Source organism: Medicago sativa, chromosome 7 (genome assembly GCF_051527215.1).
Source record: "Medicago sativa cultivar Bolivia chromosome 7, Bolivia_mono, whole genome shotgun sequence".
NCBI classification, from domain to species: domain Eukaryota; kingdom Viridiplantae; phylum Streptophyta; class Magnoliopsida; order Fabales; family Fabaceae; genus Medicago; species Medicago sativa.
In genome coordinates this window covers 36663078-36722221 of record NC_140755.1, presented here as the reverse complement: position 1 = coordinate 36722221, position 59144 = coordinate 36663078, and the positions used below count along the sequence as shown (strand labels likewise).

Below are 59144 nucleotides of genomic sequence, written 5' to 3'. Positions count from 1 at the left end.
AAACTATACAATTTATTATGCGTGTAGAAAAAAAAAGCAAAGGAAAGAGAATAAAACAATCAATTCAATTTGTCAAAAAAAAAAAAAATCAATTCAAAGTCATTAAATGTTTTGCCATTTTGGAGTGATGAGAGTTAACTCCAATAGAAAAGAAAATTATAGTCTATTATACCACTTATTATTAATCAATCCAAGCCATTAATTGACAATACAATTAAAAGCCAAGATTTAGAGTAAGGAAACAAACTTACTCTTGGAGTCAAAATATCCCCCCTTATATATATATATATATATATATATATATATATATATATATATATATATATATATATATATATATATATATATATTTGTTTTTCATTCGTGATTTTGTTGTCACCTTAGTGAGGTGTTATTTTGTTTTTCTATGGTGTTCGTTTGATTCAAATTGACATATTAACTTTGATCTGATGCACATCAAATCAATGAAATTGACGTCTTCAACATTACAAATATTAAGACAACATATTTGAGACACTTTCATATCATTATATTAGGCTTTGTTACATTTGTAGGTATTTTGACGTTGTGTAATATTAATCTGGATGTTGTGAGTTGTTCGTAAATTCATCTCTTATGGTTTTAACAATTTTTAATTTGTCCTACGTTGATTGAGAAAAAATTTAAAATAATAGTAAAAAAAATGTAGAACATCTTTATTAATTAATATTTTATTAATGTTGGTCAAAAAATTTTTAATATTTTATTAAAGTTTACTAAAAATAATAAGTTGACCTTTGAACCACGTTGATTCCTTAAAAAAAACCACGTTGATATTAGATGCTATTTAAATATATTGTTTGGATAAATTAAACTAGGTGTGTTCGAGGTGCGGTTTGGTTCGGTTTTGAGGTTAAAAGTCATCCAATTAACCGTAAGATAAGAAAACATGTGGTTTGGTTAGTTTCGGTTGTCTTTTAAAATAAAGGGTTAATAGTGTTTTACCCCCTGTAATATAGGTCATTTCCAGTTTCCCCCCTGTAAAATATATTTTTTGGATTCCGTCCTTGTAATTTGAAGATTTTTTGGTTTTAGACCTTCATGAAAAATTTTGCCCCCTATAATTTGAGGAAATTTCGGTTTACCCCCTGCCATATCATCGATTTTGTACAGTCAAAATTCATGAAGGACCAAAACCAAAAAACTTCAAATTACAACGACGGAATCCTAAAAGAAAATTTTATAGAGGGGAAAATCGGAAATGTCCTATATTACAGGGGGTAAAGCACTATTAACCCTAAAATAAAATCCGAACGAAATCAAACCAAACTAATGTAGTTTGGTTTGGATCGGTTGGTGCGGTTTTTTGGAGACAATACAATTTTTTTTCCAACAATAAAATCAAATTAAAAATATATTTTCAGCAATGTTTTAAATTACACTCAACATTACAATTTCATTTTCAACTAAAAAATTTCCCAACTACATAAACCAAATTTAAAACGCGAACAAAATGTAATCATATTTTGTAAGAAATACAAAAGACTAAGTTTTTAACATTCACTAAAAGGTCAAGTAGCACATGAATACATTTTTGAAATAAAAAGTAAAGAAGAAACTTATTAAGAGAAAAAACATGTCATTTTATAAATGTCTCCATTGAGTTTCTATAAGTATTGTCTAGGTGACATATATATTTTTAATCAGTGTTTTTCTTATGTTGCAATTTGGTTTGGTTCGTTGATAAAATAAAAACCGCAAACCAAACCATACGGTTGAGTAAAAAAAAAAAGACTTGAACACGTCACAACTAAATGCGGTTTCGGTTTGGTTTACAGTTTTTCTATTAGATTAGTTTATTTTTGAACACCCGCAAATTAAACTAGTGAAGAAAAATAGTATTTTATATCAATCCTTTCAAAAAAAAAAATAGTATTATAAATAAATAATTAAAAGTATGAGTGTTAATTGTTGACGAAAAACTAGTCTATTTGGCTTAATTCGGTATCTAAGGGTTGAAATAGGATGGATCTAGCTCATAGTTTTAAAAATCGGATCAGTCATCAAATCGGCAAGGTTACGAGATCATTGGGTCATTGGTCGGATCTCCGGATCATTGGTCGAACCACATGCAGTATCGGATAACTTGATAGTATAACTCGACCTCTAAAAAATATTTTTCTTAGTATTGAACGGTATTTTTTTTAGCAAAGTATTGAACAGTATTAAACAGGTTAACTTGTTATGTAAAAACTTATAACACTCATTAAATGTTATTAAAATAACTTTATATAGAACTTAATTTGATTACTTTAATTTAATAAGTAGTTTTCATTTTTTTTAAAGAAAGAATATAGTATTCATAAAAAGCCTGTATATTTATAAACAAAACAAAACAAGTATTAACTACAATTTAATGTTCTTGTAAAAAAATTACACAACTTTAATGTTTTAAAATCAAATTGAAGTTTTTTTTTTTGAAAGAAAAATCAAATTGAAGCTGTGTATCACTATATACGTAAAACATGACAAATAAGTTATAAAAAAACGTCTAGCAGAGTAGCATATAGTTTGGCTTGATATGGTGTTTCTCTGGTGTATCAGGGGTGATGGGTGCCCTTCTGTTTTGGTCCTAAAGTCTGGTGGGCCGATCACTTTTAATTCGAGTTCCGGAGTCAGTTCTTTGGATTAAGTTTGGTTTTGGGCTTTTTTATGGTGTTTCTTTCGGTGGATCAGAGGTCGAGAGGCGGTGGAAGCTGAATGATATTTCAGATAGGAGCTTTTCGGATATGGCTCAACTTTGGTGTTGAGGACTGGGAGTTTAATTTTGAGGAGTGTTCTTTGGGGTTGAGTAGTGACGATGGGTGGTGTTGGATATTGTTTTCAGTGGTCGTTTTTGTAACATCCCAGACTGCTTTCAGGATTGCCGACTGACCCTACAAACCAACACGAGTCTTTTCAGCGTGTTTTGTCCTCACTCGCACACTTACCAGGAAACTTCCCGGTAGGTCACCCATCCAAAGACTACTCCAAGTCAAGCACGCTTATAACTGTGGAGTTCTTATGGATTGGGCTACCAAAAAGAAGATGCATCTTGTTGATATAGGTAGTACCAAACAATTCTTATAAGCCTTCCTTCAACCATGTAGTCCCATACCTACACGGCCTCAGGATCCCTCCCATTCCGATGTGATTCAGTTCCTCTAGAAACTATCGGGAGCCGCTCATTGTCGTGCCTTGTGCACCGGTGATCACTCCCCTGCTCTCGTCAGCCGTGGGTGTTACATGCCCACCAACTTCCGCCTGGTTCGTCCCCGAACCACACCGTACTGGGAGAGGTCTGCTCTGATACAATTTGTAACATCCCAGACTGCTTTCAGGATTGCCGACTGACCCTACAAACCAACAAGAGTCTTTTCAGCGTGTTTTGTCCTCACTTGCACGCTTACCGGGAAACTTCCTGGTAGGTCACCCATCCAAAGACTACTCCAAGTCAAGCACGCTTAACTGTGGAGTTCTTATGGATTGGGCTACCAAAAAGAAGATGCATCTTGTTGATATAGGTAGTACCAAACAATTCTTATAAGCCTTCCTTCAACCATGTAGTCTCATACCTACACGGTCTCAGGATCCCTCTCATTCCGATGTGATTCGGTTCCTCTAGAAACTGTCGGGAGCCGCTCATTGTTGTGCCTTGTGCACCGGCGATTACTCTCCTGCTCTCGTCAACCGTGGGTGTTACAGTTTTCGTGAAGGTGTCTATTTTAGGTGGTGATGTGTTTTTTGTGGGCGTTCTCCTCATGAGTTTTTTTTCAGGGTGTTTATTTTCGGGTGTTCCACCTATATACGACGCCTTTAGTTTGTATTTTCTGTTTCACCGGTCTTTGTTCGTCTTGAGTAGGGATCTGGTTGTTAAATAAAATTTGCTGTTAAAAAAAAAGAGTAGCATATTGCTTTCTCGTTTCACCGAATGTACAATACATGCGCTTGAATCCCTCGCTTGGCACTCTTCTCGTATCATTTTTTAAAGATGAAAGCGTTGGCTTATTATCATTGACCGGTCCGCACCGATTTTCATTAGGTTACACAAGTTTGACCGCTCATGGACCGTCTGACATATGAACCGGCAGCTCATGTGCTTGATTTATTGTCTAACCATCTCGACCGACCGGTCCAGTCCGATTTTTAAAACTATGGTCTAGCTAGTTTTGCGAGACCTAAGTTTGATCTGACCAAAAAAACTCTTGGCATAAGGTGTGTGCATGTCATAAGCTTATTTTTAGGTTTGAATGTTGCCTTATTGAAAGTCAGGTATAACTTGTTGGGAGCGGCTATGGTGCATAAGGAAATGGTTTCTGTGAGTTGGACTCCAAAACCATTTTGCAGTGGAAATGGTTTCTGTGAGTTGGACTCCAAGACCATTTTGTTGTGGAAATGGTTTCTGTGAGTTGTACTCCAAAACCATTAGATGTATTTAATGGTTTCCTTGATCCTAATTCAAACTCACAAACTCTTTCACTTTCTTCGCTCCCACTGACTCTTCACTCTTCGACACCATTTTCATCATCAGATTCCCCAAGAAAACTTCTTCTATTCCTCCTCTTATAGCCGAAGATGATTTCAGCGACAACGATGACGAAACCTGGTCGTTGTCATCCACGTCATCGGAATCCGGAGATGATGATGAAGAAGAAGATGGAAATAGATAGGGTCAATATTTCCGATTAAAAGGCTCTGGCAACGGTGACGGATTTCTACGCAGTTGTCGTCGTAGCATTACCGATATATTTTCGCTATCGGAAATCGCCAACAGCAAAAGCGTTGTGAAGCTTTGGGATACGATAGGGTTTTCCACCGAAGGGATATTCCGATGCGGAGGCTCCTGCGCCGGCGCCGGTGGATTTGGAAGCGGTGGTGCAGAAGAAGAAGAGTAGTAGAGTTTCGTTGATGGATAAATCTGAAGCTTTGGATGGAGTGAGAAAGTGTGAAACTGTAGCCGTTGGATTGAAAGAGCACATAAGTGAAATCTGATGGTTGTGAAGTCCTTATGCACCATGCATAAAGAAATGGCTTATGCACCATAACTTTTGCCTAACTTGTTATATAACTAAAAATTATACTTTATATTTTTTTAGGGAAAAATTATACGTTATATGAATGTATCTATACTCCAAAAAAAAAATGAATGTATCTATACTATATATAAATAAAATACATCAATTTGCACTACCTTCTTATCTTTCCAATTTCCCCTTTCATTTAAGGTATTTCTATTTACTACTTTATCCCTTTAAAATATTTAAATTAATAATTAAAAAACATTTAAATCCTATCAAAATAGGAACTACCCCACTACAATAGGTACAATATTATACACTATAACAAAAAATTTATTTTAATTTTTTTAGAGAACCTTAATTTGATCTTATTTTCTAAAAATATTTAATTGTTATATAGGGGTTTAGGGACACGTTAATCCCCGCTTGTAAGATATCTTATATATATAAAGAGAATATATGATTTTGGGAAAAAAGTAATAAATGCATCTAGTAATTTGAAAAGGGGGTTACATTTAGGGACAAAAATAAAATCAAATAGGTGGTTACATTAAGGGACGGAGGGAGTAGATGTTTTAGATGTACAAAAATAGATACAAGATAAACATATTAATGTAACAATTAATTGCAGATGAACGATAGAAACAATTATACAATAACTAGCTTGGAAACCCGTGCCAAGCACGGGCTAGAATTACAACTATTTTTTTTTACTATATAAAATCTAATTAAATAACAAATTCATTATTTTATACACAATATATAAATAGAACGCATTGTTATCGTATTTTCGATTACTTATATATACAATTATCAACGCGTATATAGTTATTTGGATTTTCGTATTGTTAAACATGAATGATTTAACAGATGCAACGTCGAAATATTAGTATTTAATGCCGGAATATTTTACATGGATGGCTAAAATTTATTACGGAAACATGAGTCTTTTTTTTTATGTTCTGCATATAACTGGGGTGTTGGAGTCTCGAGGCGTACCGCTGCATATACAATTAATTATCCCTACCCAACGAATCGTCTCTATCAAATGCCCTTATATATAGTTTCTTTAAAATTCCATGATTTCTATAGTGGATACCCTTATATATACAAAGTTAATATCGTGCATACACTTGATTTATCTTAACATCTAACACGAATTTGTAATTATTCAATCGTGTAACAAATAAGTATAACAAACAATGACAAAGACACCAACTATCTATTGCATTTTTTAACTAAGCATATTATAAAAACACAACAGAAAAGGCTTGAAAAAAGACTACAAAATTGTCATGTGCATGCACATAGACTAGGCACTCCAAAGAACAAAAAAAAAAGACGGATATATAGCAGATTGTATAAAAAATGAAGCAGAGTATATAGTTGATAATATGGTCACTGAAAGAGTACGACTTACATTAGAAAAAATGAGAATGATCAGAAGGATACTGACATTATAAATAAAATTAAACTGAGTATGAGAGTATTGAAGTTGCTCTACCAGATAATAGAAAACCCGAAGTCTCAGTAGATAAACACCTTAATGTATCAGGCAAATTTTGGAGTCGAAGAGAAGGCATTGCACCTATTGCAATTGGTCAATGATATTTCAATGTCATAGAAATTCCATTAACGTCAGCCTGTGTACATCTGAATGATATCACCTCACCTAAAGCAGACAGCACCTGAAGGTACATGAGACCAAAAATATTGTCAAAAAGGATCAAAAATATTACTCCATATAACATATAAGTCCCTATAACAAATTGATCACTCGGCCTGTTCTTTGCACAAAATAAATGTCATTGGATTTTATACAATGAAATAAGAAGTGTGATCTTAATTGTTAGTTCCAGAATTGTAGTTTATCTACATGTCCAATCCATTACTCTTTCTTTACGCAACTATTAGAATGGTTGCAAGTAGAAACAACCAATTCATATCCAAATAAAAAATATATATTACAACGAAGTTTAAAAGAGAAAAAAAAACTCATACCCACATGCGTCATCAAGAACGACAGGTTAAACATTCCGAAAAACATCACGGTACACAACATTAGTGGTCTCAGTACACACGCGATTTTCTTCATCCAGTATAAGCATTTTCAATCCCTTTTTGGAAGTGACTCTTGACACAGCGACATACAACTGTCCATGAGTAAAAACCGGTTTGGAAAGATAGATTTCAACATGAGACAACGACTATCCCTGACTTTTATTTATTGTCATTGCAAAACACACAACCAACAGGAACTGTCTCGTAATAAATTTGAAAGGCAGTTCAAGATCACCTGGAACTAAGTTCAATATTGGAATAATTACTTTTTCACCAGCATTTTTTTGGTAATAACAGTTACACCGATAAAGTTCTTCCCAAGATTGTCTACAATCAACCTAGTCACATTGCACAATTCAGTTGCTTGGTCAATGTTCATCATCAACATAACTCGACATCCAATTTTAAATATCAACTTGTGGTTTGGAATACCGGAAAACTTGATATTGTTTAAGAATTTGGTGGTAAATCATTCGTTTTGTACCTCACTATTCTCGTCTGATTTGCAAACCGAATCAGAACTGGTATATTCCTTTTTGTCTCCTGGAACCAATGATAGAAGGAATTTGTTTACGTGATCAACTGCGTCCAGCGTGGAAGCAAGTATCCCCCGTGCTTGGAAAAAAATCCGAGATCTTCATGTTTTGCGAAAAAATTCAGATATACAAAATCAACCAGAGAATGCAACAAATCAGAGGAATCTTTTATCAACAACTCATCAGGAATGGGTACGTTAATTTTTCCACTCTCGTTGGTGGATCCTATTCCATCTCCAATTGAAAGCATCCAGTCGACAAACTTTCTTATCTCATCTTGCTCGACACGAACGGTTAAAGCACGTAAACGCATATTTGTTGTAAGTGTGAGAACCTTACAGTGACTCCACAACATTGATGAGTTGATGGATGAAGCAAGTATGTCTTTTCTGCATCCTTTTCTTATCACTGGCAAAATTTGTCTGAAATCACCGTCCAAAACCACAGAAAGACCCCCAAATGGTTTGTCTATATTATCGACGCCATCATAAGACATTATATCGCGCATGGTTCGGTCAAACGCCTCAAAACAATAACGATGCATTATCAAGTGTCAAACGCCCCAAATGGACACCCATGTCAAGCACAGGCTAGAATTTGGTCATATTTGAGGGAGAATATGCTCTGATGTATCAAGTATCGGTTAAAGTTCAATATTGAATAAAAAAGTGGAGGTTGAACAACAAATAAATTAATAAAACTCATATTTTAGTCTTCAATTTTTCGATGAAGATGTGGTATTGTTCTCACTTGTGTGGTTTCTCTTTCTGTAATGTGTCGAATCACATCAATGTTGACTCCCCTATAAAGCCCAGATGTGGTATCATATCCCGATTCAACATTGTGGACGGCGGATGGAGTGCTTCTTGGTGGTCTATCACAGACACGGAGAGTCTCTTAATGGAGATATGTTAATCTGTCAATTATGAGTTAAAATTTGACATTGGATGCAAGAGTAGACGTTGAGAAACATAAGAGGGAGATTATCCATATACCTAATGCTTTAGGACTTTGGGTGAAGAAGTGATGTCGATCTCCTTGTGTTGTTGCTCTTTGACTAATATGATGATACAACCCAATGTAGGTTCCAATGGAAGTCATAACATTATAATGATTTGTTTTGTTAGTTTTTGGGTGTCATTTGTTTAATTTTTATCTTAAATTTTAGTTTTAGGATGTCATTCGCTTTCAAGCAATTTTTTATTCAACCTCTATTATTTTAAATTTCTTCACTTTTGGTCTTTGGTATGATTTGACAATGGAAAAATTTAGATGTGTTCTACTACGTTGACAAAATACATGTTTATTAGACATTTTAAATTGATGCGACATTTTTAATGAATCTATTATTTTGGTAGCATAATTACCTTGTAATTTCCAATTCCTTAAATAAATTCATAAAATTACCAACAATTGAATCTCTTAATTATATTGTCATAGATAAAACACACTCTCCTTAGTTTTACTTCTTATCATTCCTCTCTTGTTCAAATTCCTTTTTCTTCTTTCTTTTTCTAATTTACTTTCTATCTTCACATTAAAGAAAGGAACAAAGACACCCCTCTATGAAATAGCCACCAACTCACATTTTTTTACTATGTTGTTCCTCTTATCTTATTTTGCTATCTCACCATATCATAGACACAAAGAATCTCACACTTAAGGGAAGGATGGTAATGTGTCATTTGTAAGTAAAACTTCTACATTGGATGCAAGAGTATATATTGAGCAACAAATAAGTTAAATGACAAATATACCTAATGTCTTAAGGTTTTGGATGAAGATGTGGTGTCAATCTCACTTGTGGGGTTTCTATTAGCCAAATGTGATGATCCAAGTCATTACAGGCTCCCTCGGAGCTCCATACATTATGATAAATTGTTATCTTAGTTTTTGGATGTTCTTTGCTTAATTTTTTATATTAAATAAAAGTTTTTGGATGACACTCACTTCCATGCAATTGCTTTTATTCAACCTATGCTCTTTCAAATACATCCACTTTTGAACTTTAATCTTGTTTATGGTAGCCTTGGTCCCAATCCCAAATAAAATAAAAGAAGGTTGTGTCAGCATCTACAACAAACATAAAAAAAAAAAATTAAAAAATTGAATCTCTATAGACAACTCCGCTTCGTGGGGATAAGACTTGGTTGTTGTTGGTTGTTATTGCACCTTCACTTTTAGTCTTTCGTGGAATCTGACAATGAAAAATACAATTTTTTTATGTTGAGTTGACAAAGAGACATTTTAAAATGATGTGGGACTTTTTTAATTGAATCTATTTTTTTGGTAAAAACTACTCATAAATCTCCAATTTCTTCAACTAACCCATAAAATTACCAATAACTCACTCTATTCCTAATACCTCCACAGACAAAATACAAACCTTTTTTTTTTCCTTATCATTTCTCTCATGTTCAAATTGCTTTTTCATATTCTTTCCTTTTCTAATTTCCTTTCTCTCTTTTCATTAAATATGGGAACATAAACCTACATAAACCACCATCAATCCACCTTTTTTTACCATGTTGTGCCTATGTCACCAAATCACAAATGCATCAAGTCTCACACATAAGGGAAATATGTTAATGTGTCAATTTTGACTTAAAGTTCCATAGTTGATGCAAGAGTAGATGTTGACAAACATATAAGTGAGATGACCAATAAAGTTTCATAGTTGATGCATCAAGTCTCTTTTTTGTATTTTTCTCTTTTCTTAATGAAGTTTAGAGGTTAGCAGTCATCCTGCTACCTCTTTCTGCTAAAAAAAAAAGATGACCAATATAAGAGTAGATGTTTAAGTTTTATATTAAATTTAAGGTTTAAGATGTTGTTCACTTTCATGCAATATTTTTTAATTAATCTCTAGTAATTTAAATCCATTCACTCTTGGTTTTTGATGGATTTAATCATGGATAAACTCTTATGTGATTTGTTGAGTTAACAAAAAACGTGTTTATTAGACACTTTTAAATGTTGTGTTTTTTTTTTTTTAATCGAGCCTCAATTTTTGGTAAGTTAAATGTTTATTCTTTAGTATGAACACCTGCGCCAAGCATAGTCTAGTATCATTTTCATTTGTGTGGTTGATCTTTGTTCAATGGATAAATGCACACCAGTGTTGACTACCCCATAAGGTTCAATGATGGCATCATATCCCAATTTGACTATGAGGAAGCAGAAGAGGTTCCTAGTGGTAGATCCCTGAAGTGGATAGTCTCATACTTGAGGGATTTAAGTTAATGTGTCAAGTCTGAGTTAAAGTTTCATATTGGAGGTAAGAGTGTATGTTGAGCGGCACATAAGTGATGTGATCTATATACCTAATGTCTTATGTCTCAGCATTACGATGAACGGTATTTTATTTTTTATTTTTGGATGTCATTTGTTTATTTTATTTTTTAATTTAGTTTTTTGATGTCTTCCTCTTTCATGTGATTTTTTTATTCAACCTCTATTATTTCAAATTCATTCCATTTTTGTCTTTGGTGGCAAATGAGAGTGGAAAATTGCAGACGTGTTATGCTGAGTTGACAAAATATATGCTTATTAGACATTAAAAATAATGTGAGGTTTTTTAATTAGATCTAATTTTTTGGTAAAATAATTACCTAAAAATCTCGTACTCCTTCGACAGACCTATAAGATTATTGGCAACTCACATTATTCCCACTACACCATTTATTGTCTGTAACACCCACGTCGTGGCTTTCGATATCCCGCTAGGTGGATACGAAAGGTTCCCGACCTAAGGGGAACGGTTTAAGCCGCAAGGGACCCCCACGACAATAGTAGGAACCCAAACACATCGGAATGAGAGGGATCCGGAGGCCGTGTAGGTATGGGACTACATGGTTGAAGGAAGGCTTATAAGAATTGTTAGGTACTACCCATATCAACAAGATGCATCTTCTTTTCGGGAGCTCAATCCATAGGAACTCCATAGTTAAGCGTGCTTGGCTTGGAGTAGTACTAAGATGGGTGACCTACCGGGAAGTTTCCCGGTAAGCATGTGAGTGAGGACAAAGCATGCTGAAAAGACTCGTGTTGGTTTGTGGGGTTAGTCGGCAATCCTGTAAGCAGTCTGGGATGTTACATTGTCTCTGGCAACACTTTTTTAAGGGACATGTAAAAATTGTCCCCTAAAAGTGGCTAAGGCAACGTTTTTTCGTTGTTGCCAAAAATATTTTCGCAACCCTTAATAAACGTCCTCTAAAATACTTTTGGGGACGTTTTTGGAGCGTTACTCTATTATTTCTTTGGCAACGATCGCGAATTGTCTCCTTAAATACTTCTGGGGACGTTTTTAAAGTGTCACAATATTATTTCTCTGGCAATATTTGATAATTGTCCCCTTAAGTGCTTTTGGGGACAATTTTAGATTGTTACTTTAGTTTTAATAAAAGACTACATTCCTTCAATGTTGTATAAGATTCACAACATCAAAATTTTGTGGCAATTTTCCCTCTAAACTTGTTTATCAAAAACCAAATCTTCCCTCCAAACATTATTAAAAAAAACAATAAAAAAAAACAGCTAACATATAATATATGGATAATCAATAATGTATATATATAGGGGATTGCTAACTTACACCCACCCTAAAACAGGTGTAAGTTAGCAAGCTGCACCCACCTAAAATTATTAGGGTTAATATGTCTTTACCCCCTGTAATATAGGTCATTTTTGGTTTTCCCCCTGTAATTTTTTTTTTGATTTGCCCCCCTGTAAAAAAAATTGTTTTGATTTACCCCCCTAATAGGCAAAAAAAAAAAAACGAAAATTTCTTGAAAAATAAAATAAAATTGGTTTTTGTTTGACCTACTAGGGGGTAAATCAAAACAATTTTTTTTACAGGGGGTAAATAAAAAAAAAGTTTTACAGGGGAAAATCGGAAATGACCTATATTACAGGGGGTAAAGACCTATTAACCCAAATTATTAAGGTGCAAGTTAACAACCTACACCCATTTGATTATTTACACTCATTTTTATAACTTTTAACAAATAATTTGCACCCACCTCACTAATTTACACCCACTTTCATTATTCCAAATATTGTTTCATTAAAAGTTTGTCTCATGTTATTACATGTTTATAAGTTAGTCAATGTTTTTTTTTTTTAATGAAAAATCAATTTTCACTTGTCTATTTTTATTTTTTATTTTTTGACAAAATTTTCATTTTTTGACTAATTTTACCCTTGTGTCTTTTTTAGAGGAATTCAAAACATTTTAGTTGAATCCAAAAAAAAAAAACATGTTCATTAATCGGAACTAATCAACATCTTTCACGGAAATTCCGACGACAAACCAGGGAAATAATTATGTCCATATATTAGTTACTAAAATGCCCTTCAATTTAAAATTAATTTGAATAGTGACAATTAGTGTTTTAGGGTGAGTGTAAGTTAGCATCCTCCCATATATAGAATAATTTGCTAAAAGACACCTTCATAAAAGGTGTCTTCTAGCAAAACCAATATATATATATATATATATATATATATATATATATATATATATATATATATATATATATATATATATATATATATATATATATAAGGGGCTGTTAACTTGCACCCACCTAAAAATACTAAGGTGCAAGTTAACAAGCTGCACCTACTTGTACTTTACTAAAACACCCTTTTGTCTCTATTAAACTTTATTTTAATTAAAAGGACATTTTTGTAAATAGCACAAATAATATTTGTTTATAATAAAAAAACATGGGTGTTTTGGTAAATAACTAGCAGGTGCAGCTTGTTAACTTGCACCTTAGTGTTTTTAGGTGGGTGCAAGTTAACAGTGGGGGCTGTTAACTTGCACCCACCTAAAAATACTAAGGTGCAAGTTAACAAACTGCACCTACTTGTACTTTACTAAAACACCCTTTTGTCTCTATTAAACTTTATTTTAATTAAAATGACATTTTCGTAAATAGCATAAATAATATTTGTTTATAATAGAAAAACATGAGTGTTTTGGTAAATAACTAGTAGATGCAGCTTGTTATTCAGCCAAAGATGCTAGTCATTAACTTTCATAAATAAATCTTTGTCAAACAAAAAAAACCTTCATAAATAGATAAAGATAGATAAACTATTGATTGATATCGTTGATGATTAGAAAATTTAAAATATAAAGAGTAGTTTGTTGAGATATTTATGCTACATAAATTTTAAAAATAAATTAAAAACTTAAATAAAATATTTAGTTGATAAGATCAAAATAATATACGAAGTTTGTTAAGATATTTATGCCAAATAAAATATTAGTTTAGAAAATAAGAAAATAATAAATATATTGAGAATAAATGTGGAAGCGACATGTGACATACAAAACATCACTTCACACACACAAACACACACACACACACACACACAATATATATATATTATATATATATATATATATAATATCGTTTGTAATTTACACGCAAATTTCTATAAAATATCGTTGATAATCTACACGCGTCAGCGCAATAAAAAAAAAAGGAAAAGACGGGCAAGTGAGTGTCCGTATTTTCGCTATTTTATAATATTGAAAATATTATTCCTATTGTTGTGAGATATTTCCTATTTTTGTGGGATTTAATTTTTAATTAATATTTAAATTAATATTATAAAAAAACAAAATAGCAAATAAAATAGTTTAAATAAAGAGTATATTAGGTAGAGAAAAAAAAGTCAGCAATTTCAAGCCTAATTTCTTTATATATAGTAAATTAGGTAATAATATATTTTGTTAATTTATTATTATTTTTTTTTTTGACAAAAACAAAAGATATTCATTCATTCATATTGATAGAATACATCAGAGCCAATAACATGATCAATATCGCTAAAAACGTAAAGGGTGAATCTGCGAACAAACTCACAGCACCCAAGTTAATAGCATTCAACGGCAAAATGCCTACAAATAATATGATAAAATCTAAATCACCAGAATACCTATGCTTCTGGATCTGCAACGTTGACGCCCAAGTTAATTTATTATTATTATTATTATTATTAATTTTGTTTGAAAGAATTATTATTTTATTATTGTTTTTATTAGTATCATAGTTAAAATAGATTGGAAAACTCATTGTTTCCTTCTCCTTCTGTACGCACGCGTGTTTCTTTCTTCCATCTTCCTTCAACAAACCACCACCATCCCCCAACTTTCCGGCGTCGATCCGGCCGCCATGTTCACGGATCGGATGAAAAAACATTGTTTTCTTTATCCATTCGACGAGATCTTTTCATTAATTCAATTAATTTTTCAAAAGGAGCATCTTTTCCGCCGACCCTTTTCTTCCTCCACCACGGTAATGGTTTTTCCGGCCACCATACTTTTATCTTCTATTTTTCTTTTATGTTTCATTCATGTTTTTATCTATCTCCTTCGTTTTTATGGCAACGGAATGTGCAGAATTATTAAGGTTCGTTAGGCAGCCATTAACTTCATTTTTCCAAGGTGAGTGTTGAATTTAAACTTTGAAAACTTAAAAGAGCAATTTTTTTGAAACCCTAATATTATTTTTCCCCAAATCCGAATTTGGCACACGTTTGGGCAAAATTTTGGTCACTAGGATTTTGACTTGATTTTTGTTCTTACTTTCTTAAACTTTAATTTTTCTCCTTTCTCTTAATTTTGAAATTGGATTTTTCCAAAGTAATTTTTTGACTAAATGATTCCTATTTTGTGTTTAAGTTTCTTAATTGGGTACTTTGTAGTTGTTGATGCTCTTAATTTTGAAATTGGATTTTTCCAAAGTAATTTTTTGACTAAATGATTCCTATTTTGTGTTTAAGTTTCTTAATTGGGTACTTTGGAGTTGTTGATGCTCTTAATTTTGAAATTGGATTTTTCCAAAGTAATTTTTTGACTAAATGATTCCTATTTTGTGTTTAAGTTTCTTAATTGGGTACTTTGGAGTTGTTGATGCTCTTAATTTTGAAATTGGATTTTTCCAAAGTAATTTTTTGACTAAATGATTCCTATTTTGTGTTTAAGTTTCTTAACTTGGGTACTTTGGAGTTGTTGATGGTTGAGAAAAAAGTTTTAGAGTATTAAGCTTTTAGTTGATATTGAGTTATTTGACAACTTGTAAATTTTCTTGTAATAAATATTGGTGGCTACTCTATGGTTTGATGTTGTAAAAGATACTATTGTTGATGAATTTGACTTAAGTATTAATAAGATTTGAATCCCAAACTAGTGTTAGAGATTTTATTATGTGAGGATAAGAATAATTTGAGTATTTGATGGATTAGTTGTTGAGTAATGTTGTTGCTATCCTCTTTTGAGTTTAATTTGTAAGTTATTGTGGATGAAGGTTATTAGATGAGGATAAGAATAATTTGTATATTTGATTGATTAGTTGTTGGGTAATGTTGTCGCTATCTTCTGTTGAGTTTAATTTGCAATTGATTGTGGATAAAAGTTGTTGATGTTATACTTGACATCAATTAAGTTCAATTAGGATTGGGATAAATGTTTTGTTTATGCATGTTGTTTGACATTGTTTGTAGTCACTAAAAGGTTGTAGAATATTAGCAAATTTATTAGAGAATTTATTTATTGTAAGGTTGATTCATTTTAGAGATTGTGGAATTATTCTAATGTTGTTACGATGACTATTTTATGACTTTGATGTTGTAGGAAATTACTCCTATTAAAGAGGTTTTCTTGTTCACGATAAATAATTTGGGTGTGTTTTACTAATTGTCTTGGCTTTTATTTGTGTTATGTATAACTTTTGATGACTTTCTAATTGTCCATCGAATTAAGACTATCTATGATTAGTCTAATTTTGTTATACTTTTTTTTGCATCAAGGTATCAATGAAGATGATGAAAAAGGCGACATGGTTGATGAGTTTCAAGAAGATGATGTAAATGATGAATTTCAAGAGGAGAACATAGATGATGGTGAATTTTAAAACAAAATTGAACGAGTTGGATCAATTTTTATTTAGATTTGCGCTTAAAAGCATTAAAATTGATTGCTAGTCTTGTACTTGGTATCATGTAACACAACTTTTGTGGATATGTAGTTAAATTCAATTTTATGAGCTATTAACGATTATATTTACGCAATTATTGTAAAATATTTTCTGAGCACTTTCAAAAAACGTCTCCTATAAGCTTTTTTACAATTTTGTTTTTTTTTTTTTTTTTGCTATTTCACGCTATAGCAACGGTTATTAATCGTAGCCACCAACAGCAACGGTCAAATGTTGTTGCTAAAAATGACATAAAAAAACGTCCCCTTTTCCAATGATTTAGGCGACGTTTTACAAAAGTGTGCCCAAATAGCGTGAAAAAACGTCCCCTTAGACAATAGGCTACGCTCGAACAGGAGACGCCTAAAAAACGTCCCCTATTCTTTTAGGCAACAATTTTTTCAGTACTGGCTACGTTTTTTGACTGTTGCAAGAGAGGATAAATGGTGTAGTGTCCTTATACTCTTACAAACAAAACACACAATACTTATTTTATTTCCCTTATCTTTTCTCATGTTTAAATTATTTTTTCTTATCTGTTTATTTTCATTTAATTTGAAAAGAATGAACATAAACATCCCTCCTTTAAACCACCACCAACCCACCTTTTTGAACATGCTCCATTTGATCGCCTTAATTTTAACTTTTGAATGTCATTGATTTTGATGCTATTTTTTTATTCAACCTATATTATTTCAAATTTCTTCACTATTAATATGTAGTGGGATCTGACAATGGCAAAATGTAGTTGTGTTGTGCTGAATTCACAAATACATGTTTATGAGACATTTTAGGTGAAATGTGGTATTAATCTCACTTGTGTGATTGCTCTTAGCCTCATATGATGATCAAGGCTCCCCATGAAGCCCCGGCATTATGACTTCTTAGTGAGATTGTATATCATTTGTTTAATTCATTTATCTTAAAATCAAGTCTTTCAATGTCATTCATTTTTATGCTATTTTTTCTATTTAACCTCCATTAGTTCAAATTCTTTCACATTTTGTCTTTGGTGAATGTGAAAATGGAAAGAGGCATATATATGATGTTGATTTGACGAAATACATGCTCATTAGATATTTCAAAATGATGTCGCATTTTCTAAATGAGTCTAATTTTTTTGTTAAAATAATTACTCGTAAATCTCCAGCTTATTCGACAAACTCATAAAATTACCAGCAACTCACGCTATTTCCTATACTCTTAAGTACATATCACACACTTTTTTTTTCCTTTATCATTTTTCTTAGGTGTAAATTCATTTGTCATTTTGTTATATTTTCTAAGTTTATTTCCCTCTTCTCATGAAAGAAAGGAACGAAAATCTTCTTGCATGAAAACACAACTAACCCACCTTTTTTAGCATGTTGTGTCTCTGTCTGATCTTATTGTTTATATCTTTATAGCACAAACATAAAGAGTCTCACACTGAAGGGAAAGATGTTGACGTGTCAAGTATGAGTTAAACTTCAACATTAAATTCAAAAGTATATTTTGAACAACATATAAGTGAGGAGACCAATATAACTAATGTCTTGTATGGTTTTGGTAGAAATAAATTCATTGTGGTTTTTGATTTTATTTAAATAACGACATTAAATGTTAAACCTCAAAAATCATTACAGCGCAAAGATCATTAAGGTTTTATTCCATTTATATTTTTCTATATAAAATTAACCATAAATGTATTATTATTTTTTTGTATTATAAAAGACTTTTACGTGCACTATGCTACTAAAAGGGAATTGGATTATCTCCATTGAAATTTTTCTCAATTTTTATCCATTTCCAATCTACACGATTAAAATACAAAAACCATTTTTTTATAATTTAATTCTCAACTTCTCTCGTGTTTAATTGTTGAGATTACACTGGAGAAAATTTGAGAGAATTTTCAATGTAGAGAATCCAAATCCTACTAAAAGACACGATGTACTTTGATTTTTTTTAAAGACAATTTTTTAGAAAAAAAATTAAAATTGGAATTTGAAAAATTAATGGATTTATTGCTTAAATTTAATTTTGGGTATCATTCAACTCTTCCTTATACTCTTGTTGTTATTACATTTCTATAATTATATGACTTTTCTATGTTCTTGACTAATCTTTTTTCTTTTAGAATATCAAAATTAAGGCTTTCATTTTGGATAAAAAAATTTAGGCTTTTCAATGACCAATATTGAAATTTTTAGTTTTAAATTTAAACAATACATTTTCTTTTAAGATAAAAAATGTAGATGAGTTTGGTTCTCAATTGCTCACCGGGATCATAACATGTCTCATGATTCAAAGAGTGTTTATACAAATACTTGAAAATTATCCATCAAATAGGATACTCCAAAATGCCAGATGAATGTTACATTTGTTTTTGGCAATTGTGCTACATTTTTTTTAAAGTGATGAGTACTACTCTTAAATTGATTAATTTTGATTTATTTTACGATCATGTTAATAATTAGTTTTTAATTTAGTTCCTGATATATCAAAATCAATTTATTCTACATTATTTATTTTTATGAGTTTAATCAATATTGATAGCAATACAATTTGTTGTTTATCATATGTTTTAATATCCTTTTAAGGTTGATTTCGTGGTTGCTGGGTCAGGTTTATATACTCTCAGCATTTATACTTGCTTTTATTTAATATATTTTCTTTGCTTAAAAAAAAGATAATAATACAATTACATCATTAATACAAATTTCCTTCTCTAAAAAAAGTAGTGCACATTAATGAAAAGATATATATTAATAAATGTAAATCAATCAATATCAAAATAATTTAATACCCTAATAAACAGTAATTACAATTATTTACTCAAATATAATTAAGGCAAGGTAGTCAACGTAGTAAATAGGTTTTATTCTGATCATGAATTTAAGTGCAAGAATCAATTGTCATATTAATGTGTGATCAATTACAATAGTAGTATTGTCTTCTATCGTCTTGTTCCTGCCCTTGCTAGATACATCCTTAAGACAATTTCCTAAAAATATAGAATATTGATTCAATTTATAACGTCATCACCTATTATAATTACAATTGACATCTATCTTACAACTGAAAAGGTAGTATAGCTACTATCATAATTATCTCTTTCAATGCCAAAGAAAAAGTTCCAATTAAAAGAATAAAGAAGCACGTTTGTCTTTTGTTCTCTTTGGATCTCAACTATACTTTTTTTTTCTTTCCATAATTGAATCTTCATGAATATTGTCTATTCATGAATAATTTCTGCAAGTTAAAAAGTCAAAACAAACAAAAAAGTTATAAAATATTCAACAACACAACTTTATACCAAAGAAGAAAAACTACATTATATTTGTTAAAAAAAGAAAAACATAATCAGAAAAGACTTTCAATAATATGAATTACCAAAACTCGTGTTTCTCTTACATATATCAAAGAAATCCAATAAGTTGTTACAATACATGGGTCATGTACATTAATAAGAGAAATATGTAAAAAATTGACATTGTAACAAAGAGAGAAAATAGAGGTTCATAGAAGACTTTCTTGTGAATAGAGAGTGGTGTGAAAAGTGTGAGAGTCAAAACGGATATTTATAGCCAAAGACACAAAGTAACCAAAATAATCAAGTGCTTGATTCATGCATCTTGTAACGGAAAAAAAAATTGTACATTTATATTCATCAATTGGTGCATTTGTTCTTAGAAACAAAATCGTAGTAATTCAAACCAAATGATTTTATTTTATTGATAACTTTTTTTTTTTGACGATTTTATTTTATTGATAACCATATATTTGACATCTACGTACGCACACTATTTTTTGACCAAATATATTTTTATTTAATTTCAATGTGTAACAAAAAAAAACTAAAAAAGTGTATAAACATATTATGTACCATATCATTCCTTTCATGCTGCATAAACTATGGAAGGCGTTACAAAAATTTAGAGAGTTGTCTCTTCGTATTTAAAAAGAATTGTTGTAATAAAAAATGAAAAATAAAGGAAACGAAAACAACTAAAATTATAAACATATGTGAGAGAGAGAGAGAGAGAGAGAGAGAGAGAGAGAGAGAGAGAGAGAGAGAGAGAGAGAGAGAGAGAGAGAGAGAGAGAGAGAGAAGTGTGTGTCACAATGAAGATAGAGAGAAATGATGTGTGATATGATGAAGATGAAAATCATGACAGACATATTGACTATACAGAAGGGGAAAAAACCTAAGTAAAAGTTAAAAGGATGACATGTATGCTCAAATTTGATTGGTTGGTAATTTTAATCATGAATCATGATTGGCTGATAATTTAAATTATGAATCATGGTCAATTTTTATTGGTTGATAATACAAAACATATTCATGATAAGGCTATTAAAATGTTTATAATTTCCATTTTACTTTTTAATAAATTAATTGAAATAAATTAAATTTGTGTGAGTGATGCAAATGACATAAATAAAATGTGAGTAAATATATGGTGATTTGAATCTTTGATCAAGCAATTAATGAGATGAAGCAAGAAGGAGTGCCAAGTGTACTTTTCAAAAAAAATAAGGCAAATATACATATAATAAAGATAACTTATTAACGTAATCAATTCCGCCCATACTTCGTGAACAAAAGCATGAATTAAATTCTCTTAGAAACAATAAAGGTGAGAGCTAGCAAGAGAGTTTCTGCAAACAAATTTAAAAGATGTATCAAGAATTTAACATCAAGTTAGAAGTTATTTCGACTTTCCTAATTGGACCAAAAATTATTTGGAAAGTGATAAATGCGATAAGTTGGTGGACTGAGATAAAATGATATATTGAATAAGTGTAGAAAAGTGTTATGATATTAATAACAGTGTCATTAAAAGTGATATTAAACATGGTTTGATTTCGTTGCCATATATATAGAGAGAGCGTAAAAGCAAAATGTAGCTCAACTAGACCATTGACCCGTGCTCTGCACGGGTCCTACCGACTAAAATATGTACGAATAAGTTATATCATAATAATAAAAAAAATATGAAATACTATAAAAACGACATTTGAAGTGACATTAGTATTTTCACATTCATCATTGGTTATCATCAACCCTTTTTTTTTTTTACATTCAACTCATCTCTTAAAGTAACTCGTGTTAATAGTCATTACAAATTAAACAAAAAAAAATTGACTCCTTTGAAACTTGATCCAAGCCTTACACCAATTCCATATTAAGTTTGTGCTTGTGTGGCAAGAGTTTGTAATTCCCCTCATTAAATCCTACCATGACATTATCTAGCTTATATGTTCCTCCTTCTTCAATCATTCCTTGAATCGTTGGCACCAGGAACTTATGAACATTGGCATGGATCCTGTAACATCCCAGACTGCTTACAGGATTGCCGACTAACCCCACAAACCAACACGAGTCTTTTCAGCATGTTTTGTCCTCACTCACATGCTTACCAGGAAACTTCCCGGTAGGTCACCCATCCTAGTACTACTCCAAGCCAAGCACGCTTAACTGTGGAGTTCCTAAGGATTGAGCTCCCGAAAAGAAGATGCATCTTGTTGATATGGGTAGTACCTAACAATTCTTATAAGCCTTCCTTCAACCATGTAGTCCCATACCTACACGGCCTCCGGATCCCTCTCATTCCGATGTGTTTCGGTTCCTACTATTGTCGTGGGGGTCCCTTGCGGCTTAAACCGTTCCCCTTAGGTCGGGAACCTTTCGTATCCACATAGCGGGATATCGAAAGCCACGACGTGGGTGTTACATGCCCACCAGCTTCCGCCTGGTTCGTCCCCGAACCACACCGTACTGGGAGAGGTCTGCTCTGATACCAAGTGTAACATCCCAGACTGCTTACAGGATTGCCGACTAACCCCACAAACCAACACGAGTCTTTTCAGCATGCTTTGTCCTCACTCACATGCTTACCAGGAAACTTCCCGGTAGGTCACCCATCCTAGTACTACTCCAAGCCAAGCACGCTTAACTGTGGAGTTCCTATGGATTGAGCTCCCGAAAAGAAGATGCATCTTGTTGATATGGGTAGTACCTAACAATTCTTATAAGCCTTCCTTCAACCATGTAGTCCCATACCTACACGGCCTCCGGATCCCTCTCATTCCGATGTGTTTCGGTTCCTACTATTGTCGTGGGGGTCCCTTGCGGCTTAAACCGTTCCCCTTAGGTCGGGAACCTTTCGTATCCACCTAGCGGGATATCGAAAGCCACGACGTGGGTGTTACAGATCCGTCCTCACCAAACAAAAAATAACATGTCATTAACATAAACCATAGTATATGTTATCGTAGTGGCAACTTGAAAAAATGGTCATTTATTTATACAATCGATTTATATAATATACCTTCTCATCAACCAATATCATGAAGATGATATCGTCTGGATTTTCCTTATCACGGATCAGCCATATATGGGCCACATGGACATTCAACTTCAAATCCTTCTTTCCACCTGTCACAGCTGAAATGGGGGGTGAAAATGTTTGCCATATTAGCAAGTGCAAGAAAGAGTTATATTTGCTTAAATTTGCTTAAAGTCGAGAATGGTTGTATTAGCACAACTAAGTGGTATTTAAATAGGTAATTGACAATTCTCTTCGTTAGTTTCAAATGTGATTAATCATAGTCTTCTATTGGTAATAATTACTATTCAAAAGTTTTTAATTGACATTAACTACGTTCTTGATTGTCATTAACACTACGTCATAATTACTATTCAAAATCGAATCAACCTTGATACGTGTTATTTTTTGAAATAAGTACGTCATAATTGCTTTTAATAGGTAGTAATTGGTAGAGTGGTTAGTGCATAATGCATAAAAGTAATTAAAAGTAATTCATATACAAAAATATGCGACTTTCAAGTTTTTAATTGTCATTAACGACGTTTTCAAGCCATTAACTACGTTCTTAATTGTCTTTAACAGTACCTAATAATTACTATTCAAAATCGAATCGACCTTGATACGTGTTAATTTTTGAAATAAGTACGTAGTTAATTGCTTTTAATAGCTAGTAATAGGTAGAGTGATTGGTGCATAATGCATAAAAGCAATTAAAAGTAATTCCTATACAAAAACATGCAACTTAAAAGTTTTTAATTGCCATTAACGACGTTTTCAAGCCATTAACTACGTTTTTAATTGCCATTAACAGTACGTAATAATTAATATTCAAAATCGAATCAACCTTGATACGTGTTAATATCTGAAATAAGTAGGTCATAATTGCTTTTAATAGGTAGTAATTGGTAGAGTTATTAGTGCATACTTTAGTGATAAAATTCGAGGGAAATTTCACCTTGAAAAGCATATCTTCCTATCACTCTATATCGGATAGCACATTATAGTGTAAAAAATGCATGCGTGAAACATTGAAATGTCAGTAGAATAATGTGATAGGAATTAGTGTATGCGTGAAGCAGTAAAAAATGTATGCGTGAAACATTTTCAATTGCCACTTTCTAAGGGATGTTTATGTTATTTCTGATTAGCAATTAGTGTAGGGGAATGTTGACCGACTTGATTAGGTTTTAATACGTATTCAATTGCATTAACGAAGTGAGAGAACTTTTTTCAAGTTTGAATAAGCGAATGTGATCAAGTACTTGAACGGATGAGATTACTCGAGCAATTAGTACATGTTTGATCACATGATAAAAATGTATTAAATTAACCATATCATCTTGACATTAGTATAGTTTGAAAACCGTACATTTTACATTATTTATCATACATTACGAAATACTATAAAAACGACATTTGAAGTGACATTAGTATTTTCACATTCATCATTGGTTATCATCAACCTTTTTTTTTTTTTTTACATTCAACACATCTCTTTAAGTAACTCTTGTTAATAGTCATTACAAATAAAACAAACAAAAATTGACTCCTTTGAAACTTGATCCAAGCCTTACACCAATTCCATATTAAGTTTGTGCTTGTGTGGCAAGAGTTTGTAATTCCCCTCATTAAATCCTACCATGACATTATCTAGCTTATATGTTCCTCCTTCTTCAATCATTCCTTGAATCGTTGGCACCAGGAACTTATGAACATTGGCATGAATCCGTCCTCGCTAAACAAAAAATAACATGTCATTAACATAAACCATAGTATATGTTATCGTAGTGGCAACTTGAAAAAAGGATCATTTATTTATACAATCGATTTATATAATATACCTTCTCATCAACCAATATCATGTTCATGAAGATGATATCGTCTGGATTTTCCTTATCATGGATCAGCCATATATGGGCCACACGGACAATCAACTTCAAATCCTTCTTTCCACCTATCACAGCTGAAATGGGGGTGAAAATGTTTGTCATAGTAGCAAGTGCAAGAAAGAGTTATATTTGTTTAAAGTCGAGAATGGTTGTATTAGCACAACTAAGTGGTATTTAAATAGGTAATTGACAATTCACTTCGTTAGTTTCAAATGTGATTAATCATAGTCTTCTATTGGTAAAAATTACTATTCAAAAGTTTTTAATTGACATTAACTACGTTCTTGATTGCCATTAACACTACATAATAATTACTATTCAAAATCGAATCAACCTTGATACGTGTTATTTTTTGAAATAAGTACGTCATAATTGCTTTTAATAGGTACTAATTGGTAGAGTGGTTAGTGCATAATGCATAAAAGCAATTAAAAGTAATTCATATACGAAAATATGCGACTTTCAAGTTTTTAATTGTCATTAACGACGTTTTCAAGCCATTAACTACATTCTTAATTCTCTTTAACAGTACGTAATAATTACTATTCAAAATCGAATCAACCTTGATACATGTTAATTTTGAAATAAGTACGTAGTTAATTGCTTTTAATAGGTAGTAATCGGTAGAGTGATCAGTGCATAATGCATAAAAGTAATTCCTATACAAAAATATGCGACTTAAAATTTTTAATTGCCATTAACGACGTTTTCAAGCCATTAACTACGTTCTTAATTGCCATTAACAGTACGTAATAATTAATATTCAAAATCGAATCAACCTTGATACGTGTTAATATTTGAAATAAGTAGGTCATAATTGCTTTTAATAGGTAGTAATTGGTAGAGTGATTAGTGCATACTTTAGTGGTAAAATTCGAGGGAAATTACACCTTGAAACGCATATCTTCCTATCACTCTATATCGGATAGCACATTATAGTGTAAAAAATGCATGCGTGAAACATTGAAATGTCAGTAGAATAATGTGATAGGAATTAGTGTATGCGTGAAACAGTAAAAAATGTATGCGTGAAACATTTTCAATTGCCCACTTTCTAAGGGATGTTTATGTTATTTCTGATTATCAATTAGTGTAGGGGAATTAGTTATTTCTGATTAGCAATTAGTGTAGGGCAATGTTGACCGACTTGATTAGGCTTTAATACGTATTCAATTGCATTAACGAAGTGAGAGAACTTTTTTCAAGTTTGAATAAACGGATGTGATCAAGTGCTTGAACGGATGAGATTACTCGAGCAATTAGTACATGTTTAGGAGGGAAAAAAGCGAGGGAATTAGGGCAAAGTAAGGAGGATTAGGGCAAACATGATAGCCAAGCAAGTCTAGCTTTTATAATAAAGGATTGGTAGCTAGCTACCAAATACATTACCCATAAAAGAGTAGTGTTCGGGTACTAATTGTAATTCTCTCATTTTATTTACTACAATTCATTTTGCATTAAAAAAAAAAAAGAGTGTTCGTTCTACCTTGCAACTTTTTCCCACCGAATCGAATTAATTAGGGGCTAAAAACCAAATTAATCTTATTGGGAAGTTGGAATTACTCTTTCAATTTTTGTATTATGTAAACAATCTCAAACTGAATACTTTATAACCACAAACCAATTATTTGATGATCATGGTTTGGTTTAAAGAAAATATAAGACAAACAGGAAAAAGAATTAAAAATCCAAAAAGACACTTATCAAAATACAACAAAAGTGCTTTTTTTTAAGGGCAAAGACAATTTATTAATAAGGTAATAGCTACAAAAGTGCTTATTTATTAAAAAAAAAAAACTTAATTTACAACAACAACAAAACCTTTTTTTTTTCTTGTCAAAAAAAAAAACAACAAAACCTTTTTTTTTTCCTTGACAAAACAACAAAACATTATATCTCACTGAGTAGGATCAGATACATAGATCAACTTATATTATTTTATCATAAACCAAATTCCGATCTAACACTTATATTTTTTACTATGAAAATGGCAATTGAACGAAAATAAATGATTTTTTTTTTCTTCCTTTACTAGTGCCTTCTAACCAGCCCAGCTTGTCATAGTGTGTTCACCTGCCAAATTTAATTAGAAACTCTAGAAAATATAATATAATTGAGAAATATAATATAATTGAGATTCTGGTTTTAATTTTCAGTTTTTAGCTCTAAAAAAAAAAAAAAATTCAGTACGTGAATTTTTTTTTTCTTTTCAGTTTGTAATAAATTGAATTCTAAATTTTAACACAGCATAAAGGATGCAAAATCCATTACAATTTGCAAGCAAGATGTGTCATTAAAAGTTAGATGTTTTCGATGTAGGAGTACAAAACACAGATACAAATTATACATAAAGGGCAACCCAGTGCGCTAGAGCTCCCGCATATGCAGGGTCCTAAAGTTAGATGTTTTCGATGTAGGAGTACAAAACACAGATACAAATTATACATAAAGGGCAACCCAGTGCGCTAGAGCTCCCGCATATGCAGGGTCCTGGAAGGGGTCCCACCATTTGGTGTATTGTACGCAGCCTTACCCTGTTTTACACAAGAGGCTGTTTCCAGGACTTGAACCCGTGACCTTTCAGTCACATAACAACAACTTTATCAGTTGCGCCAAGATACAAGTTATACATATTTGATATAAAAATCAATAACACATAAACTGCAGAAACAATTATATACAATAATAACTTATTAAAGTATCAACTCCACCCATACATACTTGGTGAAGAAAAGCCTGAATTAAATTCTCTTGGAAACAATAAAGGTGAAAGAACTTTCAGGACTTGAACCCGTGACCTTTCAGTCACATAACAACAACTTTACCAGTTGCGCCAAGATACAAGTTATACATATTGATGTAAAAATCAATAACACATAAACTGCAGAAACAATTATATACAATAATAACTTATTAAAGTATCAACTCCACCCATACATACTTGGTGAAGAAAAGCCTGAATTAAATTCTCTTGGAAACAATAAAGGTGAAAGAACTAGCAAAAGAGTTTCTGCAAACAATTTTAAAAATTGTATCAAGAATTTAACACACAAGAAATTATTTTGATTTTCATAATTGCACCAAATATTATTTTGATCATCATGACTAAACAAGCATTCAATGTTCCTCTGTATAAGGTTTGGGGCGGGTTCGGGTTTGAGGATGAAATTTCTCGTTACTCATGTGTTTCAACACTTCTTTTACCTCATGTTCTTGAATCCGATGATAGTAGTTATAGTTTCTATCCTCCTCTCTAATGTCTATCATGTCCGAGTATGGTAATATATATCTCATAACCTTCATTAAATAAGTTTTGAAATACTACTTTCATTTACCCTCTTCCTTTTTAATACACTTTACTTTATCTGTATATATTTTCTTTCTTTCTTGTCCATTACAATAATATATATAAACTTATCGTATAACCTTCAAAAGCTTGTATTCGTTTTGTGTTCAATGTCTTCTTGGCCCCTTTCTTAGCTCTCTTATAATTTTCCTAAATATTTGTACTTTTACACCTATACCACACTTCCCTTTTGATTCTCACTTTAATTTGCACACTTTGGTTCCACCAAGATTCTTAACTCTTAGCTAGGTCCAAAACCTATTAATTCTCCTAGTGCCATCTTGTTCCACGTAGCATTTGCTTCTATGCAACTTCACACAACCTTCCTTTTAAAATCTTTTGTAGAAAAACACTTTGTTTTTCATCCTTTAAATGCCACCACTTGACCCTTCTATACCAATTGTGGTATCTCCTCCTTGCTCTTCTCTTAATACTTACATACATAACCAATATTATATGGTTGATAGTAAAACTCTCTCCAGGTAAAACATTAAGTTCAAACAAATCTTTCTGTTAGAATTCCTACTAAAAATAAATCTATCCGAGAACATGACATCTCACTCTTGTATGTAATAAGATTCCTTCTTCTTTTCCTACAGTAAGATTAATAGGCAAAAAAAAATATAGGATGGATTTACCCTATGTATTTATCTCCCGAAGGCTATACCATCATTTACGCCTTCAAAACTTATCAAACACTCCTTACATGGCCATTTAGATCCCCTCCTATAATTTTTGTTCTCCTTGTGGTATATCTTGAATTAAGCTTTTCAAATCCTTCCAAAATTTTACTTTAGAATATTATTCCAACCCTACCTAAAGTGTTTAAACACTAATACCATTAATGATGTCTTATTCAACTACAAACTTGTGGGCTACAGTCCAATCTCCTATCCTCTTTACATCAATAATATCCTTTTTTTCATTCCATATCGAAAATAATGCCTACGCCATTTCTCGATCTAACTTTTCCAGTGTATCAATGCTTAAATCTTAAACTATCCAATTCTTTCTCCTTTTCACCTACCCACTTAGTTTCATGTTGGCACATAAAATTAATCTTCCTCTGAGTCACAACGTCAACAATTTCCATATATTTGCAAGTAAGGGTGCCTTTATTTCATGTTCTAAAATGGGTCCTACTCTCATCAACTAACTTATTTACCCACACTCGTTCACAAAGATTTGGAGACCGTGCTTATTTTTTACTGCATCCAAGTGGCGATGTATCCACGCTTCTAGGCACCGACCTAGTGTTAGCACTATTATATACTCGGTCCATATCATAGAGATTCAAAGTGTTTCAATTAAATTCAAGTGTTCCAATTTTAAACAGTAGAATTTATTCTATGTCTTAAAAAATTTATAATATAGAATGTCATTTAATTATGTATATTTTTAAGTTTTTTTTTAGAAAAAAGTTATGTGTAATTATTTGTTGATCCAACCCACTAAAAACCGACTCATCCCGTGAACACTTGTAGGTGTGGATCCAAAAGCATGTTTAACAACTCCAAGATCCAAATAAATACATGTACCCGGAATAAGTACAAATAAGATACCATCGGACAATAACTGCCATGTCGCATCCCATACTATATCAGGACTCGTCATTGTGCTAGTGGTTAAGAGATGCACAAACAACCAACGTAGTTGATGGCCCGAACCTAACTCACCATTTTCTGTGATACCATCTATAAACTCTCTGTCGTCATCAAGTAATCCCAAAGAAGAGCATGCTTCCTAGAACGTGTCATAGGTATGTCCATTAATAATTTTTATGCAACTATATCCAATGCAACCCTTCTGAACGGTAAATAGTATCCTCATGTAGTACAGCTCCCCTATACCAGGCGGCGTGTAATGAAGCCTTCAATTTGATATCCTAGTTTACGTGGATGCCACTGTTTGTCTTTCTTCTCATAAGTAAATCTTGTTGGAAATTCAGCATACATTAGATCGCGACCGCCTACTTACAGACAATTTGCTTCAAACCACGCGAGAAACATGGTTGACGCTTCCTCGTTATACATCACCATGTCCTCGATGTCACGATCACCATCATATAGTACCGATTCTTCATTATATAAATGAAACGTTAGTTTGAGAACAGGAGGCCATTTATGGTGTATATCAAAAGCAAATATCCTCCAAACAGCCTCGGAAGGCCAAACATAACGACAATCGTAATACTGCTTTATTTCATCAACCGACTTGGACTTATCACGATTATCACCGTCAACAGACAACTACATTAATGCCTTATCAGGGCATTTGTTCACATATTTGAAAAGGTACTTGATGGAGTTGGATTTGTTACAATATTCCACATTTACATGACCTCCGTATCTAATGAGAAGATGTGGATTGTATGGGACGACATAGCGATTATCCAATTGGAAACCCTGCTTGTCAACATGTATCCCAAAATCGCGACGTTTGTACGTCAGATAACCCTCGTCGTCTATCGTCGTAGTTCCTTTAAAATCCTTCAGATAATATTTCGTACATTTGCCCTTGTCCATGCAAGGCGAGAAGAGACGGGCACCACCACATGGCCCGTGCATCATATAAGAAGAAACAACATCATAAAGTCTTGCATAAAGTGTGTTGTCAGGCAGCTCGGCTGATATGATCTTATCAATGTCAGCACCCATCTTCAGTTTGTTCCCTGAACTCAACCACACCAAGATATGACCATGCGAAAGACCTCTTTTTTGAAACTCGGCTGTGTACATACTTGGCAACAAAACAATAACCGTTAGTACAGTTGGCAATAACAACACAATAGTTCGCACTCGAAAATAACGTGACTATGACCTGTTTATTACGAAGACAAAAATGATGTCGTAATTTATTTTAAGACGTATATGGTGTAATAATTTATTTAAAAAATAAATAAACATCAACAATGTATACCACATAGTATTACAATGTATACCTGCATCAATTTATTATGCAGACAAAGACGGTGTCATAATAATACTTAAAAAATAAATAAAATACTACTTAAAAAATAAATAAAATACTTAAATAAAATACTACTAATATTATTGTGTATACCTGCGTCAACTTTGCCAAACAATTCTTCCTTCTTAAAATCGTCCATTAATTTATCCAACTTCATACTTGAGTGACCAACGATCTAAAGGCAGAATTTCAATAGAATATGGAACCAGACATAACATATATTATACATGAAAAAAAAACCCAACAAATGGACATTCTCCATAAAATGAAAAATATTTACATTATCTAATTTTTTTCTTGTCACATAAACATTCCAAAAGCTTCATGGGTAGATCTATGGTATCCATACCACAAGCCATTAGAACTTGAAAGTATCATAGGGTGAATCTGTGTATTTGCCCAAAATACATGAAAACAATAAAGGTGAAAGAACTAGCAAAAGAGTTTCTGCAAACAATTTTAAAAATTGTATCAAGAATTTAACACACAAGAAATTATTTTGATTTTCATAATTGCACCAAATATTATTTTGATCATCATGACTAAACAATCATTCAATGTTCCTCTGTATTATTTTATTTTACTAACAAGAACAAAGAAAAAACCGAGAAACAAAGGTATAAGTTCTGCCCTATATTGTATCTTTTTCGCGAATAATGCTAGGAGAAAAAATATTGAATTCTAAAGAAGCAAGTTTGGCTATGGCCTTTAGAGCTTCTTTCAAGTTCGAGTGAACCTCCATAAGCTCGGCATCAGTATTGGTAAGCTCGTTTTTCAATTCTTGTTTATGCATGGCCAAGTGCTCAAGGCTCTCTCTAAAGACTTGTTCAGATCCCTCCACAGAACCATTCCATTTAGCTAGTATTGCTCTTTGTTGCGCAAGAACTTGTTGTTCTCTAATTCGAATATCTTCGGATATTTCCGTCAAGAGTTTTTCACTATACTCGAGTTGTTCGACGAATATCCTGCTATACTTCTCGTGATCGAGCAAGAAGGCTTCGAGGTTGGACCACCATGCTCCCTCAAAAAACCATTTGAGATTTCCAATCAATTGCAAAATCTCAAATGCTAGACTTTCATCAACAACCGAGAATGGAGTGTTGTGAGCTAATAGCTCCAGCAATTTATAAAGATACCAGTATGCACAAAAACGAAAGAAACGGGTTAAACAATCATTTCGCAAGACAAATCCACAACGAAGACGCCTGTTGTGATAGTCTATCGAAATGAAATTGGCAATGTTCATTGCCAGTTCAACCGTAAATCCAAGCAAATCAATCCCGTTTTCGTACATGTGGTGTTCAAGATTGGAGGAGAAGTTGAAAGCCATTGATTGAAATTGAAATTTGTGGGTGTTGCAGCAGGCACAAAAAAGGAGATATATGTTGAAGGTACGGCGGATAGAGAGAGAGAGAGATATGCTTAGGTTTATGGAGTGTAATATTGCACCTATTTATATATGCTTATGTTATTTTTTATTGTAATAAAATAATTATTATGGTCCTTGACCAAAAATAAATAAAATTAATGCAGTCAATAATGAATAAATATAATAATTTAAGGTAGTCAAAAGGAAAAGAAAAAAAATCAAGGTAATTATTGTTAGTTTTTTTGTCCTTACTTTTTGTCTTTGAAGCTTTTGCACACAGAATTTCATAAACTATCAATTAGTTCAAACTTGATATAATTGTTTTTCTCTCTCTTGCTAACGAGTGGTTTGAAACATTTTTTAAGGATTACAAATTAAAAAGTATTCATTAAAAAAAAAGTATTCATTAAAAAAACATCAATTTCTATTATATAGAGTGCACATATTTTCAAAAAAACTTACCATTTAAGATCTTTAAAGAGTGTCATGAGACACTCGTTAGCGTTTTCCTTGTTTTCTCTACAAGGGTGTAAACCCTTGTAGAGCAAAACACACCCGCTGGGGTTTGAACTAACGACTAACATCACACATTCCAAATAATTTACCGTCAAACCGCTGCATATAGATTGATAGTATTTAAGGTTGAAGATATATAATGCATATTTTCGGCCTTATATTTACAAAAAAATTATTATTGGCCCCAAAAATTATGAGGCTCGGTGGTCTAGCTCAACCTCGACGGGCTATGGGCCGGCCATGATCTTCCTCATATAAGGAGTGGTTTACAACCAATTTTTAATCCTAAATCACCCCATTAAATTGTTTTTTTCATCCACTTTATTCAGATAAGTGGTTTTCATATATATATATATATATATATATATATATATATTGAATACATGACACTTTTATTCTCTTTTTGTAAGATATAAATTTCTTAGTAAGTTTATTGAATAATGTGTGTATTTGATTTATATTATATATATATATATATATATATATATATATATATATATATATATAATATCAGATACATCAATTATTTTCAATCACACTATTATTGTTTTCAATGATTAAAACATTAAAATTGGATTGTACCAAAAAAAAAAAAAACTAAAATTGGAAACATGATCTTATCATAATCCTTCTTATTTTCTTGTTGCAAAATTAAAATACAATAATTAACATACTCCTTAAGGCTAACAATTATTCACATAATAACATGAATTCTTATCCGTGGATCACCTTTTTTTTTTTTTTTAACCAAAAAGGATAATGTAGCAGTGTGCTACATTACCAAATATATATATAGATAGAAAACCAAAAGAAAGGGAAAACAAACAAGAGAGATACAAAGGAGGGGGACCAAACCAAAACCTCCTTAATGAAGAACAAATCTAAAACTAGGCAACCCTAGTCTGTTTTGCGCATAATGACCCCGAATACAAAGGGGAATCTCAAACCAAACAGTAAGCACATTCAACTGACTTCCCAAACCGGCTAATGTGTCCGCACAGTGATTTCCCTCCCTATACACATGAGTCGCAAAAAAGTTCATGTTCCTCAGCTTCAACATACAATTGTTCCACCTGTTTCTTAGGTTCCAAGGAACCAGAGAATGATTCTTGAAAGCATTTATAACTAGCACAGAATCAGATTCTAACCATAAGTGAGCCCAATGGTTTTGATACGCAATCTCAATGGCTCTCATTGCTCCAGAAAGCTCCGCATGGAATGCACTACCTTTACCCGTGTTTTCAGCGAAACAACAAATAAAAATTGAATCTTTATCTCTAAAAATTCCTCCACAAGATGATGCTACATTATTGGATGAACCATCAGTGTTGCATTTAATCCATTGGAAAACTGGAGGATGCCATAATACTTCAATAATTTTCGGAGCCTTTGGAGGATGGATGACAACGTGAAATTTTTTCAGAATAGCAAAATCTGTTATAGAATTGGAAGCCACTGCCTTTGAATTATTACCAGCAAAAGATGTGTTTGAAAGAATTGAGGTGATAGAGCTTTTCCAATGGATTTTCTTGTTCTGAAACCTGAGTTGGTTCCTAGCAAACCAGATGGCATTTAGGAGATTAACAAGGGCAGAAGTGATCACCAGTTTGCATTGAGGGTTCCATGCTCGATCACATAAAGACCATATGTCTTCTTTATCTTGAAAATGAAGGGCTCGGTTCAGGACAGCAGCTAACCAACACCATAACTGGACGGCATAGGGGCACTGAAAGAACAAATGAAAAGAAGTTTCTTCATGTTGAGAGCAAAGAGAGCACATTGAGGGGAGGTGACAACATACATTGTTTTAGTTATTGTTTTAGGTTTTGCTTTTCCATTGCCACCAGTTACATGTCAATTTTTTCTCCTGCTTGCTGTTGGTAAAAACCAAGGTTTTGCAACTCGAGAGTTTACCTCAACTCGTTTTACATAGGTAAACTCGACTCGTAAACTTGACTCGAGAACTCGTACGAGTTTACCTAAAATTAAAATTATATAAAATTTATTATATGCATGACATATATAAGCTAATATAATACTGTAAATATGTCAATAATGCACAATTTGACTTAATTACAAAGGCAAACTATACCAAACTACCGTAATAAAACATTATGCTCAACTTAACATCAAAATACAAAAATTAGCACAGAAAATCATAAGTTTCATAAGTCTCTAAGTTTAGGCCATCCATAAAACCATCCAAAAAAACAAGTTTCACAAGTTCCTAAAGTTGTTAATAAAACTATCTAAAAAAATAAACTAGTTAATTTCTTCAAAAGGTCAACAAACACCACCACCGCAAATTTTTCTTTAGATGTAAACTCGTAAAACATAGATTGTGAAGTGGAATGGTTCTCGACAATCGACATTCTACAAATTAAAAGCTATGTTTTTTTGTTTTGTTTTTTGAAATCAAAATCCATGGTTGTTAAACCCAATTGGGTTGACCTAGTAGTATTGACTTGTAACTTGGGAGTGTGCTCCACTAAAGGTCTCCGGTTCGATTTTCTCTGGTGCCAATTTAGGTGAGTTAATTTAGCTTATTCAAAAAAAATAAAATCCATGGCTGTTGGTCTTTTTCGTAAAAATCAGAAGCATAATTATTGACTGGGTTTAGCAAGAAGATGAGCACCGTAGTACAATAAATATGAGCCATTAAGATTATAAATACTAATTTTCTCAAAAAAAAAATTATAAATACTAATGGACAGGATTTGGCGTCAAAGAATCCGTTGACATCAGGTGTCAACATATCCTATCTCATTAAAAAAATGAATTGTTTAATAGAGAAAAAGACCAAAAGGAGTAATGTTATATTGTTGACAAGAAAAACCAAATTACATTGATAATTTCTTTTGAATGAGTTACGTCGATCATTAAATCAATCATAATTAAGTTTGAAAAATAATAAAAATGAGTTAAAGAATGAAACTCAATTAATTACTAAGGTAAAGATACCCCATGATTAATATTATTTAGCTTTTATATCAATCGTAGAATCACGAAAAACATTTAAAATAAGAAAATGTATTTAATTTTTCAATAAAAGGAAACATCATGTCCTCGTGAGCTTATCTCAGTTGGTATGGGTTCGAACCTCGACCACCACCAAAAAAAAAGGAAACACCAAAAAAAATAACATCATGTAATTCGTAAATTTCGTTAAATAAAGTTAGAGAAAATCTAGAATAAAAAGTGGCAGAAATTGTGCGTAAATCTTATGCAATAAAAAATTAATATGGAAACAACTAAAAAAAAATAAAATCAACCAAAAGAGAATGAATAGATTCTATGAGAAAATTTGTATCAATTGATTGATTCCATAATTAATATTTTCTTTTTTATTACCTTCTATATATTCACTTCCTCAAGAAAGTTCTATATATACATCTCATGTGAAGACAAAAATTTTGAAAACTTTGGTGAGAATTTTAGCCCTAAAAGAATATACAGAAGGTAGAAAGAGACCATCTTCAGAGCCGTCCACTCCATAAAGGTAGGGTTTAATAAACTTCATCAATATATTGTGTTTTTTTTTTTTATTAATTCGTTCTTCCATTGGTGCTGTTTTTATTGTTTTATCTATTTTAAGAGAATCTGGTTTAATTATGTTTTCTGCAATATATTGTGTTAATTTCCACTTTCTTTGGTACTGGCAGGGGAGAGTTTTTTTTTTTTTTTTTTACCTAGGTTAGATGAAAACACAATTCAATATTTCTTAGAACTTTGGTACTGGCAGGGGAGAGTGTTTTTATTTTTTTTTTTATTTTTTTTTACCTAGGTTAGATGAAAACACAATTCAATATTCCTTAGAAAACGTTAGAAGAAGTTTATGTAAAATAATTGCAAAGAAAAAAAAAAAGACAGAAAACATGCAATTTCGTTAGATCAGTTTTTGGTTCGTTGATTAAAAATATCTATTTTTGGTTTGGTCATTAGATAAATGTTTGCAAGTCTTGAACCCTAAAAGTGATGATTATGATCAAATCCTATGAAGCACCTACACCTCTCTCGGATTAGGTGTGTCCCGATGTCGGATACCCGACATCGACACCAGTACGACACCTATGATTACATTGTAGTCTGGGTCCATGTTTCATAGATAAAATCTCTTTTAATTTGATTCAATCCAAAATTTTAGTAAATTTGATTACACCAAATCCACAAAGTTTCAAAATCGATAACTTCACCGGATTCTTTTTGTGGTTATAAGAGATTAGATCGGTTTTCATTTTTTTTTACTTAATTAGATATGTTTTTGTTAAATATCAGCATTATATTAGTAATCATTAGTTGATAGGTACAAACAAAGAAAGTCTTTTCTTTTCAATATCATTAATGGAGTTATTTCCTAATTTTGCAGAAATTTTTTCTTATCTTTTTGGAGATTTTTCATAAAACTCCTAGAGATCACCACAATGTTTCCCTTGTCTCAAAATGATTGTACTCAATATAAGGAACATCATATGGATGAGGTTAACCATCACTCTAGTTTTGCAACCAGTGAAATTGGATACAAATATCAAGACCATGATCAAGAACCCGTTCTCATTTACCATAAGCAGCAGAATACTATTCAGGAGAATAATGAAATTCATCACAAATATTCCAATATAAATGCTGATCAATGGACTACAAAAGAGAATAGGTACATAAAATCATTTATAATTTCTATACTTCGTACTACATGTTTTCATATATAGTTTTATTATGGTTCAAGTTCAATATATGTTTAACTCTTTTGTTTTGCAATTTGATTAATCTTATCTTGTTTTTATATATATTTTTAGCATTTTTGTCGAATCCGTGGATCTCTTTCTAAATCGATGGACCTTAAAACAATGCATGGAGAGATGGTACCATCTTAAACCAGATATTAAGGTGTTTCTTTTTAAATCCTTTTTAACACTTTTTTTAGCAAAATCCTTTTTATCTTTTATTGCGTAAACCTACACATATAATGCTTTTACATGTACATAAAACCGCATAAAATAAATAAAAAAAATAGAAATGCTTATCAGTTAAATGCATAAATGCAATTGAATCATCATTTGTATATGATTTTATAACAACAAGTGGAATTCGTAGCTAACATTTATTTTATATTCATTGATGCAAGTTCTTATAGATTGTACAATATTGACATAATAGTTTTAGTTATTACATTTCATTGAAAAACCTAATGGATGTGTGTATTTTTTTTTTTTTTGTTTCTTACATTTGAGACCGGAGGGAGTACATAATAAAAATATTGCACATGAATGGAAACAAATTGGTGAAATGGAAATCTTCCTCTATTTAATTATATATAGACCTAATCTAAACATGTTTTGTATAATTGTAGAATGAGCCATTGAGTGAGGAGGAGCAAAACATACTAGATCAAGCCCACAACATATTTGGAGACAACTGGACTGAAATTTCAAGAAGATTGCCAGGACGTAACGATAGTTATGTTAAGAATCATTTGAACGCCATTAAGCAAGTCGAGAATGCCAAGAAAAAATCCAGGAACATGGTGAAAATTAAGAACCAACCTAATTACATTTTTGAAGGTTTGACTACTCCAGAAGATGAATTTGGTGGATATGTGCCAATGACATTCAACGATGATTATGAGTTATATGGATTAGAGTTTTATCCCGAGGTTCCCATGAAGCAGGAAATCAATTTCATGAAGGCCTTATGTGGAAACGTTTAAGGTGTTTATGTTTTCATGTTTAGTTTTAGAGATAGTTTGTTCTGCTTAATTTCCTCCATTAGGGTTACTTGTGTATGGGACACAATTCTTAAATAAGAACTTGATGGATACTTAGGCATATGAAGTATGACATACAAATTATTATTATTATTATTATTATTATTATTATTATTATTATTATTATGGCAAGATCAAGGCTGAATCAATCTCTCTTCTATTACCATTTGAAATTTGCACTTCATTGAATTTCTATTGTAGAGGATCATATCCTTAGTTTCAATTTGTATTTCCTATTTGTATTTCCTAATCTTGTTACAATATATCTTTATATAAACAATGTTAGCTACTCCCATCAATAACAACAACATTAACATGATAAGATATGCTTTGCGTTATTCTTGTCAATAATCATGGCCTTGTTGTATTCAACAAAAAAATCAGAATCAGAAAATGAAAACAGAAGCTCTTCATTCTATCATGATGTCAACTTCACTAAGCAATTCATCAATCTAACGGAGCCACTTGGGTATCTACCTTTTTGAAAACAAATTTATCATGAGCTCTTCATTTCATTTTTTTTTCTTTTCACTACCAAATAAATGTTTTTTACGCAACATCTCAAAATCAATCACATACTGATCAATAGAAACCACAACAAAAAAGGCTTAATTGCACTTTTCCCCCTATCTTTTTGCTAATTGTGCGATTTTGCACCCCCTCCTTTTTTTTGAGCGATTTTGCACCTCATCTTTTGTCAATTGTGTTTTGTTCAAAATCATCATTAACTGCTGGCAGCTTGCAGGTCTGTGGCATATAATTCAACAGGTCTGGTCTCTCACTCTCTCTTGTACCGAGTTGATTTTTGGCATACTTCAACAACTCGACACAACACAAAAACAAAAGTTTGGGGTTATTTTATGGAGCATTTGGAAAACCAGAAACAACAAAGTGTGGACCAATGTTGTGGAAACAATTCAACAAATTGTTGACCGAGCGGAGGTTTTTTTGAACAGCTGGAAGAATGCACAAGAAGCACGAAACCGGGGTCCTCCAAATAGTATGCAAAGTGAGATTGTTAATTGGACAAAACCATCAGGAGGGAGACTTAAATGCAATGTTGATGCATCTTTCTCCAATTCCCTCAACAAAACTGGAATTGGAGTTTGTATTCGAGATTCAGAAGGAAACTTTGTTAAAGCGAAAACTGCATGGATCACTCCCATACTTGATGTTGACGTGGGTGAAGCTCTGGGCCTTTTATCTGCATTGCAGTGGGTAAAAGAACTCAATCTGGAAAACATGGATTTCGAAACAGACTCTAAAGTAGTCGCATACAACATTTATGGGAAGGACGGTGTCTCTGATTTCATGGCAATAATTAATGATTGTAAACACCTGCTGGGAACTGATCTAACGAACTCGGATGTAAAGTTCATTAGGAGACAAGCCAATGGTGTCGCCCATAGTCTAGCTAAGGAAGCACCATATAATGCTAGTTTCCATATTTATCACAATATTCCACATTGTATTTCTACTTTGATCAATAATGAAAAGCTATAAGCTTATTTCTTTCAAAAAAAAGAAAAGAAAAAGCCCTAGTGTCTATTGATTTAATTTTCGTGGTCACAAGTGTACACCAATTGGGGTGGGGCATTGGGCTATTCAACAAAAATACTATCAATTTAATTATTTTTTTTAAAATGGACTAATAGGTTAAGGTATCATAGTTTTTTCCTGAAGGATATGAAACCACGTGTTTAAAAGGATAGAATAAAATGACACAAGCGACAACCGGTGTATATCAACAACACAAACAAAAAGCAGATAGGGTTTCTTCCTTGAATTTCTTTTCGAAGGGTTTCACTTTCGACAACCGCACCGTTCTCATGAATATCCCTCCTCAGCCAAAAGTGGCGGCGCTTCTGGTAATTCTCCATGCCGAACTTATTGTCGAAATCCTAACGTTCCTTGATGTAAAATCTCTTACGCGGATGAAGTGTGTATGCAAGTCGTGGAAAACCCTATTCTCTGATCCAATCTTCGTTAAAATGCACCTGAAAAGGCAATCGACACGAATGACACACCTAGCACTTTTCTCAAAAATGTCCCAAGGTTTGGTAGATTGTAGGGCAGTACCCATCTCTCGTTTGCTGGATTCCACCTTGAATTCTATCACCCTTACAGACGACGATCCTTATTACCAATTCAATTTCAAGAACGCCAGGGGCATGGTTGGTTCGTGCAATGGATTGGTCTGCTTGCAAGGTTGTTCTTCATCAGATTCAGCTGCGTATACCGACCACTCGTTCTCTTTCTGGAACCCGGCCACAAGGACTATATCTGAAACATTAATGTCTTTTCGCCAATTATCACAATAGTGATCCCTGGGAAGATATTTGCAAGTTCATGTTTGGTTATGATAATTTAACGGACACTTACAAGGTTGTGTCGTTAGGTTTGAAAATTGGGGACAGCCTTATGACATCCTCGGTAAGAGTTTTTACATTGGGTGATAATGTTTGGAGAAATATTGATTGTTTCCCTGTGGAATTGGTGTATCATCCTTTATGTTATTCTTCGAGTCAGGGTGTTTATTTCAATAATAGTATTAATTGGTTTGCCCGTCACCGATATAATTGTCATTTGATTACAATTGAACAATTTGTGATTATCTCGCTTGAGTTGGGGACCGAGACATATACACAGTTGTTGCTACCTCGATGTTGTGAGGAAGAGCTACGCGATCCTCCAACACTTCCTCCAACTCTTTCTATCTTGAATGATTGTCTTTGTTTTTCTTATGATTACAGGAAAACACATTTTATCATATGGCAAATGAAGAAATTTGGAGTTGAAGAGTCTTGGGTTCAATTCCTTAAAATTAGTTATCTAAATCTTCAAATGGATTATAACCGTTGTGAGTTGTACTCCGAATTGATTGTAATTCCATTGTGTGTTTCTGAGAATGGTGACACAGTGATATTTGCAATCAATCGTGACGACCAAGTAATTCACTACAATTGGAGAGATAATAGAGTAAAGAGAATTAAAAGTACCAACGAAATTTGTTGGTTTTATGCCAAGGGATATATTGAAAGCTTGATATCGACTTGTTGAAGGTAAGTCTCTGTTCGATGATTTGCTTGTTTGAATTAGTATGAATTTGTGTACGGCATACAATGTACTTATTCCAATTTTTTTCAATTCTCTCTTTGTATGACAAACTTGTTTGTAAGCTTAGCATGAACTAAAATCATGGTTTAAATTATACTTAGTAAGGATTAGTCAATTTTTATTGGCGATTAGATCTTTGTAGTAAGTAACAGCCATTAATTATAACGGCGTTGCGCAGCAGGGTGCTATGTGAAACTCCTCTACGTTGTGTTGCTTTTTGATTCTATGTAGACTCGCGAGTCCGACAACCTTGATGGTGGCCAAATAGAAATATATAGAAGCCAAATAGCGGGGTATTGACCATGATGATACTGATTCTACATCTGATGGTATAGAAGAACATTTGTCATTTTAAAAAAAAATAATAAAATAAAAAACTATTTCTGTAAAGTCACTTTCTGGTTATAGAAAAATAGATAGTTATATAATTGGGTTCTCAGTGTTTAGGTTCACAATGGCAAAAGTGGTTGATCTAATGAGTGGTTAAAAATAATACTGGTAATAAGCATGTTTGAGGTGCAAGGTCGCTTTTAAATATGGTATTATGTAGTTTTGCTTAGATTTTGATGATTATTGAGTATTGTTTTCTGAGTCTAATTGATTAACCTTAGAGGATTTTGAAATTTGAAAGCAGCAAGTTTTCACCAATAATAACATAATCTAGAGTTACATTAATTCTGTTTTTTAGCCTTTTAATAAACTTTGTTACTTTGGACCAAGCAGGATCAATCAATATAAGCTGAAGCAACCATGTGTTTCATTTGCTCTCCCAATAAAGCAGAGGCACTGACCAAGCTCATACAAAGAGGACTTGATCAATTGTTAATGCTAGCTTATTTATATCAAGCACTGAAGTTGCAGGCTGTTACCTACTGATTATCATTTAATTTTTTTTAATTCGATTGCACGGATAATATGTTATTTGTCGACCCAACTTAGTAGGACAAAGCTTGGTTGTTGGATAATACAATGATGACAGCATATTTGCATTACATATGTTTCTTGGTACATCCATAGGTTTTTTATTCATACCTTTTTGTTAACATAATACATTTTTTCCTAAGTTTTTTCCTCCTCCACTGAGAGGTAGCGACTAAATGCTCAGATGAGCTAGGCTAGCAAAGAATTGATAGTAATTGTACTATTTTGATTTGGATACAATTAACCTATTTATGATTCACTTTTTAAAGATGTTGATAGTTTGCACCATTAAAAAGTACAAAACTAAAGGTGGTTCCGATGGAACTAAACTCAGTCCTTTATGCAAAGTCTCGAGTTTGAAGGGAGACCTATTTATATTGGCGACTTATGTTTATACTTAGAGTTTTCATCGCACATATAATATGGTTGATACAAAAAAATTTCGTAAGACACTATTCATGGTTTAAATAAATGAGAAATTAGTAAAGATTTGTTAGAGATTCAGTTTGAGATTTTGACGTAAAAAGTTATATAACCCAACTGTAATTTTTTAATAGATGAGTAACCTCGTGGCCATGCAAATGTGGGGAGGGGCAAAGGTAGAAACATGAGATCGAGTTCACAAGCGTAAAAAAGATTAAAGTACTAGGGAGTCTTATTTGATTTGAATTGTCTCTTTCATCAAACATAATTTGAAACCCACGTGAGGTTATTCAGTTGCGTTGATTTTGGACCTAGTAGTGAGCTTCCATACTACCACTCTTGAGAACATGAAGGATTCCCAGCACAGCCTTGGAAGCCATGATGCGGTCTTTGTTTTCTTCGTAGATAGATAGATTGAGAAGAGAAGTAACCGCATTCTCTTGGGTGCCAGCATCATGAATATAGAGGAGATCAACGAGGAGGGGTATAAAACCAGCTTCAGCAATCAACGTCTTTCGAAAAGCATGATCATGCATTGCAAGAAGACGGAGATCTCCTGCAATAAATTCAGGATAAAGACACTCAGTTTAAGTAAAACATCATTAGGAAATGCAAGGATGAGCGTTTGAGAGATCGCAACAAAAGTACTATTCTCAAATTATAAAGATGTGAAAAAGACAAAACAAAATCCTTTTAACTACAAATTAAATATCCCTATTTTAATTACTCACAATACTTCAATATGCCTATTTAACAAAAACCTCTCCGTCCTTTGACTACCCATAATACCTGTCAGTATGCCTATTTTAAGCAATAATCTATCTAATAAAACACTAAATTTAATGTAGTAAATCCAAAATATTATGTTTTCTATCAGTGGTTGGAAGAGAGATTCTAGTTCCGGTTGTTCAGAGAAAATAAGTGATCATTATGCACCACTTACAACATCAAAATTTGTTTAGAACCGAATGCATCTAGAAAAATGTTTCGAACAAGATTGTGTGTATGCGTGTGCATGAGAGAGAGAGTGAGAGAGAGAGAGAGAGAGGGAGGGAGAGGGGGGGGAGGGGGATGGGTAGACAGAAAAATAAGCATGAGAGAGAGAGTGAGAGAGAGAGAGAGAGAGAGAGGGAGGGAGAGGGGGGGGAGGGGGATGGGTAGACAGAAAAATAACTGTGTTTGATATAGTGCTGATCTGAAAAACAACGCTGATCCTCAATGCAACCGGAAATAAGTTTCCTCATTAAGGTAGTATGGCTCATTAACCCATTTTCTATACAAACATCTACTTATAGGTGGTTCCAGAAGAGCCATCTGATTAGTTCAGAAGAGCCATCTGATTTTTCCATACAGAGCCAAAAATTTACTAACCTTCTAGGTGGTTCCAGTCCATTTTCCTTACACCAATTGTATATCCGGCGCACCAGTTGTATATCCGGCGGTATAAAACATTGTTAGGTGTGACGATGGAGTTGGAAATAATCTTCCGAGTGTGGGGACATGCTTGATTCCCTGCATCAATCCATTTCTTTATGCAACTCGGTCATATGTCTGCAGAAACCATACTGTTATTTTTTAAACTGATGTCTGTTTTAAATTTCAGTATGTTACCTCAAAGTAACATTATATTACTCTAAGTGAAAATATAGATAATACTGTTTTAAATTTCAGTATGTTACCTCAAAGTAACATTATATTACTCTAAGTGAAAATATATATAATATTTTCATAAGAATTTCCAGTAAAAAACTTGTATCGGTATGTGACATAAAAAATATTCATTTGTTCTCCCAAGTATATCTATCCAATCTTCAAGAGACACCTGATATTATCTTTTAATTGTATTGAAGTACCTATAACTAAATTAATTAATGATGAGTATTGATCATAGACATGTTGTCAATCCTTGATCATAAAGTTCATTTTCTTCACTGTTCTTGCAGTTTCTTACAGAGCATCACTTTTGGTTATTGATTGCTCTTTATTGAGTATTGATCATGTTAGCTTAACAATGCAAAAGACACCAAACCAAAGAGTGCTTCTAAGGCACGCCCTCCGTCCCACAAAATTTGACATAGTTGATCATTTCACAAAAGTTAAGGAGAAATTCTAATTATAAATGAGGGAGAATAACAATTTCACCAAATTAAACTCATTAGCTTAAATTGAAAACTGATTATGACAATTATTATGGGACAGAGGGAGTACCATTTAGAAAAGTTTCACGGGATAACACTAATTTTTATTTTTTTTCACATTCCTATTACTAAAATCCTAAGCATATCGGTCAGTCATGAGAGATCTAAACACCATGTTTGGAGATGATAGAAATAAAACTAAATATTGAGAAAATAAATAAGCAATCACTTCTCAGGTACAAACCTGTCCTGTGGAAATGGTAACGGGATCTTTCATTAGCTCAAGAGATATTGGGCAGCAAAACTCCTTCGGTACAACCGGGGACTGACAACGTATCCCCACTCGGCAACGTAGCAATGTTTTCAGATTCCTTCAACAAAAAATCTTCAGTTCTTTTCAGCACAGTTGACAACCCCTTTGTGTTTTTCTCAAAGCTGACCCTTGTGAACAATCATCTTATATAGTGCACGTGACACGTGTTTGATATCATCCACACTCACAAATTGTAGCTTATCATAGATTAAACGCAGTGCAGCAGGTTCAGTATTCACATCAGAACTTTTGTTATAGATGGACAGCAGGTTTCAGTAACAAGTGCAACCTGATGACAACAATAAAAGCCGACCATCAATACCTTGAAATTGAAGATGTTTCATGCAATAAGCAACATATCAATGAGAAATCAATGATTTGTTTGGTTTGAGAAAATGTTTCATGAGTTTACTTTTAACTTCAAAATCATCTTCATTTCATTTGGCTTTATAAATCCAACGCGGCCTAATGTTCTATGAAACACACATTATTACATTGTTCATAAAATCATGAAATTGTGTTTCAAATTTTAACAATATATGAAATTGAGTTTAAGTTGCACAACTTGGTTCCCCCAACTATCTAAATAGACGGATGTGCTCTAACCTCTCTTTCTATACAATGTACAAAAAAACGGGTTGTGCATGTAGCACTAAACTAATCGTAATTCGTGATACCTTTGTAATGTTGTGCACGCTCAAATTGTCAATGTTAGACCAAGACAGCACACATTGGTAACATAGACTCCCAGCATTATTATTTGCACGGTTAATAGACAGGGGAACAAAATGGTAATGGACAGATTGGCGACCGTAATTCACGCAATTGCAACCAAAGGGATTAAGCCTATTGAAATAGTTACCCTCACTCACATTTCAACTTAAACTTACTAAGCAAGTAAAATATTTCACCTGCTCCTTGAAGTCCTCAGAAATATCAAGTTTGTCATATGAAATATCGCTTATAGCTTGTTCAAAATGAGAAGCAAGATCACTGAATTTGCATTTAATTTTCTCCCTCTCAAATATCTACAATAGCAAACAACAAAACCAATCGGAAAAGAAAAAACAAACACTGGTAACATAGTTGGAAAGAATACAAGTAGCCCAAATTATAAATTGGTGCTGACTTTTTAATAATATAAAGTAGCCCAAATGATATTTCCAAATTAAAATATGAACAGCCCACTAAAATATGATCAATTTTTGTTTGAAGAAATAATAGGAACAATATTAGACAATATAAAAATAGCTCATTTTAATCATATATATCAAAAATATTTTATCATAATATATATCTTTTTTATTTTGCTAAACCAGGAGCGTGGAGAGACATCAAGGGGAAGCAACGACATCCCAACTAGGTTGGCACCCCGAAGAACCCCCATCCTCTGCCTACCAGCTCAAATAAAATTTTATTAAAAAAATGTAAAATAAAGTAGGGATGAGTTAGGCCTACCAGCTCAAATTAAATTTTACATGTGAATCGAGTATCAAGTATCATCTGTCACGAATATCGAGGCCTAACTCATCTCTACAAAGCCAGTTTTGTAGGGATGAGTTAGGCCTCGATTTTCGTGACATCATCAATAATACTAAACCTTGTTAATAACACATCAAATAAAGTAAATAGTTGAAATTTAAATTAGTAGTATAATAGCATTACACGCACCATGTAAAGCTTGCTTGATTGAGCGCAAAAGAGGAGAAGATCCTTAGCTGATAGAAAAGCTTGTTGAAGTGAAACTAGAGCGTGGTAAGGAACAACAGAAATGACATCGTTGTCATTAAGGAGATGTTGAACAAGAGCAAAAAAGACTTGAACATAGCGCTATCGGTTGATTTGTCACCCAACTTCAAGTATTCCTTGTGAGATAAAGCAGCAACAATAATTCTTCTTACTTTCTGATGTTTTTTGTAAAGCTTTTTCTGAGCAGCAGTGTGTTTCTTTCTATCAATAGCTACACCTTCTTCATCAATTGGTATGTCAATACCATCTTCAATGATATCCCTTAGTTCTTCATCTATACTAATGATGTGACTGTACATCTTACTTTTCCACCAAGAAAATGTTTCAGGATCTCCATTGAACGTAGGTGATTTGTAAGAATCGGACTGCTTATTATCAATAGCATAGTCATATGATACATTTCTGGAATCTCAGCAGCTCCATCACCACTATCAGACATGTTTTTCTCAGGATCTTTTATGTTACACTATTAAGTGTTAGGAATAGAACAATAGAACAATAGGACCATTGTGCTTGATCTTGAGAATAATTCAGACTTGATCTTCAAAGCTCCAGCTCATTTGTCCTTTAGCTTGTCCAGATCCTGATCTTCAGAGTCTGAAAGATCTTAAGAGTCTGACTGCTTCTAGAGTCTGGATAATCTTCAAAGTCCGACTCTTTCATATTCCTACTTGCAACATAGTTTCTCATGAAATTCCTTGCCTTTCAATTTGTTGTTTTAGAACCAATACTTTGATTAAGACATAATAAATTTTAGTCTATGTTCCGCACACTTGGGCAAATATTAGCATATCCAATTGAACTTTTATTACTTTGTTATCATAAAAACTTAAGGCATTGTTTAAAACTCATTTTGTTCCAACATGTTTTTTCTCTTTCGCAAATTACCCTCAAAATACAAATAACACATGTAATAAATAGATAAGAGTAAATTCAAATATTAAAATTAAAAAAGTGTAACAAACTCAATCCTTATTGTCCACGATATATCAATTTTTTTCCTTATCCTTTGTTCTTTAAATCAGAAATAAAAAAAATAAAAACGTAACAAACACAATATGAATATATGTCCAATTTTTTTTTCCTTTATGCTTTAAAAAGTGTAACAAACTAGATCGAATATATCTTTTTTTAATAATAGATCGAATACTTTTAATCAAAATCAAAATTTCATCGTAAAACACAGTTCATAATTTTCAAAATGTACCGCAAGCCCGTCTTTCCGTTAGAATTTATAAAATGAATTAGTAGGTTAAAAAATATGTACTAGTAAAAAACCTCGTTTTTTTAACAAGTTTTTTTAAAAAAAAAAAAAAGAAGATAAAAATAAAATAACACTTGCCCTCAAAAAAAAAAAAAAGAAAAAGAAATAACACCGTGCTCAAAAAATATTAAAATGACCACTAGGGATACAAGCCTTGTATATATCAACAGCAACACAAACAAATTCCGAGATAGGGTTTCTTCCTTGAAAATAATTTAAATGGTTTCATTTTCAACAAACGCAGAACACCGTTCTCATGAATATCCCTCCTCAGCCCAAAGTAGCGGCGCTTCTGGTAATTCTCCATGCCGAACTTATTGTCGAAATCCTAACGTTCCTTGATGTAAAATCTCTGATACGGATGAAGTGTGTATGCAAGTCGTGGAAAACCCTATTCTCTGATTTAATCTTCGTCAAAATGCACCTAAAAAGGCAATCGACACGAATGACACACCTAGCACTTTTCTCAAAACACCTACAAGGTTCGGTGGATTGTAGGGCAGTACCCATCTCTCGTTTGCTGGATACCACCTCGAATTCTATCACCCTTACAGACGACGATCCTTACTATCGATTCAATTTCAAGGACGCCAGGTCAATGATTGGTTCGTGCAATGGATTGGTCTGCTTGCAAGGTTGTTCTTCATCAGCTGCGTATACTGACCACTCGTTCTCTTTCAGGAACCCAGCCACAAGGACTATATCTGAAACATTAATGTCTTTTCACAAATATCCATTATGGAACCCTGAGACATATATTTGCAGGTTTGTGTTTGGCTATGATAATTTAACGGACACTTATAAGGTGGTGTCGTTAAGTTTGAAAATTGAGGACAGCCTTATGACATCCTCGGTAAGAGTTTTTAGTTTGGGTGATAATGTTTGGAGAAATATTGATTGTTTCCCTGTGGAATTGGTGTATCATCCTTTATGTTTTTCTACGAGTCAGGGTGTTTATTTCAATAATAGTATTAATTGGTTTATTTCAATAATAGTATTAATTGGGTGATTATCTCTCTTGAGTTGGGGACTGAGACATATACACAGTTGTTGCTACCTCGATGTTGTGAGGAAGAGCTACGCAATCCTCCAACAATTGCTCCAACTCTTTCTATCTTGAATGATTGTCTTTGTTTTTCTTATGATTACAGGAAAACATATTTTATCATATGGCAAATGAAGGAATTTGGAGTTGAAGAGTCTTGGGTTCAATTCCTTAAAATTAGTTATCCAAATCTTCAAATGGATTATCGCCCTCGTTTGCTGGATTACGATTATGTTCCTGAATCGATTGTATACCCATTATGTGTTTCTGGGAATGGTGACACGGTGATATTTGCAATCAATCGTGAAGACCAAGTAATTCACTACAATTGGCGAGATAATAGAGTAAAGAGAATTAAAAGTACCAATAAAATTTGGTGGTTATACGCCAAAGGGATATGTTGAAAGCTTGGTATCGACTTCATGAAAGTATGTTTTGTTCGATAATTTACTTGTCTGAATTTTTTGGCTTAATTAATGATTTGGTCCCTTAAGTTATTTGTTGGTTACATTTTGGTCCCATAAGTTATTAACGTTACAATTTGGTCCCTTAAGTTATTTGTTGGTTACCTTTTGGTCCCATAAGTTATTAACGTTACAATTTGGTCCCTTAACTTACTTTTTGGTTTCGTTTTGGTCCCTTAACTCTTCCTCCGTCAACCACTCTGGTCCTTTATGTTATTAGAGTTTTGGTCTAATTGATTAACCTTAGAGGATTTTGAAATTTGAAAGCAGCAATTTTTCACCAATAATAACATAATATAGAGTTACATTAATTGTGTTCTTTTAGCCTTTTAATCAACTTTGTTGCTTTGGACCAAGCAGGATCAATCAATATAAGCTGAAGCAACCATGTGTTTCATTTGCTCCCCCAATAAAGCAGACGCACTGACCATGTTCATACAAAGAGGACTTGATCAATTGTTAATGCTTGCTTATTTATATCAAGCACTGAAGTTGCAGGCTGTTACCTACTGATTATCATTTAATTTTTTTTTTAATTCGATTGCACGGATAATATGTTATTTGTCGACCCAACTTAGTAGGACAATGTTTGGTTGTTGGATAATATGTTATATGATGATGACAACATATTTGCATTACATATGTTTCTTGGTACATTCATATTTAGGTTTTTTATTCATACCATTTTGTTAACATAATACATTTTTTCCTATTTTTCTGAGCAGACGAAAAGTTTGATCATGGGATAAGTTTTTTCCTCCTCCACTGAGAGGTAGCGACTAAATGCTCAGAAGATCTAAGCTAGCAAAGAATTGATAGTAATTGTACCATTTTGATCTAGATACAGTTAACCTATTTCTGAAGTGTTGGTTCCGGTGGAACTAAACTCGGTCCTTTATGAGCAGTTTATGTAATTGTGTTGGTTATGTACAAATGTTGTTGGTGAATTTGTTATACAACTTCTGGAATGGTGGCTTGCATTACAGATGTTGAGATAGGCCGATTTGTACCTTGGTCGACATCACAATTTTCACTGCTTGCATAACAGACAAAAACGACAGTTAACTACCGCTGCCAGAGCAACAATTAAATGACTCTAGAACTAAGCAAACGGTATTTAACTTCCGTTGAGGTTAAATGCATATTTTGACGTGAGGGGAAGTAATTCATTAAATGGGAAGAACAATCTTAGTCTTTTGTTTGTTGAAAAATCCCTAGTGTCTATTGATTTAATTTTCGTGGTCACAAGTGTACACCGATTGTGCTATTCAACAAAAACACTATCAATTTAATTATTATTATTTTTTTAAATTGGACTAATGGTTAAGGTGTTGTACGCGGATGACTGAAGGATCACAACCTGTAAAACAATAAAATAAAACGCGTGACTGTGTCACTGGACTAAGGAATTATCCGCAGAATTGCGCAACTCCTCCAGAATACAACAGGCTCTTCTCTGCGGTAATCATACCGAGGCTATCAAGACACGAGAACTAAAAAATCAGATGACTCAGACACTTCGTACTTTTATAAGACTGAAAGAAGTAAAAATCATATTTTGGAGAATGGTTTTTTTAGCTCTGTCTCTTACGTACTGAAAAGTTGTTTTATTTATACGGTACCAAACTGAGAAAAACGTTAAGCACGTTTTTTTGTTTCACTCAAACGCAATTGGGTGCTATTAATTAGGTAAGTAGAGATTGACCAAAAGCAGTTGGTAAAATGATTGCAAGACTCTTGAATAATATGTCAATAGCAAGTAAGTAGGCAACAACCAATTTTAGCTGAATAATTTAAACTAGCTTGGAAACCCGTGCCAAGCACGGGCTAGAATTACGACTATTTTTTATATATAAAATCTAATTAAATAGCAAATTCATTATTTTATACACAATATATAAATAGAACGCATTGTTATCGTATTTTCGATTGCTTATATATACAAATATCAATGCGTATATAGTTATTTGGATTTTCATATCGTTAAACAGGAATGATTTAACGGATGCAACGTCGAAATATTAGTATTTAATGCAGGAATATTTTACATGGATGGCTAAAATTTACGGAGACATGAGTCTTTTTTTTTTTTTTTTTATGTTCTGCATATAACTGGGGGTGTTGGAGTCTCGAGGCCTACTGCTGCATATACAATTAATTGTCCCTACCCAACGAATCGTCTCTATCAGATTAGTTACTTTCAAATTCCATGATTTCTATAGCAGATACCCTTATATATACAAAGTTAACATCGTGCATACACTTGATTCATCTTAATATCCAACACGAATTTGTAATTATTCAATCGTGTAACAAATAAGTATAACAAACAGCGACAAAAACACCAACTATCTATCGCATTTTTTAACTAAGCATATTATAAAAACACAACAGATAAGGCTTGAAAAAGGACTACAAAATTGTCATGTGCATGCACATAGACATAGGCGCTCCAAAGAACAAAGAAAAAAAAAGACGGATATATAGCAGATTGTATAAAAAATGAAGCAGAGTATATAGTTGATAATATGGTCACTGAAAGAGTACGGCTTACATTAGAAAAAATGAGAATGATCAGAAGGATGCTGACATTATAAATAAAATTAAACTGAGTATGAGAATATTGAAGTTGCTCTACCAGATAATAGAAAAACCGAAATCTCAGTAGATAAACACCTTAATGTATCAGGCAAATTTTGGAGTCGAAGAGAAGGCATTGCACCTATTGCAATTGGTCAATGATATTTCAATGCCATAGAAATTCCATTAACGTCAGCCTGTGTACATCTGAATGATATCACCTCACCTAAAGCAGACAGCACCTGAAGGTACATGAGATCAAAATATTGTCAAAAAGGATCAAAAATATTACTCCATATAACAAATTGATCACTCGGCCTGTTCTTTGCACAACAATAAATGTCATTGGATTTTATACAATGAAATAAGAAGTGTGATCTTAATTGTTCGTTCCAGAATTGTAGTTTATCTACATGACCAATCCATTACTCTTTCTTTACGCAACTATTAGAATGGTTGCAAGTAGAAACAACCAATTCATATCCAAATAAAAAATATATATTACAACGAAGTTTAAAAGAGAAAAAAAAAACTCATACCCATCTGCGTCATCAAGAACGACAGGTTAAACATTCCGAAAAACATCACGGTACACAACATTAGTGGTCTCAGTACACACGCGATTTTCTTCATCTAGTATAAGCATTTTCAATCCCTTTTTGGAAGTGACTCTTGACACAGCGACATACATCTGTCCATGAGTAAAAACCGGTTTGGAAAGATAGATTTCAACATGAGACAACGACTAACCCTGACTTTTATTTATTGTCATTGCAAAACACACAGCCAACAGGAACTGTCTCATAGTAAATTTGAAAGGCAGTTCAAGATCACCTGGAACTAAGTTCAGTATTGGAATAATTACTTTTTCACCATCATTTTTTTGGTAATAACAGTTACACCGATAAAGTTCTTCCCAAGATTGTCTACAATTAACCTAGTCACATTGCACAATTCAGTTGCTTGGTCAATGTTCCTCATCAACATAACTCGACATCCAACTTTAAATCTCAACTTGTGGTTTGGAATACCGGAAAACTTGATATTGTTTAAGAATTTGGTGGTAAACCATTCACTTTGTACCTCACTATTCTCGTCTGATTTGCAAACCGAATCAGAACTGGTATATTCCTTTTTGTCTCCTGGAACCAATGATAGAAGAAATTTGTTTACGTGATCAACTGCGTCCAGCGTGGGAGCAAATATCCCTCGTGCTTGGAAAAAAATCCGAGATCTTCATGTTTTGCGAAAAATTCGGATATACAAAATCAACCAGAGAACGCAACAAATCAGAGGAATCTTTTATCAACAACTCATCAGGAATGGGTACGTTAATTTATCCACTCTTGTTGGTGGATCCTATTCAATCTCCAATTGAAAGCATCCAATCGACAAACTTTCTTATCTCATCTTCCTCGACACGAACGGTTGAAGCACGTAAACGCATATTTGTTGTAAGTGTGAGAACCTTACAGTGACTCCAGAACTTTGATGAGTTGATGGATGAAGCAAGTATGTCTTTTATGCATCTTTTTCTTATCACTGGCAAAATTTGTCTGAAATCACCGTCCAAAACCACAGAAAGACCCCCAAATGGGTTGTCTGTATTATCGACACCATCATAAGACATTATACCGCGCATGGTTCGGTCAAATGCCTCAAAACAATAACGATGCATTATCAAGTGTCAAACTCCCCAAATAGACACCCGTGTCAAGAACGGGCTAGAATTTCGTCATATTTGAGGGGAAAAATGCTCTGATGTATCAAGTGTCGGTTAAAGTTCAATATTGAATAAAAAAGTGGAGGTTGAGCAACAAATAAATTAATAAAACTCATATTTTAGTCTTCAATTTTTCGATGAAGATGTGGTATTGTTCTCACTTGTGTGGTTTCTCTTTCTGTAATGTGTCGAATCACATCAATGTTGTCTCCCTTATAAAGCCCAGAGCTGGTATCATATCCCGGTTCAACTTGTGGACGGCGGATGGAGTGCTTCTTGGTGGTCTATCACAGACACGGAGAGTCTCTTAATGGAGATATGTTAATCTGTCAATTATGAGTTAAAATTTGACATTGGATGCAAGAGTAGACGTTGAGAAACATATGAGGGAGATTATCCATATACCTAATGCTTTAGGACTTTGGGTGAAGAAGTGATGTCGATCTCACTTTTGTTGTTGCTCTTTGACTAATATGATGATACAACTCAATGTAGGTTCCAATGGAAGTCGTAACATTATAATGATTTGTTTTGTTAGTTTTTGGGTGTCATTTGTTTAATTTTTAGTTTTAGGATGTCATTCGCTTTCAAGCAATTTTTTATTCAACCTCTATTATTTTAAATTCCTTCACTTTTGGTCTTTGGTATGATTTGACAATGGAAAAATGTAGATGTGTTCTGCTATGTTGACAAATTACATGTTTATTAGACATTTTAAATTGATGCGGCATTTTTAATGAATCTATTATTTTGGTAGCATAATTACCCAGTAATTTCCAATTCCTTAAATAAATTCATAAAATTACCAACAATTGAATCTCTTAATTATATTGTCATAGATAAAACACACTCTCTTTAGTTTTACTTCTTATCATTCCTATCTTGTTCAAATTCCTTTTTCTTCTTTCTTTTTCTAATTTACTTTCTATCTCCACATTAAAGAAAGGAACAAAGACACCCATCTATGAAATAGCCACCAACTCACATTTTTTTACCATGTTGTTCCTCTTATCTTATTTTGCTATCTCACCATATCATAGACACAAAGAATCTCACACTTAAGGGAGGGATGGTAATGTGTCATTTGTAAGTAAAACTTCTACATTGGATGCAAGAGTATATATTGAGCAACAAATAAGTTAAATGACAAATATACCTAATGTCTTAAGGTTTTGGATGAAGATGTGGTGTCAATCTCACTTATGGGGTTTCTCTTAGTCAAATGTGATGATCCAAGTCATTACAGGCTCCCTCGGAACTCCATACATTATGATAAATTGTTATCATAGTTTTTGGATGTTCTTTGCTTAATTTTTTATATTAAATAAAAGTTTTTGGATGACGCTCACTTTCATGCGATTGCTTTTATTCAACCTATGTTCTTTCAAATACATCCACTTTTGAACTTTAATCTTGTTTATGGTAGCCTTGGTCCCAATCCCAAATAAAATAAAAGAAGGTTGTGTCAGCATCTACAACAAACATAAAAAAAAAAAAAAAAATTGAATCTCTATAGACAACTCCACTTAGTGAGGATAAGACTTGGTTGTTGTTGGTTGTTATTGCACCTTCACTTTTAGTCTTTCGTGGAATCTAACAATGAAAAATACAAATGTTTTATGTTGAGTTGACAAAGAGACATTTTAAAATGATGTGGGACTTTTTTAATTGAATCTATTTTTTTGGTAAAAACTACTCATAAATCTCCAATTTCTTCAACTAACCCATAAAATTACCAATAACTCACTCTATTCCTAATACCTCCACAGACAAAATACAAACTTTTTTTTCCTTATCATTTATCTCATGTTCAAATTGCTTTTTTCATATCCTTTCCTTTTCTAATTTCCTTTCTCTCTTTTCATTAAATATGGGAACATAAACCTACATAAACCACCATCAATCCACCTTTTTTTATCATGTTTGTTTTATCTTGGTTTTCGGGTGTCAAACATTGATTAAGTTTGAACCTTTTAAACCGGTGATATCTTATTTTTTCTTGGGAAGGGAAAAAGTAAGCAAAACCCTTGAGAATCGAGGTCCGGGAGTTGTTTTCGCTACGGGAAGGTGTTAGGCACCCATAACGACTATAGTATCCTATAGGAACCGTCTTTAATTTTCTACGCGCGCGCTTTATTTTTAAGTGCTATTTGAAAATGTTTATTTAAGCCTAAAGGTATTCTAAGTGAAGAATTGGAGGGAGAAGAATGTTTTTGGATTTTTATTTTATTTGAATTGAAGGAATTTTGATTCCTTGCCTACGTACCCGATTAAGGGATCAAATCCACCGTAGTTCTCTCTCAAAAATGTTTTTGTTTTTGTTGGTTGATTTTAAGTTTGAAAATGGATTTTGAAGAATAGAAAGAGGCCTCAAGGGCATGAGATTTATGAAATTGTGAGGTTGGATTAGTGAATTGCAAAATATGGTCAAAGTATGATTAATTTTCATTGAATTTTTGATTAAGAAAATAAAAGGAAAATTCAATGGGGTTTTGGACCCCAAGGTTTATTTTGAAAATGGTTTGAATGATGTTTGTTCACATTTTTTTTGGAAATTGGATTTTTCTAAGTATAAAGCCTAAATATTCATCTAAACATACAATCCTAAACATACATCTAAACATGCATATTCTAGCTATATATCTAAAGTGAAGTGTGTGCATGTGTCGGTGCTTGTGTCGGTGTACATTATTAGAGTCCATTGTCCTTATTACATCATGCCCTAATTACATTCTATGGTCTTGCAAGAATTTAAAAATTGCATGAAGTAAAATATTACAAAATTTCCTAAGTTTTACATTCTAATTTTTGCATGGAATTTTAAAGTGTAAGAAAAACAAAAAAACCAAGGATATAGAATGGAGAATGAGATGAAGATGATGAAAGATGCTCATGAAACATGGAACAAAATGGTTAGTAATATAAGGCATAGGATAGTAGAAAATTGGCAAAAGAAATAAGGCATGATAACATAACAAAAATGGCAAGAAAAGGTGACAAAATACACCTAACGAAATACCAAAATCCCAAGCACACAAAAGACTCATAACCCTCATATTATGACACTTTTCAAGGGGTTTTGGGGTCAGCCCTAATATGAGGGACACAAGAAAGTCACAAGCCAAAGGGTCATGGTATACTCTTAGGTCTATTTTGCACTAATTCACACGCTAAAAAAAAAAATTCAAGTAACTTGCCATATAAGAAACCAATCATCACATATCACAAACAGCGCCAAATAGTTCAGATCAACAACAAATAATGCCCCAAAATTGCTCTTCAAGCACCAATTATTCATAAGCCAAGATATTGGGATTAAAATGTGCGAAAGACTTCACAAAATATGATAAGAAACAACACAAATCACTCACAATTGCACATGTATTTTTTCTAACAGTTTTCAACATGTAAAAGATCACAAGAAACAAGTCTTAATCACTCAAAACAAATGTAAAAGAAATCACAAGGTTTTTACAAGTTTTTCATCAAGATTTTCAACAAAAATTAAAGAAAAAACAATAAACCAAAGTAAAAATAATTCTCCAGTATTTCTTGATCAATCTTGACATGTAATATGTCAAAATCGATCAAAAAGTTCAAAGAAAATTATAGGAATTTTTTAGGAATTTTTAAAGGACTTTTGGAACACGCAGGGGTGCAATTAGCAAAATATAACACACACACGCAGGAAAGGGGGGGTGTGAAAAGCATACTGGAAGAAAAGAGCAAAAATTCGTTGGGCTTAAGAGCAATTTCGAAATGGGCTTGGGTGTGGGCATGGAGCAGTTTTTTTGAAAATGGATGGGGCAAAGAACTACATAACCTTCTCCTTCTCTTCTTTCCCGTTTCCAACACCACACACACAGTCCCTTCCTTGTTTCTTCATTCATTTTAACTTGTACTTTCAAAATTAAAGCTTAAATTCCAAAAGATCTAACACATCAATCATCAAAAACAAAGCATAGGAACAAAGGGATATGAATCAAACTTATATAGAAGCAACATCACGTCCTCTTCTCTCTTTGCTATCTTCTTCCCCAATCATTTTCAATTCAGATTTTTCAGCAAAAAAAAAGCTTCAATTCACGCATTCAAGCTTCAATTCACGCATTCAATGGAAGAAAGGGGAAAGAAATTACCTCAAACTCTTCTTCACTTTGAATTCGACTTAATTGAGGCGCGTTTTCAACTTCGATTCCGTTCTCGTTCGAGTCCTTCAATTCTGTGCTTTCCTTTGTTCTTGATCCTGGACTTCGTGATTCCACTTTCTCCGTCACTGATTCTGTTTTCGATTTGCTACCGTCACCGTCGTCGTGAATTGCGTTGTTTAAGACCGGCTTTGATTTCAAATTCCACCACCGTTCTTGCTTTCTTTGAATTGGATGAACACAAGTTTGATTCCGATTCGTTGATGAATTTGTAAAAACTGAAACAGCGTTTTTGATGGATGATGATGATGATGAATTGCAACGGTTGATGTGGTGGTTTTGATGGAGGCTTTGTGGCGGTTTTGATGGAGGTTGAAGGTGAAGATTGATGAAGATGGTGGTGGTTTATGGTGGTGGAAAGAGGTTGATGAGTTTGTTATGGTGGTGGAGGAGTTTGTTAGGGTG

At 32.9% G+C, this 59144-nt stretch overlaps 4 protein-coding genes, 1 long non-coding RNA gene and 3 pseudogenes across 7 annotated transcripts; 5 read left to right on the top strand and 3 right to left on the bottom strand.

Annotated features, from left to right (window-relative positions):
• Positions 1–7063: 7063 nt before the first annotated feature.
• On the bottom strand, positions 7064–8129 carry LOC146905996 (uncharacterized). Its single transcript, XM_085728707.1, has 2 exons — positions 7773–8129; positions 7064–7189 (listed from the first exon to the last, which is right to left on the bottom strand). Exons 1-2 carry the CDS (start codon positions 8127–8129, stop codon positions 7064–7066), a joined length of 483 nt encoding a protein of 160 aa, XP_085584833.1.
• A 6605-nt stretch (positions 8130–14734) lies between these two features.
• On the top strand, positions 14735–16693 carry LOC146905995 (uncharacterized). Of its 2 annotated transcripts, none has more exons than XR_015018722.1 (2): positions 14735–14946; positions 16460–16693. It is a non-coding gene; the product is annotated as an uncharacterized LOC146905995 (long non-coding RNA). The 2 variants fall into 2 exon arrangements; XR_015018721.1 differs by lacking the exon at positions 14735–14946 and adding an exon at positions 15041–15095.
• A 20761-nt stretch (positions 16694–37454) lies between these two features.
• On the top strand, positions 37455–38737 carry LOC146905994 (uncharacterized). Its single transcript, XM_085728706.1, has 3 exons — positions 37455–37684; positions 37827–37917; positions 38381–38737. Exons 1-3 carry the CDS (start codon positions 37455–37457, stop codon positions 38735–38737), a joined length of 678 nt encoding a protein of 225 aa, XP_085584832.1.
• Positions 38738–39796: 1059 nt separating this feature from the next.
• On the top strand, positions 39797–40297 carry LOC146905993 (uncharacterized). The gene has a single exon (XM_085728705.1). The coding sequence runs from the start codon at positions 39797–39799 to the stop codon at positions 40295–40297; it is 501 nt and encodes a 166-aa protein (XP_085584831.1).
• A 274-nt stretch (positions 40298–40571) lies between these two features.
• LOC146905992 (F-box/kelch-repeat protein At3g23880-like) lies at positions 40572–42772 on the top strand (annotated as a pseudogene). Its single transcript, XR_015018681.1, has 2 exons — positions 40572–41856; positions 42635–42772. The product of XR_015018681.1 is annotated as an F-box/kelch-repeat protein At3g23880-like (transcript).
• A 794-nt stretch (positions 42773–43566) lies between these two features.
• Positions 43567–47754, bottom strand: LOC146905991 (U-box domain-containing protein 13-like; annotated as a pseudogene).
• Positions 47755–48975: 1221 nt separating this feature from the next.
• Positions 48976–50977, top strand: LOC146905990 (F-box/kelch-repeat protein At3g06240-like). Its single transcript, XM_085728703.1, has 3 exons — positions 48976–49637; positions 49871–50078; positions 50954–50977. Exons 1-3 carry the CDS (start codon positions 48976–48978, stop codon positions 50975–50977), a joined length of 894 nt encoding a protein of 297 aa, XP_085584829.1.
• Positions 50978–53373: 2396 nt separating this feature from the next.
• Positions 53374–54450, bottom strand: LOC146905989 (uncharacterized; annotated as a pseudogene).
• Between the last annotated feature and the right edge of the window lie 4694 nt (positions 54451–59144).

What these genes read in the sequence shown, in the direction of transcription:
- LOC146905990 (XM_085728703.1), top strand. Translation starts at nt 48,976, where the DNA reads ATGAATATCCCTCCTCAGCCCAAAGTAGCGGCGCTTCTGGTAATTCTC. An exon ending in TGTTTCCCTGTGGAATTGGT is followed by an intron (nt 49,638 to 49,870) that starts GTATCATCCTTT and finishes TTATGATTACAG; the next exon opens with GAAAACATATTTTATCATAT. An exon ending in CAATCAATCGTGAAGACCAA is followed by an intron (nt 50,079 to 50,953) that starts GTAATTCACTAC and finishes TTTTCTGAGCAG; the next exon opens with ACGAAAAGTTTGATCATGGG.
- LOC146905996 (XM_085728707.1), bottom strand. Translation starts at nt 8,129, where the DNA reads ATGTCTTATGATGGCGTCGATAATATAGACAAACCATTTGGGGGTCTT. An exon ending in CTGATTTGTTGCATTCTCTG is followed by an intron (nt 7,190 to 7,772) that starts GTTGATTTTGTA and finishes ACTCATGGACAG; the next exon opens with TTGTATGTCGCTGTGTCAAG.
- LOC146905994 (XM_085728706.1), top strand. Translation starts at nt 37,455, where the DNA reads ATGTTTCCCTTGTCTCAAAATGATTGTACTCAATATAAGGAACATCAT. An exon ending in TGGACTACAAAAGAGAATAG is followed by an intron (nt 37,685 to 37,826) that starts GTACATAAAATC and finishes ATATATTTTTAG; the next exon opens with CATTTTTGTCGAATCCGTGG. An exon ending in ATCTTAAACCAGATATTAAG is followed by an intron (nt 37,918 to 38,380) that starts GTGTTTCTTTTT and finishes GTATAATTGTAG; the next exon opens with AATGAGCCATTGAGTGAGGA.
- LOC146905993 (XM_085728705.1), top strand. Translation starts at nt 39,797, where the DNA reads ATGCAAAGTGAGATTGTTAATTGGACAAAACCATCAGGAGGGAGACTT.